The sequence below is a fragment of the Silurus aristotelis genome (assembly GCF_946808225.1).
Source record: "Silurus aristotelis genome assembly, chromosome: 1".
Taxonomy (NCBI): domain Eukaryota; kingdom Metazoa; phylum Chordata; class Actinopteri; order Siluriformes; family Siluridae; genus Silurus; species Silurus aristotelis.
The window spans coordinates 2,958,593-3,030,681 of NC_139574.1; the positions used below are offsets into that span (position 1 = coordinate 2,958,593).

General features: G+C 40.8%; 4 protein-coding genes across 8 annotated transcripts in view; 3 read left to right on the forward strand and 1 right to left on the reverse strand.

The window, feature by feature from the left end:
• Positions 1–29,290: 29,290 nt before the first annotated feature.
• thnsl1 (threonine synthase like 1) lies at positions 29,291–34,432 on the reverse strand. Of its 2 annotated transcripts, XR_014534281.1 has the most exons (3): positions 34,364–34,432; positions 29,927–33,148; positions 29,291–29,474 (listed from the first exon to the last, which is right to left on the reverse strand). XR_014534281.1 is itself a non-coding variant. In XM_083546120.1 (2 exons), exon 2 carries the CDS (start codon positions 33,123–33,125, stop codon positions 30,927–30,929), a length of 2,199 nt encoding a protein of 732 aa, XP_083402246.1. In that variant the 5' UTR covers positions 33,126–33,148; positions 34,364–34,424; the 3' UTR covers positions 29,291–30,926. The 2 variants fall into 2 exon arrangements, 1 of the variants encoding a protein (XP_083402246.1); XM_083546120.1 differs by having other exon boundaries at positions 29,291–33,148; positions 34,364–34,424.
• Positions 34,433–34,961: 529 nt separating this feature from the next.
• LOC310727549 (enkurin-like) lies at positions 34,962–37,917 on the forward strand. Its single transcript, XM_083544133.1, has 5 exons — positions 34,962–35,169; positions 36,320–36,465; positions 36,566–36,798; positions 36,940–37,086; positions 37,648–37,917. Exons 1-5 carry the CDS (start codon positions 35,090–35,092, stop codon positions 37,819–37,821), a joined length of 780 nt encoding a protein of 259 aa, XP_083400259.1. The 5' UTR covers positions 34,962–35,089; the 3' UTR covers positions 37,822–37,917.
• Positions 37,918–41,585: 3,668 nt separating this feature from the next.
• On the forward strand, positions 41,586–59,884 carry prtfdc1a (phosphoribosyl transferase domain containing 1a). Its single transcript, XM_083549244.1, has 9 exons — positions 41,586–41,804; positions 42,555–42,661; positions 43,554–43,737; positions 48,962–49,027; positions 54,689–54,706; positions 55,895–55,977; positions 56,377–56,423; positions 57,443–57,519; positions 58,618–59,884. Exons 1-9 carry the CDS (start codon positions 41,772–41,774, stop codon positions 58,663–58,665), a joined length of 663 nt encoding a protein of 220 aa, XP_083405370.1. The 5' UTR covers positions 41,586–41,771; the 3' UTR covers positions 58,666–59,884.
• A 9,247-nt stretch (positions 59,885–69,131) lies between these two features.
• Positions 69,132–72,089, forward strand: part of arhgap21a (Rho GTPase activating protein 21a) — a 100,332-nt gene continuing 97,374 nt past the window's right edge. For 3 of the 4 annotated variants that reach the window (XM_083543646.1, XM_083543647.1, XM_083543648.1), the window contains exon 1: positions 69,140–69,523. The gene's annotated coding sequence lies outside the window, so the exon portion shown is untranslated. Of the gene's footprint in view, positions 69,524–72,089 lie in introns of all 4 variants that reach the window. The other variant, XM_083543645.1, reaches the window with a different exon arrangement.

The window sequence follows — 72,089 nt, forward strand, 5'->3', positions numbered from 1 at the left end:
CTTCAGACATGGATATATAATTACACCCTCTCAAATTTTGTGTATGAAGCTCGGCTGGGAAACCGGCCAGTGGATTTATCAGCGTTATTGAATTACAGAAATAACACACAACTCAGATGATTAAATAAACATAAACCTTCAGGCTCATCATATCGAACTTGCAGATAAATATGCTTTCTATTTTCGCTCTTTGTCTAAGTAATGAGATAAAGAATGCAATGAAACTTCAAAAACTGGTAACTTATTCTTATTCCCTACGTTCTTCAGTTTCCTTCATGTGTGCATTCGTTTATTCCCACTTCACTCCTAATGTTCCCATGTCTCACTCCCAGAATCTTCATGCCTCACTCTTAGTATTCCCACACCTCACTTCTAGTATTCTCACCCCTCATTTCCAGTATTCTCACACCTCACTCCCAGTATTCCCACACCTCACTCCAAGTATTCTCACACCTCATTCCAGTATTTCCACACCTCACTCCCAGTATACCCTCGCCTCACTCCCAGTATTCCCACACCTCACTCCCAGTATTCCCACACCTCATTTCAAGTATTCTCACACCTCATTCCAGTATTCCCACACCTCACTCCCAGTATACCCTCGCCTGACTCCCAGTATTCCCACACCACACTCCCAGTATTCCCACACCTCACTCCCAGAATTCCCACACCTCACTCCCAGTATTTCCACACCTCACTCCCAGAATTCCCACATCTCACTCCCAGTGTTCTCACACCTCACTCCCAGTATTCCCTCCTTACTACCAGTATTCCCAGGTTAAAGTCTAAATCACCAAATTGAATGAATGAAGAAACTGATAAATTTACTTTCCATACATTTTATTTTCTTGATTTCATTATCATTCATATGCTTCATTTTTGTTCTGTAATTAATTCATACACCTTCTCATGTTTTGTTTTGTTTTGTTTTGTTTTAGTATAATTGTATGTGACACTGATTCAAATGTAATCCTGATTTATTTGATTTATTTACTTATGTTTCTTTACTAACCCAGCCATTAGGGGGGCACAAGCCAGTGCACTCTTAGTGCCGGTCCCAAGCCCGGGTAAATGGGGAGGGTTGCGTTAGGAAGGGCATCCAGCGTTAAACATGTTACTTATATTTAGCTGTATACTAAAATATGCATGTTTAAAACATTTACCTGCATCTCTATTTAAATATTTATCCATATTTTATCTATTTTATCCATATTTTATCTATTTTATCCAATAATTTATTTACACCCAAACCCGGGGTCTGGAAATGACTCACATGGAATCATCTGTAGATAATTTTCCATCCATCCATCCATCTTCTCCCGCTTATCCGATGCCGGGTCGCGGGGGCAGCAGTCTAAGCAAAGATGCCCAGACTTCCCTCTCCCTAGACACTTCTTCCAGCTCTTCCGGGGGGACACCAAGGCGTTCCCAGGCCAGCCGGGAGACATAGTCTCTCCAGCGTCTTCCCCGGGGTCTCCTCCCAGTGGGACGCGCCCGGAACAACTTCCCAGGAAGGCATCCAGGAGGCATCCGGAACAGATGCCCGAGCCACCTCAGCTGACCCCTCTCGATGTGGAGGAGCAGCGGATCTACTCTGAGCTCCTCCCGAGTGACTGAGCTTCTCACCCTATCTCTAAGGGATCGGCCAGCCACCCTGCAGAGAAAGCACATTTCGGCCGCCTGTATCCGGGATCTTGTCCTTTCGGTCATGACCCAGAGCTCATGACCATAGGTGAGAGTAGGAACGTAGATCCTCTCCTTGAACTGCCACCTTAAAGTGGTGGAGGGGTTTGAGTACCCGAATGACCCTAGGAGCTATGTTGTCCTGAGATTGTGCGTGAGGTTGAGAGGTTCCGACTAGAGATAGTCGGGATCACCTCTACGCACGGCCTGGGCTCTGGAACCACACTCCTCGAGAGAGGATGGACTCTTTACAACTCTGGAGCTGCACATGGTGAAAGGCGTCGGGCTGGTGTGGGTTTGCTTATAGCCCCCCAGCTCAGCCGCCATGTGTTGGAGTTTACCCCGGTGAACGAGAGGGTCGTTTCCCTGCGACTACGGGTCGGGGATAGGTCTCTCACTGTCGTGTGTGCCTACGGGCCGAACGGCAGTATAGAGTACCCGGCCTTCTTGGGGTCTCTGGGAGGGGTGCTGGACAGTGCTCCGACTGGGGACTCCGTCGTTCTACTGGGAGACTTCAATGCACACGTGGGCAGCGACAGTGACACCTGGACGGCCCCCCTGATCTGAACCCGAGCGATGTTCAGTTATTGGACTTCTGTGCTAGTTACAGTTTGTCCATAACGAACACCATGTTCAAGCATAAGGGTGTCCATCAGTACACGTGGCACCAGGACACCCTAGGCCGTAGCTCGATGATCGACTTTGTGGTCGTTTCATCTGACCTGCAGCCGTATGTCTTGGACACTCGGGTAAAGAGAGGGGCGGAGCTGTCAACTGATCACCACCTGGTGGTGAGTTGGATCCGATGGTGGGGGAGGAAGCTGGACAGACTCGGCAGACCCAAGCGTACTGTGAGGGTCTGCTGGGAACGTTTGGCCGAGCCTCCTGTCAGAGAGATCTTCAACTCCCACCTCCGGCGGAGCTTTGACCAGATCCTGAGGGAGGCCGGAGATATTGAGTCCAAGTGGACCATGTTCTCCACCTCCATTGTCGAAGCGGCCGCTCGGAGCTGTGGCAGTAAGGTCTCCGGTGCCTGTCGAGGCGGCAATCCCCGAACCCGGTGGTGGAAACCGGAAGTAAGGGATGCCGTCAAGCTGAAGAAGGAGTCCTACCGGGCCTGGTTGGCTTGTGGGACTCCTGAGGCAGCTGACAGGTACCGGCAGGCCAAGCGAACTGCAGCCCGGGTGGTTATCGAGGCAAAAACTCGGGCCTGGGAGGAGTTCGGTGAGGCCATGGAGAAGGACTATCGGCTGGCCTCGAAAAGATTCTGGCAAACCGTCCGGCGCCTCAGGAGGGGAAAGCAGTGCCCCACCAATGCTGTTTACAGTAGTGGTGGGGAGCTGTTGACCTCAACTGGGGATGTCGTTGGACGGTGGAAGGAATACTTAGAGGATCTCCTCAATCCCGCCGTCACGTCTTCCATTGAGGAAGCAGAGGCTGAGGGCTCAGAGGAGGACTCGTCCATCACCCAAGCTGAAGTCACCGAGGTAGTAAAGAAACTCCTCGGTGGCAAGGCACCGGGGGTGGATGAGATCCGCTCTGAGTACCTCAAGTCTCTGGATGTTGTGGGGCTGTCTTGGCTGACACGCCTCTGCAGCATCGCGTGGCGGTCGGGGATAGTGCCTCTGGAATGGCAGACCGGGGTGGTGGTCCCTCTTTTCAAGAAGGGGGACCGGAGGGTGTGTTCCAACTATAGGGGGATCACACTTCTCAGCCTACCTGGGAAAGTCTATGCCAGGGTAATGGAGAGGAGAATACGGCCGATAGTAGAACCTCGGATTCAGGAGGAACAATGTGGTTTTCGTCCAGGCCGTGGAACACTGGACCAGCTCTATACCCTCTACAGGGTGCTGGAGGGTTCATGGGAGTTTGCCCAACCAGTCCACATGTGCTTTGTGGATTTGGAAAAGGCATTCGACTGTGTCCCTCGTGGCGGCCTGTGGAGGGTGCTCCGGGAGTATGGGATCGGGGACCCTTTACTAAGGGCTGTCCGGTCCCAGTATGACCGAAGCAGGAGCTTGGTTCGCATTGCCGGCAGTAAGTCAGACTTGTTCCCGGTGCATGTTGGACTCCGGCAGGGCTGCCCTTTGTCACCGGTTCTGTTCATAATTTTTATGGACAGAATTTCTAGGCGCAGCCAGGGGTCGGAGGGTGTCCGGTTTGGTGACAACACGATTTCGTCTTTGCTTTTTGCAGATGATGTTGTCGTGTTGGCTTCATCAGACCAGGGCCTTCAGCATGCACTGGAACGGTTTGCAGCCGAGTGTGAAGCGGCTGGGATGAGAATCAGCACCTCCAAATCCGAGGCCATGGTCCTCAGTCGGAAAAGGGTGGCTTGCCCACTTCAGGTTGGTGGGGAGTTCCTGCCGCAAGTGGAGGAGTTTAAGTAAGTATATAATTTTCTATATTCTATATTTTTTATTATTATTATTATTATTTTTTCTGTTTATTGTGAAAAACGTAAACCAGGTGGGGAACGTTACTCATCCTAGAAGTGTGAGAAGGTGATTTTGATTCATTTCATTCCAGTAACTCTGGAAAGAGTATGAAGTAATTTTCAAAGCTGCGATAATAAAAACAAACAATAAAAGCCATCAGTCATTTTTATACATTTATGTACAGCAAATTATGCTGTAAACAACAACATATAAGTGCTACACTTTTCAGACGGCATTGTTCTCCTTATTCTCTTCTTATTGGAAAGACAGAAAACTGAACAATCCACAGGCATCAATCAACCGAGTCGGCAGATTGTCATTTAGGAATGGCATTTACCAGTTTTTCTTTCTCTTTTCTTGCTTATGCAGAGCAATGACTTTTTCCAATATTTTTTCACCTGCTGAGTTTGACAGAAAAAGCGTGACATTTGAAATCATCAAACTTTCAGTCGACGTGGCGTTTATTGTCTAAAATTGTCATCTATCACTTCACATTCATAAACTGGGATTCTGCTTTGTGGGCAGATATATATTATTCATGAATCAGTACCTACAATTGGTTTGGAACCAGTAGCAATCTTGTTCAGACGTTGCTCAGTGAGAGCTGTGTCTTTTTCTATGGTTACAACCAATCACACACTCATTTATACTCATGTGCTTTACAAACGGTGGGACTTCTCTTCAGATCTGCCCGATTCATCCCCTACCTCTGAAGACCAATCTGTGTGAGGATGGTTCCACATCAACAACCTAAAGTTCCATGAAGTTTGCTAAGCGACTAAAGAATCCAATTGAGGATGGATTTGGACTGGAATTCATATCAGCAGTCTGCTATAATGGTTCAGGAGCACAATTAGGATGGACAGGTCTCAATTTCAGCACCTATCACTGAACAGCTCAGCTCAAGGTTTCTTCCTAATAAGTCTCAGGAAGTTTTTCCTTGCCATAGTCGACCATTAGGGAAAAATGTACAGACACTAAACACACTACACATTCTTTTATATAATCTTTTTTTTTTTCTTTATGACTTTGTCAAAGTTTTGGGGCTCCTAGTTTTAAGTCTTCCTAAGACTTTTTGCAGAAGAAGCACATATGGCCGGGGAACATCAGGTGTCCCAGTGCTTTGTCCACACAGTGTGAACTTTGAGGTTTCTCATGGTGTGGTCGAAAAGCGCTGTGTTAAGTGTAATCCCACTTCATAGTTCCACTCAGTCGCTCTGTATTGCATTATAACTCCAACCTCATCATGATGCTGATGATCATGTGGGTGTTAAGTGGCTGCGAGTCACACTGATGAGAACCAGTGAATAAATGAGGAAAACAAAAAACAAAAAAAATGAAGCAGAGGAGCAACCTGCAGAGGAGGGCTGCATGCAAATGGTTTCAGAACAGATGGTGGTCAGCGTTTGTGATGCTCGACATCACCCGGGTGTCTGTCATTATTAGCTGAAAACCATGGAAATAATGTAGGGAGAGAAAGAGTGAGAGAGAGAGAGCCCATGAGATGAACCTCCATGTCCCAGATTCCTTCTTTTCAAGATATGAGTTTTCCCGAATGCAGCCCCAGTGAGTGTATCTCTCTCTCTCTCTCTCTCTCTCTCTTTTTCTCTCTCTCTCTCTCTCTCTCTCTCTCTCTCTCTCTGCTGTGTAGGCCCACTGTTCTTCTCTTTATATAGATCAGAATCTGACTGAACCCCTGCTGTTATCTTGCTGACAGGAATAAATGATACGAGTGTGAGAATATAGCCTGTTTATGAGCAGCAGGTCCTGCTCAGGCTCTGAAATATCAAAGCGATTACACATTCAGGGGAAAAACCTATACATCATTTACACCAGGCTTTCAAATAAAACCTCTCAGTAGAGAAGATGAAGAGTAGATCGGGTTGGAAAGGTGGCGAGCTGAACACCTGGCCGTTTAGAAAAAATGAACATATTACAGAAACTATGTGCTGACGCTCTTTCAGCAAAAAATCTCCCAAATAGAGTCATTTTTTCACTCCAGAAACATTTATATTGATGGAATTGGGAATTCACCCTTATCCAGCAGTGACTTACACTTTTCTCAGTTATACAGGACTTGAGAGTTAAGGGCCTTGCTAAACGGCCCCAGCAGTGGCAGCTTGATGATGCTGGGATTTGAACCCATGACCTTTCAATCAGAAATCCAACATTTTTCCACATCATACAGCCGTGGCCAAGAGGTTTGATTTTCACAAAGTCTGCTGTTTCAGTGTTTTGAGATGTTTCTATGGTATAATGAAGTATTTCATAATTTTCGAAGGCTTTTATTGACAGTTACATTAAGTTTATGAAAAAAGTCAATATTTGCAGTGTTCGCTAATATTGTTTTGTTTGTTTTTTAAGCTATTCTTTATGATTTTACATTTACATTCTTTGGCAGATGCCCTCGTCCTGAGCAACTTACAATTATATACAACTGAGCAGAGGAGGGTCTTGCTTAAAGGTCCAGCAGTGGCAAAGCTTGGTGGAGCTGATATTTGAACTCATTACCTTTTGGTGAGAAGTCCAACATCCTAACCACTGAGCTTTTTCTTCCCCATGTTTTTTTTTTTTTCTCTGTATTTATTTATTATAATTTATATAATTTTTTCCCTTAATATTTAAAACATGATCGTTATTTGAATAGACGTACTTACAATTTATTTATTTTTATAGATTTCTTATTTCTGTTGTAGTTAAGTACAAATAATGATTTGCTTTTATGCAGATGAAACACTGCCTGCATGAAACATGCATTGTTTTAAACTCCATTTAAAGTCTATGTTCAAACATATGTCTATGTTGGGTGGGTTCCTGTTCCATTTCTGTAATGGAATTGCACAATTCCTTGTTTACATTTCCACAATCATGGGTCAGGCTAAACTCGTCCAAATTAGACAGATTACTGCATCACGTTTGTTCTTATAGACTGAAAAATACATGTTTATTTAGAAAGAATTCAGTTGCATTGAAATGGAGAAGAAAAATAATGCAGTCCTGAAAAGACTTGAAAATTCATTTGAACTTCACTCCTCAGTGAACACACAGGGTTCTAGAGAACTGAATCAATACACAATACACATAAAATAAATCAATCTTACTGTAAACTCTATGATAAAAGTTTTGGAACACCAGACTTTCACAGCCATATGTGGTTTCTTTTCAACCTGCTAGAAGAAGACCATTCTACATAAAGGTGGATGTACTAGGAGAGCCAAACCTGTTCCAGCATGACAATGCAAACCCTGTGCACAAATCCAGCTTTATGAGGATCTGCTTTCCATGAGTTGGAGTTGAAGATATCCTGCTTTGTAGCTCCAACCCTATTGCACCCCAGGCCTCCTCACCTCCTCACCTACATCAGTACCTGACTTAACCAATCTTTGTGGCTGAATGAATCTCCACAAATCTCCACAAAATCCAGTGAAACATCTTTCCAGAACAGTGGAGGTTATTAGAAGAAGAAATGGAGAATAAATGTGGAATGGGGTGTTGAAAAAACAACTAGTTTTAAAGACTGGTGTCTACAAACAAAATTGTTTAATTATAGATATTATATAATTCCACTATAATTATATATAATGTAAGTTTAAAACTGTTTTTTTATATCATTCATAGGCTTTCTGAATTAAAATGTAGTAAAGGTGTACGATTGAAGATTCCACACCTGCAAACATACATTTTAGTGCCTTTTTTGTTCCAGAAATGGTTTTTGGTGTATCTCCAATTCATTAGTGTGCCTCATTAACTACAAGGAAGTACAAATCCGTTCCAGTTAGGCACGATTTCCTTCTGGGATCGTTTAAGTGAAATGTCTAATTGTGCTGCTAATGATTGATCATGTGATTTGAAAAGCTCTGTTAGGTAACCAGTTCTCTGACTTTTTTCCAGACCAGTTTTTCACTATTAGTTATATCAGTATTAATATTATACTATTTCCGATTTCTCCACAAACAATTCAACTCAGTTCAGTATTTTATACTGAATAGCACTTTCAAGAGTGGACATTGTTCATAAGTAGCTTCACAGTAGAAGATATATTACAAATATACATTTCAGCATCATGAAATCATCTCTATAAGTTTATGAGCAAGTGGTGAATGGCAAAGAAAAAAAAAACTTAGACTTTAACAGCAAATAAACGTTGAGAGGAACCAAACTCCAAAAGGGAAGCCATCCTTATCTAGGTGCCACCAAATGTCCGTTTGACCAACTGACGACGTGCGTCACCACGTCTGAGATTTCATCTCGGACAGCGAGTTACAACAAAGAACAAAACCTGGAATCCACATGATCACTTCTGCACCCACATTACTCGTCTTGTTTGGCTCCTGAAGACTTCACATCGGTACCAATGTAACAAAAATAAACCTTTTTCTTTTCATAAGCACAAATTGTGTTGAACCTCCCCAGAGCACCCAGCACTTTGTCCTGAACACGCCTCTCATTTAGAAGCCATGGAGAAATGTTCTACACAAAGAGCAGAATGTAAAAGCTTCCAGCTGCTTCAACTTTCCCTTTTAATTGCATTATGAATTCTCAGAATTTTCATATTCATAGTTTTGTCCATAGTGAGCTCATTAAACGTGCCTGTTCAACCACATTTCTCCAGCTTTCTCTCATTACATCTGGAGTATCCAGTCTTCCAGTTGTCCCATGAGGATGTCCAGATGGTTTAAAGTTCAAATCTTTTATCAACAAATGTGGAAGAGTTGAACTTTTCCAATTAGTAGCTAACTACCTTACCTTCAGGATTTCCTGGAACTCGATTGCTACATAAATCTGAAAAAATGATCCACCACCTGAAATATTACAGTGCTTTATTACACTTGCACCACTTTTAGCTAGCTATGATACAGTGCTACTGAAGCACAGAGGGTTAAGGGCCTTGCTAAAGGGCCCCATTAGTGGCCTTAACCATTAAGCCACCACCTCTGCAGACAAACAAAATGAACCCCTAGCCCAGTATTTGAAACAAGTCATAGAACAACTTTAACTTTCAGCTGCTCCTATTAGGGGGCGCCACGGAGGATCATCTGTCTCCATACCCCCCTGTCCTCTACATCTGCCTCTGTCAAACCAACTCCCTGCATGTCTTCCCTCACCACATCCATAAACCTCCTCCTTGGTCTTCCTCTTTTCCTCCTTCCTGGTGGCTCCATCCTCAGCATTCTCCTACTGATATACCCCATGTCCCTCTTCTGCACATGTCCAAACCATCTCAATCTCACCTCCTTTGCCTTTTCTCCAACACGTCCTACATGCGCTGTCCCTCTAATAAACTCATTTCTAATCCTGTCCATCTTCATCACTCCTAACGAAAAAATCAACATCGAAACAAGTCATAGAACAATCCGGAAATTTTACACCGTCATTCTATCATTGTGGGTTTTTTTTCTTCAATGTTACTTTCTCTCTGAATAGTCTCTATAATAAAGACATATTGTTCCTTTAATTCAGGGCAAAGTCAAGAAGTCTAAGGTGTGCCGAACGCCATCCCTCAGGAAATGTTTCCGTTTTTGTAATGAATGCATTTTCTATTAATTTTATATTTTTTGTGTGACACGTAATTGCTCTTATAAAGGCCATCAGTGTGAATCAGGGAAAGCGTGGGCAATCAGCGTGCTCCGGAGAGCTTCTACCGCCGCTGTCGCTCGAACCACTCATACCTCTCTCGATGCAATTAAATAACGAGCCGCTAGTCATCTGCCTACATTGTGATTTAAAGCTCCGAACAAGAAATTACTGGTGTTTTTCAGACGCGATTGTAATCAGACGATCCTGCGACTAACGCCACTCTGAGAAACTCTCAGAGTGAAGGAGGTGATGCAGAAAGGCAGCGCTGCATTTAATGCAAACAGGAGAGATAAATAGGACCATTTTTTCGTGTCCATGCAACAAGAGATGATATTTCCTGAGAAAGGTCAAAGGAAAACAGCCAGATTGATGTGCACTAGGAGAAATCTTGAATCACCCACTACAAAACATTTCAAAACATAAGATCATTCGTAGGATGTGTCCAATCTTTAGAATTCTCATTTTTATACAGTCTTTGCTATGTATATGGGCAAATAATTAGCAAAAGCTTTTGGACACCTTTATTTTGAGCATCTCATCAATTTGGTCTTATAATAACCTCCACTCTTCTGGGAAAATGTTCCACTAGATATTTTAGAGTTCTAGCACATCTAGAGACATCCTATACAACTGTGAACGTTAAACTTCTTGATTACCATATGAGGGAAAAACCTCATATGACTGGAAAGGTCTGGTCCACCAATACATTTAGCAACATAGAGTAGCTTTTACATGTTAAGATCCTGAAAAGTGTATTTTGATCATCTTAACTTCATGACTTAGGGTCATAATGTTCTACAGTGAGTGATGAGAGCTGTCCAAACCATTTCTTGAACAGCTTTATTAACTCTGGGAAACATCTACCAGGACAGTAGGAGAGCAATCAATATCATCAAGATGAATAATCTCCCTCATCGCAGTCATTTTACATTCCCACCATCAGGCGGATGCTACAAGAGTGTTAAAGCCAGAACTTCAAGACTAAACACCAGTTTTAATTCACAGCACATCAGGCTTGTGAATGCCACCCATCCACTGCTGCTCCCTCCATCAATGCAGGGACAAGATCGCCTCCTGAATCTAAGAATCTTTTTTTCCCCTATGGTAAGTGTGAAAACAGTGTATTTTCTTTTCTTTTCTTTTTTTTTTGAGAGACATGATTCTATGCAATAAACCCAGTCATGAAACGGTATTAAATTTCTTTAACCAAGCAAATATAAAATGTCCAGATGTTAAATGTCAAGATGCTCCTCTTTATTCTCAATTGAAAAATCCTCCCTTTAGCATGCAAAACAGCTTTACCCACTTTCAGCACCTGGACAGTTCTCTAAACTTCTTCTTCTTCTTTCGGCTGCTCCCATTAGGGGTCGCCACAGCGGATCATCCGTCTCCATACCACCCTGTCCTCTATATCTGCCTCTTTTACACCAACTACCTGCATGTCTTCCCTCACCACATCCATGAACCTCCTCCGTGGCCTTCCTCTTTTCCTCCTACCTGGTGGCTCCATCTTCAGCATTTTTCTACCAATATAATTCATGTCCCTTCTCTGCACATGTCCAAACCATCTCAATCTCGCCTCCCTCACCTTGTCACCAAAACATCCTACATGTGCTGTCCCTCTAATAAACTCATTTCTAATCTTGTCCATCCTCGTCACTCCCAACGAAAACCTCAACATCTTCAGCTCTGCTACCTCCAGCTCCACCTCCTGTCTTTTACTCAATGCCACTGTCTCTAATCCATACAACATCGCAGGTCTCACCACAGTCCTATAAACTTTCCCTTTCATTCTTGCAGATACTCTTCTATCACAAATCACTCCTGTCACTCTTCTCCACCCACTCCACCCTGCCTGCACTCTTTTCTTTACTTCCCTAACACACTCTCCATTACTTTGCACTGTTGACCCCAGGTACCTGAACTCCTCCACCTTCTCCACCTCTTCTCCCTGCAACCGCATCACTCCACTGCCCTCCCTCTCATTCACACACATGTACTCTGTCTTACTCCTACTGACTTTCATTCCCCTTCTCTCCAGCGCATATCTCCACCTCTCCAGGCTCTTCTCAACCTGCTCTTTACTCTCACCACAAATCACAATATCATCTGCAAACATCATAGTCCAGGGAGACTCCTGTCTGACCTCGTCCGTCAACCTGTCCATCACCACTGCAAACAGGAAAGGGCTCAGGGCTGATCCTTGATGCAGTCCAACCTTCACCCTGAACCAGTCTGTCGTACCTACTGCACACTTTACTGCCGTCACACTGTCCTCATACATGTCCTGCACCACCCTCACATACTTCTCTGACACACCTGACTTCCTCATACAATACCACAACTCCTCTCTCGGCACCCTGTCGTACGCTTTCTCTAAATCCACAAATACACAATGCAGCTCCTTCTGTCCTTCTCTATACTTCTCCATCAACATCCTTAAAGCAAATAAGGCATCTGTGGTGCTCTGCCTCGGCATGAAACCATACTGTTGCTCACAGATGGTCACCTCTTCTCTCAACCTGGCTTCCACTACTCTTTCCCATAACTTCATGGTGTGACTGATCAACTTAATTCCCCTGTAGTTACTGCAGGTCTGCACATCTCCCTTATGCTTAAAGATCGGTACCAGCACACTCCTTCTCCATTCCTCAGGCATCCTCTCCCCTTCCAGAATCCTGTTAAACAATCTGGTTAAAAACTCCACTGCCATCTCTCCTAAACATCTCCACGCTTCTACCGGTATGTCATCTGGTCCAACCGACTTTCCATTCTTCATCCTCTTAATCGCTGCTCTCACTTCCTCCTTACTAATCCTATCTACATCCTGCTTCACCAACTCCACATCCTCCAACCTTCTCTCTCTCTGATTTTCCTCATTCATCAGCTGCTCAAAATACTCCCTCCATCTTATCAACACACTCTCCTCACTAGTCAACACATTTCCCTCTCCATCCTTTATTGCTCTAACTTGCAGTACATCCTTCCCAGCTCGGTCCCTCTGCTTGGCCAATCGGTATAAATCCTTTTCTCCTTCCTTAGTGTCCAACCTCTCATACAGCTCCTCATATGCCTTTTCCTTGGCTTTCGCCACATCCCTTTTAACCTGCTGCCGCATCTCCTTGTACTCCTGCCTACTTTTCTCATCACTCTGTCGATCCCACTTCTGTTTTGCCAACCTCTTTCCCCTAATGCTCTCCTGCACTTCCTCATTCCACCACCACGTCTCCTTGTCTTGCTTTCTATTTCCAGATGTCACACCAAGTACTTTTCTAGCTGCCTCCCTCATCACTCCTGCAGTAGTTGCCCAATCATCCGGCACCTCTTCACCACCACCGAGCCCCTGTCTGACCTCTTCCCTGAACCTCACACTACACTCTTCCTCCTTCAGTTTCCACCATCTTATTCTTCTTTCAAACCTTACTTTCCTCCTCTTCTTCTTCGCCTCCAAAACCACCCTACAGACCACCATCCGATGCTGTCTAGCTACACTGTCCCCCGCCAACACCTTACAGTCTCCAATCTCCTTCAGGTTGCATCTCCTACACAGAAGATAATCCACCTGTGTGCACCTTCCTCCACTCTTATACGTCACCCTATGATCCTCCTTCTTCTTAAAATACGTGTTCACCACTGCCATTTCCATCCTTTTAGCAAAATCTACCACCATCTGCCCTTCCACATTCCTCTCCTTAAAACCATACCTACCCATCACCTCCTCATCACCTCTGTTCCCTTCACCTACATGCCCATTAAAGTCTGCCCCAATCACCAATCGTTCTTTCCTAGGTACACCATCTACCACTTCATCTAATTCACTCCAGAATCTTTCTTTCTCCTCCATCTCACAGCCAACTTGTGGAGCATAGGCACTGATGACATTTATCATCATCCCTTCAACTTCCACCTTCACGATCATCACCCTATCAGAAACTCTCTTCACCTCCACTACACTCTTACTGTACGCTTCCTTCAGAATCACCCCTACACCATTTCTCTTCCCATCCACACCATGATAAAACAGTTTAAACCCACCTCCAATGTTCCTGGCCTTACTCCCTTTCCACTTGGTCTCCTGAACACACAACACATCTACCTTTCTCCTCTCCATCATATCAGCTATCTCTCTCCCTTTACCCGTCATAGTACCAACATTTAAAGTACCAACCCGAACCTCTACTCTCCTACACTGCTCCTTTTCCTGCCGTCTCTGTAGACGCCTTCCTCCTCTCCTTCTCCTCCTTCGGCCAACAGTAGCCCAATTTCCACCGGTACCCTGTCGGCTAACGATACCTGTGGCGGTCGTTGTTAACCCGGGCCTCGACCGATCCGGTATGAAATTCTCATTTGTGATCCGCATATTTGATTTGGCACATGTTTTACGCTGGATGCCCTTCCTAACGCAACCCTCCCCATTTACCCGGGCTTGGGACCGGCACTAAGAGTACACTGGCTTGTGCCCCCCTAATGGCTGGGTTGGGACAGTTCTCTAAACATTCAGCTGAAATACTTTGCCGTAATAAAACTTACCAAAGATGTTCTTCACTAGAGATTTCTTTATGATCCAGTTCATCCCAGAGTAGTTCAATAGGATTTAGGTGCAGTGACTGGGCGGGTCGTTCCATGATAGATGACACTCCAGATTACTTTTTGCTCTGAGCTGCAGTCCAGACAGAACTGAAGTATGGTGATGAAGTATGGAATGGGAGCCATGTTGGTTCAGGATTCCTTTCACTTTCCAGAACCTTCCCTCCTCCAAAACAACCGCAAACCATTGTGTGGTGGGTGGGGGTGAGGGAGTCTGATCACATCTTCTCTCCTGTTTTCTTTCTTACACAAGTTCTTCTGTTAGAGACAAAAACGTCCCATTTGGACTCCACAGAACTTTCTTCCACTCCCTTAAATGTCCAGTTCTCGTGTGTTTTTGCGTTTCGCCGCGTTTGTTGGATAGGAACAAAAGGAAGATGCATGTGTCTCTCAAAATCCATAAAAAATAAAAGATTGTCAGGCTTTTCTAATGTGAAGTTTACTCGAATGGTAATTTAAACGAAGCAAAATAATGGCAATATACAGATTTTTCTGGCAGTGTAGGTGTTTTTTTTTATTATTATTTCTTCTTTTTTTATTACACCCACTTTTCTGTGTTTCACCTCATCCTTCACCTCACATAACTTCAAACCGGATGATATCACCCTCTTCGCGTATCCAATACAAGACACACTGGAAATGATGTCACATTTGCCTTCTGGCACGTGTGAGTGTATTAGACAGATGACATCCGGGCCTTTTAGAGGGATCAGGGTAATAACGGTGAGAGAAACTACAGACGTCTTCTAACCCACCGAAGCCAAGAGCACCGCTATCGCCTTCCTTTATTTTCTTTGAAGATGTGGAGGTGGAGGTCTTTGAAGTGTGACTGATGAAAAACATGATATGAACAACTGAAAGGATCGGGGGTTGAGAGGGGGAGGGGGTGGAGAAAAACTCGCTACAGGGATAAAAAATTATGAGAAAAAAAATCTTGCCTTGACGTGTATTTCTGCTGAGGGAACCAATTCACCTGAACAAGATAGAGTTAGAAAACAGGTTTTGTTCTTCTACCAAAATGTCTGGAACCTGATTGGGTCAAAAGGTGTTTTCAAGGTAGAAATTGTGATAATAGCAAAAGCTTATTCATAGCGACGTACTGCTTCACCTAAAGCTTTATACACTATATGGGCAAAATTTGTGGACACCTGTCCATGACATTTTAGTTTTAACATCCCATTCCACATTTAGTCACTATTTTATCTAAAGGTCCACTATTCTGGAATGATGTTTCAGTAGATATTGTTTCAAATTTGTGAGAGTTCACTAAGCCACAAGAGTTTTACTTAAGTCAGGTGCTAATTTTCAATAGCACTGGAGTTCTATAGCAGGAGATCTTCAACTCCAACCCCTGGAAAGCAGATCTATGATAGAGTTCCTACAATTGTGTGCCTCCAACCTTGTGGGAACAGTTTCTTGAAGTACCACATAGGGATGGATTTTCGGTGCTGAGGATGTTTCCCTTCTGAGTCTGGTTCCTCTCAAAGTTTCTTCCTCATGCCATCTCCAGAGAGTTTTTCCTTCGCCGGTCGCCACTGACTCGCTCATTAGGTATAAGTGTACAGTTCTAAGGAATAAACTTATAGGCACTAAATTTATACAAACTTTTATAAAACTTTATACCTATTTATTCTCTGTAAAGCTGCTTTGAGTAAATGTCCATTGTACAAAACATAAAAAAAATTATTTGAATTGATTATGGCAGGGAAGTTAGGTGTCCCAATATTTTTGTAACATCTATAGAAGGAGACTCCAGTGCCAGTGCTTTGTGAGAGATAAAACACTAAAAACATAAAAATAAAGATGGTACACTGTTCTAGAATAAAAATAAATTGGCGATAAATAGGTTGCCGATTTTCTTGGGTATTATGGGCTGTTATGGGAAACTACCCAACTTTAGGGTGGTAACTCGGCTTTACTACATCACCCCCACCCCACATCCCAAACCACCCCACCCACACACACACACACTTTATCATTTTTTTTTTTTATTTTTATTTTTTTTTTTTTTATAAATATTACTTTACGATTCCTTTGGCAACATAAATAAAAATACATAAATCTGACAGGAAATAATTACAGTCCAAAGAGATCATCACAAATTCGCTGTCTTCCATAAAAATCTCGTAAAAAGCCTTTTCCCGCTCAGCATTCACTGTGTTTGTTTCTCCACAAAAATGTTTTTTTTTTTTAATGTTCTATTTTCTGGGGTTTTCTGAATCCCGTTCTTATCACGTCTCATTAAACTGATGTTTCATTTCCTGCCGGCTCTGTTCTGTTGCCCGGTTGTGCTTATTGCCCCTGTGTTGTATTCAATCTCCCATACACGTCATAAATAACGCTACAGTATCCCCTACAAACACCCCCCCCCCCTCAACCCCACAGGCCTTTTCCTTAGCATTAGCGATGATGAACGATCTGCGTTCCGGCCGTTTGTGGATCAAACAGCCTCCTCTAGGACACGCCGGAACGACATTGTCATCTTTATTTACAAGCCTAACCTTTGTTTCCTGCTCGGCGTTCGCCTTTGCTTTGCCTGCCGAGTAAACATTCGCCGCGCAACGAGTCTCTGCTGGGACATAATGTAGGATAACGACAGGAAGTCATGTTCTGTTCGGAGAAATCTGCACTCCATCGCGATGCGCGCTCGTTTCGGCAACGCCGCAGAGCTGTTGGTGGAGCTCCAGCACGCTGAGCCCTGAGGCTCATTACTGGCGCTGAGGAACAGTGGAGCTTTTAATGGCTTTTCACACTTTTCACCGGAATAAAATGGTTAGATTGGTGTTGAGAGTCTTGTTTTTCAACCCAAATGCTTATTCCACTGCATTATATTCTGCATTATATCAAATTTCGAAATACACGTTGGGAAAAAACCTTTAAATTCATTCATTTGTGATGGTTTTGTTGCGTTTTGTGTTTAGCTCATTATCATTGTTGGAACAAACTCTTATTTGAGACACACAATTGCATAAGATGTCATTGTATGCGAAGGCATGAAATATTCCCTTCACTTAAACTACGAGACTCAAATCTGTTCCTGCATGACAATGACCCTGTGCACAAAACCGGCTCCATGAAGATCTGCTTTACACGGCTTGGATATGGTGGAAGATCTCCTGCTATTTCTGATTATAGATCTTCTTAACTCACAACAAAATTCTAATTATCTTTAGCAGACGTCCGTATCCACAATGACTTACATTTATCTAATTCATACAAGTGAGCAGATATGGGGTTGAGGGCCTTGCTCAGGGGCCCAGGAGTTGACTGGAATTTGAAGCCAAAGTCCGATGCGCTACCACTAAGCTACCACATCTCCATCGGTATTTACCCCCTCTTTAAAGGTTCTGTGTGGAGGTTTACTTACCAGAATAAAGAATGCCAGGATCTGACCTTGAACCTCCACTAGAGGCCCTTCTTATTTAGTTCTTTGTTGTCTTGTGTCTTTTTGGCATTCTGTGCAGCAATTTGGAGCTGGAGGACCACCATTTTCTTTCAGTGTATACTGCATTGACAGTATATGGTTGAAACTACAAAGACACTTACTTGAGGATTCCTTTCATAATGTGTTTGTATGCCAACTCTGGTATGTTAATTGCCATTTGTGCCACCTGTGGAAAATTTCTCCTGTGTGAACACAATGCTCTTCAAATTCCTCGCCTGGTGTGTAACATTGCCTGAAGTTTGCCTCGTTTTCCAGCTTATTAAACTTTGTGGATGACCTTTTGTTCCCTTGCTTTTTTTCTCTTTGAATTTTCAGACCATGGGCTTTGAGGATAACCTTCGGCTTTCTATTTTTTTTTTGGCATTTTTGCTTTTTTGGACTTCATCCCCATGAGAGTCTGTCTTTGCATTTGGATTTACCACTCTCCCAATGGCCTAACAATAGTGTCTAAATTTTACACTCTCAACCTTTAACAAGATAAGAAGCTTTAAAAATCCACTAAGGAACCATTTTTTAACATGTTGTTTGTCAGTGGGACATTTTGTTGGAACACCAGTCCAACCTTCTGTTGGGTCTCCAAATTTCTGCATTAGAAAAAAGTTCCTTTTTTCTGGAGGCCTTTTTTGAAAGCTACAAACACTTAAAGAACCAATTTTTAGAAAGTAGGCATGAACAAGGTAAGGTACACTTTGATTTAAAGTATTTACTGTTCACTGGACAAATAAATAAAGAATAAAAACGTTCTCTGTCAGTTCCTTGTAGATTCATGTGATCGTTTGCTTTGTAAATTAAATAACAGACTACATATATTACAGTTATTTAGTAATAAAGTAGGACCAGTGTTATTCCAAGTATTTGAAATACAATAAAAATTAAATCACTAGACTTTGGCCAAATTATTATTATCACTTCTCCTCCAAAGCCTTCACACAAGATTGTTCTTATTGTTCACTTTATTTTTCCTGAGCAAACATCCATATTTCTCGAGACCTCGAGACTCATTAATGTGTTTTTCTCAGCACAGTGATTGCTCAGATGAAACCCAGAGCCCCAGCTGTGCATGTGGAGGATGGGTTGGATGTACAGAAGGGACCCAATTTAAAGCAGAGGGTCAGTGACTCCGAGACTGAGGGAGGCAGTGTGGTTATCACAGTGAGGGTGAAAAGAGTACGCCTCCTCGCTCTTTCAGTGTGCTTTTATTGCTCTTCATAGATTTCAAGAAGTAATCAGCCTTTCAAGCAACTAAGACCTGACCCTCACAGAGAAAGAGAACACCTTCATTTTAGATTTTTTTACTTAAATAAAACCTGTTTGTACCCCCCTACCAACCCCCAGATGGAGTATCTCCATGACTACTAAAGGCCTGCATGTTGAAGCTGGGAGACCATTTAATCAGAGTCTGAAACAGTAGAAGACCCCCCAACTGTGGAAACATCCTGCATTATCCTAGTTCCAAATAAACCATACCTTGGAAAGCTGAATTACTTCAGGCCAATTGCTCTGATGTTTTCACGTAATGAAGACCATGGCGAGGGTGCTGCTACACCATGAGGCCACAGGCCCACCAGTCACTTGACCCTCTACAGTTTGCATACCAGGAGAAGGCAGAAGTGGAGAATGCCATTATTATATGCCTGAAAGGCAGACCTCAGTATGTGCAACTGGGGGACTTCAGGTCTGACACTTTGGTCAGTAGTACGGAAAAGCCACAGGGGACTGTGCTTTTTCAGGTTCTGTTTATCCTGAACACACCAGAGAGTCCTGCCACGGTGTGGACAGGAGGAGGAGTACAGGAAACTGATCCAGGACTTTGTTGCATGGTGTGACTTCTACCACCTGCACCTTAACACCACCAAGACAAGGGAGATAGTGGTGGACTTCAGGAAGCCCAGGCCTCAACCGGAGCTTGTGACTATCAAGGGTGACTGTGTGGAGTTTGTAAAGGTTTATAAATACCTGTACAGCTGCTACAGATATTCTATCCGACTGTTTTGGTAAGTGCCCTCTTCTATGCAGCAGTGTGCTGGGGAGGCATCATCAAGAAGAGGACGCCTAATGTCTGGACAAGATGGTGAGGAAGGTGGGCTCTGTTGTGGACTCACAGCTGGAAAGCCTGACAGCAGTGGCAGAACCTCAGGTGGTTCCTCTCCATGCTTCAATGTGTCTCATTAATTTCACTTCGGGGGAAAAAGTCAGTGCTGAGATTTCTATCTGTTCTGGACTGTACTACACACTGTACACTATGCACCTTAACACTTCGGTTTGCACAGGACTTATTAAAAAACACTCTATCTATCTATCTATCTATCTATCTATCTATCTATCTATCTATCTATCTATCTATCTATCTATCTAGGATCTAGATAATTTCAGGGAAGCAGGTTCTGAAAGGAGCATTGGGATACTGGAATGACTGTGAATCAAATACCTACAAAGACATAAAGAATGAAAAGGAGTAATTTCACTTTTTAAAGGTTATATAGTAACCTACATCCAATATGTCAGTTTGTTTTGATTTCCCTCATGCTATCATGTCCTGAAGCAAATCTACTGATCAATTTTGTCTTCCTTATTTTCGTGCAGGTTTGAAGTTTGAAGGACAGGTTCATATTTCTGACCTGAGTTGTTGATGGAAACCTTGTCAGTTTTGTTGGTGGAAACGAGATCCAGGATATCAATGAGTTTACACCTTTGTTCTCAATGGAAAGGTTTTAAAAGATACACACTTATTGAAATCGGTTTCTGGTGCAATCAGAATGACCTGTGCCTCATCTGCTCTGAATGAAATAACTGAGATCATGTGTTTTATTTGTGTCTGTGAAGATTCTCAGTCATCCAGGTGCAGTTATCTGAAAGTAATATTTGGAATTTGAGTCATGTCAACTGGACTTGTGGACTACTATCTGTCATGTTAACTATCTGGTTGGATTGAAATGTTTTGCTACTCATCCAAGCATCTCTTTTAGTCTAATGGAAGTTGGCAGGATTCCGTAGATTTGTATGCTCCATGGTCGGGGATCCTCAACTCCCTGGGGGTGAGAGTGAGGAGGGAGGTGTTAGGATGGAACTACCCCAGAATCAGAGTAAGGAAAAAGTGTGATTTGGCTTTTCTGGTGGATGTGTCAAGAAGTCTTGATCTTCTTGGGCATGTATGAAAGTGCAGCATAAAAAAAAGGATACAAGTTGTGTCAACAGAATTCCACCTCTGTTGAGAGAAGGATTTTCCATCTGGACATAGATGGCCTCCTACACTCCTTTCTCAAACTATTTCTCTTCACTGTCCAAGACATTTTCGTCCTCAAAAGTGTGCTATTTACATTTAAGACATTTGGCAAACACACTTACCCAGAGTGTTTTGATCCAGAGTCCAACCACTAAGCTACCACCTCATCTGTCCTTCAAATGCAGGTTGCTGACATTGCTGATTCTGTTCCTGAGGTGTTCATCTGCATGACATAACTTCCAGATGTCATATTTGTGTATATAATTGCCAAATTCTCCATTCTGATTGGTCCAAAGGTGTTGATTCATTTTGTACAAGCACAACTACAATTTATAGATGCTATAAGGTAAATTTACATTTATGCTTATTGGCTAATGGTTATCATTTAGAGCAGCATACAATTATCTTTTTATACAATTGAGTAGTTGAGGGTTGAAAGCATTGCTCAAGGGCACAGCTGTGGCAGCTTGATGGCAGAACATCATTTGAACGACATTTAACTTTTCATGCCAATGTCCCACATCTTAATCATTGACCTACAGTACCATTTCCCATAACTGACAACAGAATCTTCTACAGAAGTTCTACAACATTGTATGCAATGGTAATGCAATAAAAAGCATTGAAGCCATTTGGCAGATACCCCCTTATTTAGAGCAACTTATAAAGTGGAAGCTTGGTGGTGCTGGAATTTGAACTAAAACCCCTCTGATCGGAATTTCAGCATTTTTACCACTGAGCTACCACTTAGCTTTGGTTTTCTGACTTTTTTACATATGAGTACAAATTTGTTCAATTCTATTAATAAAACTCTATAATTAGCATCAGCAGAAGGTGCAGAGGTATAACAGAAATTTGATAAAGGATCTGTATATGTGCCGTATTAGGTAAATAATTGTCTTCGTCTGGTGGTAGTTTGGACTCCACTTCATCACACATGTACTGTATGGTTTCAAGTCTCCTGAGCTCTCAGTCGATCTGGGTAAAACTCAACTTGAACCCGGTCAAGTCAGAGGCAATTGCTGGGGATGGATTAGCTCAATCCCAAAGTTTTGTAGTGCACTTAAAGAGATTACAGCAGCTAGCACAGGAGCTAATCCTATTAAAGCAGAACACATGTTGAACCCCTTGTTCCTTCTGCTCCCTCTTTGACTGGCTGAATGTTTAATGACTCTGGAATTCATTAAGGTCAGATATTCTGACCGTGACACTGCAAGATACTGCTCCTTTCAGCTAATAGCATGCTAATGAGGACAACGGCACTTTTCCACAGGGTGAGAAGTCACCGAAGCCTTGCTGAGGCATGATAAAGTGTGACCCTGTGTGGTTTGACAGCCTTCTGAAAGTACATTATTCATTTGTACCTTTTACACCTAATTGGATAAACTTTTCCCATGCAAGGTTTTTGCCTATGAAAACTGCTTTGATTACTTTTCGCTCACTTGCGTCCACCCGCTGTGCCGACATGGACTTGGACTCGCTGCAGGTTGCGCTGGAAATGTTTACTCACCAGGTGGTGAAGAGGACGAGATGAAGGTCTAGAATATGTCCATCACTTGGTTGACAAGAAGCTCAATTTAACTTGACTGAATTGAGATGCTCACTGAGAGACGCTTATAGTTATATGATGAAAGACAATTGTTGTTGTGCTTCTGTTTACTGGAAAATTAAAAAAAGAAAGAGTTACTTTTAGTTTCAGTTAGTTAGGACAAAAAAAGTCACTTCAGACTGCCTTAGAACTGCACAAGTCTCCAACAATGTACAATTAAGAAAGTGAATTTCATACAACAGTCTTTAAGTTGAACCTCTGATGAATTCAGAAATAATTCAGAGATGCTCATACTGAAAACTCCTTGTTACAGATTATGGAACTGTCCACTTTTTTTCAAAATGATTCCTTTAAGGGCCTGGCCACAGTTATTGCCACAGTTCTTTGCTCACTGCCTTCTGCACCTGTGTAGCTACTTGATTCCAGTGGCCTAGTGGAGGTGTAAGTGTACAGAACCTGCAGATGACTGGCATTTTGACCTCCGCCAGAGGACCACCAACAAGACATTTGATGCCTCAAGGCTGTGTTGTGTGCATTGGAGTACGCGTCGAGAACTGAGTTCCGACATACGCCACTGTTCTAGGTAAAGCTGCTTTTGTGGGTGGTCAACCACTCCTTTGCATACCTGGACCACCTCAGAAACATTGGGACAATGAAATTGGGGTAACCCATCAATGTGTCCGTGCCCACTGGAAACTTTGGAAACACCATGTCTGTGATCTACAACACAATTAGGAACATCATTCGTGCTTTTAATCATAACTGTTTGGTCTCTGACTTTGCCAGAGGATGTACTTTCTCCACCAACAACAAAAGCACAAGCTCCCCAAGATGCTCCCCCAAGTTGTTCAAATTCTACAGGGCCACCACTGTGTGCATCAATCACTGTCTGGTTTGGCTTTGCCACCCAAATAAACAAGCTTTGACTTCAGAAACTACAGAAGTTATGTCGGCAGAGACCAACTTGACCTCACTCTAGGACCTGTACATGCCCAGTGTCAGGAAACAGGCTGGGAGAACACTGAAGGACCCCTGACACCTTTCTGTTCCATCTCCTTCCCTCTGGCAGGCAATACAGACTGATCAAACCAGGGACAGCCAGACTCCAAAATAACTTTTTCACAGGCCAAAACAACTTTTCCCTCAAGAAGTCAATAAGTTTCTTTCCCTGCTGTATCAGGTTGTGTGCTCCTATTGGTTCTTGGTTTCTGACGGTCGACTTAGGAGAATTCACTTTAGGAAAGAGTCTGAAATCTTCTGCCACTGACAGAATTTCATCAAAGGAAAAAAATGATTGCAACACCCATTAATTTCCTGTCTGTGAACATCAGAGACCACAGATTTTAGCCTCGGATTATACACTGATCAGACAAAACCTTATGTAATTATAACATTATGAAATGGTGAGGTGAGTTACACTGATTATCTTTTAATCATGGCACCTGTTAGTGTGTGGATATATTTATTAGGCAGCAAGTGAACATTTTGTCCTCAAAGTTGATGTTAGAAGCAGGGCGTAAAGATTTGAGCGAGTTTGATAAATTGTGATGTCTAGACGTCTGGGTCAGAGCATCTCTAAAACTGTAAAAAAAAATATATATATATAATTGACTATGAGGCTAGACTTGAGTCCTGTAGGGAGGTGGTACTATAGCTTAGTGTTTAGTGCTATGGATCTGGATTGGAAGGACACAAGTTAAAATCCCAGGATCACCAAACTCGCTTTATGCAAGTTCCTGAACCATCAGCTGCTCGGCTGTAGGTCAGTCTGTATGAGGGCATCTGTCAAACACCTGTATAACCTCCTATAACCACCACTGACCATCTAAAGTCACATGCAGCATTGAGTTTTTTCTCAAAAATTAAATTAATATATGAATAACAATAATGTGAAGTGAATTCAAAAGGAAAATTCTTTACTGGCATCTCTGTTCTTTACCGCCATCTTGTGTCAAAAACACAAACAACGCTTATAATGGTGACCTGTTCCCTTATTGGTTAATTCAGGTCATGTGACTCTTAGGTTAAAGGTTCGAGAAACTGTATTGCAGTGTTCTAGTAGATTATTTAAATTGATACTACTTCTTATTTTCTTTTTGATTCAATACTGAGGACTTTCAAGACTGAATCGTCGATATTTACATTAAATTTTTTTTTTGGCATTTAGCAGACACTCTTATGCAGTGTGACCTACATTTATCTAATTTATACATCTAAGCAGCTATGGGGTTAAGGGCCTTGCTCTGAGGCCTTGGTGTGACTGGAATTTGAACTTGCGGCTTTCGGTGCCAGAATCCAGTTCCTTACACACTTAGCGGAAAGACAGAATTATTCCTATTAAATAATATGCCACTCCCTTTGTTGTTACCTTTATGCAAAAGAAAATGATGAATGCTATTAATAAAGAAAACTTTTTACAAAACATTATCAGTCACACAAGCCATAATCAATCAAATAATAAATATCCACATTTTTCTCCTGAGGGGTCTGTTAAATAATGAACTCTCATGTTTCGAAAATACATTTTCTCAAATAATATATATCAGATTCAGCCTTATTGGCCAAGTATAAGGACGTCTGATTAAATGGTCATGAGTTCAAATTCAAGTACCATCAACCTGCCATTGCTGGGCCCTTGAGCAAGGCCCTTATCCATCAAGTCACTCTAGATTAAACAAAAAGTCAGCCAAAAGTCATAAATGCAATGGCCACCAGATATAAATAAATGGCCACCAGAAAGAAAAAGCTATTTTGGAGTCTGGCTGGAGTCTGGCTGTCTGTATTTGGGTCAGTCTGTATGGCCTGCCTGAGGGAAAGACTCTGGACAAACTGTATGCAGGGTGTGAGGGGACTCTTATGAGTCTCCCAGACATAGGACGTGTACATAGGGAGGGAGGGCAGGTTCATCCCAATTATGTGGCCTTTGACAATAGACTTTGATGCCAGTGCTTGTCCAATGGGGTGACAGAGTCAAAACAAGACTGATTGATGCCACAAAATAGTTTTATTGGCCATGTGGAATTGTGGCCAGCTTTTACAACTGAGTGATAAAATGCTGTTTTATTTTTTGGAATGAACAGAAATCACAGAAATTGTTCCTATATCATAAGTAGTAAACTCACTAGTATCCATATAGTCTTGTGAGAATGTATTCCTCTTCATACAACATCGCTATGGACACTATTAATACCTTAGAATCATTTCTCCTAGCCTCGATTAGATTAGAAGTTTTGCCTTGGGGAGTCTTTTCTTGTAATTGTGAATATGTACATCACTTGGAAAGTTATAGCTAACTAGCTAGTTGTAGCTAGCTACCATTTATTAATTAAATAAAATGTTAGATCGCAAATGTTCTTTTGACTACCATCTCAATGGGAGCAAACACCTGCGACAACCGGACCTGTTAAATAGCAATTAGCGTTCTGAGCTAGCTGCTAAGAAAACGGTTGAAGGAAAGGAACCTAATAAAGTAAGCAGCTAAAGTGCGTGTAGTTTTATAGTGTTGTTAGTGTTTTTTTCTATATAATGCTAGATAATACACAATCCAGATAGTTACTTTACTCAATATCCCAGTGTCCAGAGCTAATTAGCTTGCTATAATACATGCCTGTTCACATTCCTATGCTTATGTTGTCTATATGAGTTGTCTTGCTCTTACCTCAGAAATTTTGTAGACACAACATTAAACATTTCTGCATGATGTTTGTGTGAGTGAGATATAGAATTATTGTACATCTGAAAGAATTACAATCACATTTAGGGCATTTAGCAGACTGCCATCTCCAGAGTGAAGAGTTTTATCAATGAATAAATCAACACTGGATCATTAGATTACAAACTTAAGATGCAATCAGCCTAAACTCTGTTGAAAGGAATTATAGCAAGCTTTTTTTTTTTATTCAAACAAAAACAAAACAAACGGGGAAAAGTGCTGGTTTAAGTGTTTGAGGAAGAGCTGGGTCTTAATGTGGTAAAATAGATCAAAATAAAAAGTCGACAAAACTCAAATCAAGAATTAATTTATTATTCCAACCATATACGATAATATCTCGATACTCGTCCGCCGTGAAACCCGCTGTCACAAATTCGTTATGACAGCTGAAAAATGTGTCGGATCTCGATATCGACTGAAACTCCCGGTAAACAGGAGGCATGAATATTCTTTTTTAAATTCTCTCTTGTACTTTCTGTGCATTCGGATTAGATTAGATTAGATTAGATTAGATTAGATTAGATTAGATTCAACAGTATTGTGGTTGTGTAAGGTTCATGTACAGAGCCTATAAAATGCAGTTAGCATCTAACCAGAAATGCATATGTGGCCTGTTAACAATAAATAACAGTGTAATAAATAACGGTTTCAGGGTCCATATGTACAGTGATGAGGGTGATAAATGTACAGAAGGTGCAGTAGGTAATAATATATGGATTTACAGGTAGCCCCAGACTTACGAAATAGACAGCGTAGATCTCTTGTGATTTCAAGACTCAACTACTGCAGCTCTCTGCTGGCAGGTCTTCCCCTGAACGCTATCCGTCCACTGCAAATGATCCAAAACGCAGCTGCACAGCTTGTGTTCAATATCTGATATCTGCACGTATCAGATTTAAAACACTGATGCTTGCCTACAAGGCCAAAAATGGACCAGCACCATCTTACCTCAATGACCTCATCACATCTCGCACTGCACCACGCTGTCTGAGATCCTCCAGCACTGCTCCACTGGTACCACCTTCTCTCAGAATGAGAGGTAAGTACATTTCAATGCTCTTCTCTGTTCTGGCACCGACGTGGTGGAATGAACTTCCCCTAGATGTCGTACAGTGGAGACCCTGGTTCTCTTCAAGCGACGACTGAAGACCTGCCTCTTCCTGAAACACTTAAATTAGCACTTTCCAAGTTTGTAGAATTCTAGGGTTATATTTATATTAAGTTTGTAATCTTGCGTACCGTGTAGATTTATTAATTACTAGAGATTTAAAGCACTTTTGTACGTCGCTCTGGATAAGGGCGTCTGCTAAATGCCCCAAATGTAAATGTAAATAGCGACCGGAAAAGTGTTCGTAAGTCGATCATTCGTAAGTCGAGAAGATTGAGACAAAGTTTTTAAGATAAATGTAGTAATTGCTAAATCTATATTGCAAAGATTATATACAGGCGCTCCCCACTTTACGAACGAGTTACGCTTGTAGCATGAATTTGTTCATAAGTTGTTGCTGTGTTCAATATTGACTACGCAAATCTCCTAAAGAGGTCAAGGCTATAAATACTATCAAATAAACAATAAAATATACCAAACAAATCGAAATAAGCAAAATACTGTATACAATATTTTGTATTAAGTAGTAAAAAAGAATATCTAAATTTAATTTACTTACAAAAAATGAATTGGCCCGAGTCCAGTGCGCATCATGTAGACTCGTTACGGTCTACGACTAGCCTCTCCTCCGTTTTCAATTTTTTCATCTCACAACAAATTTTACTTTAAAGACAGGTTTGTTCGTATCTGCGAAAGTCCTAGAGTGAATGTTGGTAAAGTGGGGAGCGTCTGTATAATTAGTGTACTTACCTTAATGTCCACCAGCTGGAGCACTACTTTTGCGTTTTTCTGCAATAGCAAAAAATAAACAAACACTAAAATCACAACGCAAAAATCACAACACACTGTACGAATACTGTATAAAATACGTCTTTTCACAACGAGGACAGAAGAAAGAGGTATTTTAAGTGGGTAAAAATGCGACATATCGTATATCAGTAGAAGAATGCTGAGGATGGAGCCACCAGGAAGGAGGAAAAGAGGAAGACCAAGGAGGAGGTTTATGGATGTGGTGAGGGAAGACATGCAGGTAGTTGGTGTGAAAGATGCAGATGTAGAGGACAGGGGGGTATGGAGACGGATGATCTGCTGTGGCGCCCCCTAATGGGAGCAGCTGAAAGAAGAAGAAGAAAAATGCGACCACCTTTGTACCGAGGCATCACTTTACAGTGAAAATAACATGCAAGACAGTGAGACGTTTTATATATAATTATAATTTATTATAAAATACTATCTTATTATAAAATACTGTAGTTACATGAATATTCAAGCATTAAAACTAATATATGCGTATCTCTGATGCGGGGTATTAATGAGCTCATCTAATGTTAATTAAATCACCAGCTCCATATTCAGCATTCTCCATGAACCGCTTGAATAATTGTTTTTATGAATATTTTATGACACAAAAGTGATGAAGATAATCGTCTTCCTTGTTTTCCCGGGCCGTGAGGATGAATTCATTGGCCTTTACGTTTCATGATGGTCTATTAAAGTTGATGCCATGGTTTGGACCGACTCTCACCGGCATTAATTCAGAGATACATCAGAGCTGCGATTATGTTTGTAAAATCAATAATAATAATACAATAATATATGATGTTACTTTAGAAGTTTACTTCAAAAGTAAATACACAATGCTTCACGGGTATCTCCACTTTAAAGCATTGAGCAGTCAGGATTATTCAAGCCATCATCGATTTCTCCGATGAAGGAGCAGATCTGGAGGGTTTATGGATAGTGTTTTTGTGAACTGGAATGTTTTCATCAGGTTTGCTGATGGTGGTGTGGTGGACAAACTTATATCCCAGACCTCCCTGAAATCTGTGGTACCTTCTCTCTCTCTACATGCCCTCTGGATGTAAACTTTATGTACATTACATTTCAAATCTCAATAGTGCAGATTTCTAAATTGTCCTCATACACTATATGGATAAAAGTTTATGGACACCTGAGCATAAGATTTGATTTCTTCTTGAATATCCTATTCCAGAACTAGTTCCCATTTGCTGTAAATTCAATTTGTCCTCACTCTTCTGATAAGAAGTTTAGCTAGATTTTGGAGGGTTCTTTTGGAGAGTATTGAGGCACAAAGTCAAATTAGTCAGGTACTGATGTAGGTGAGGAGGGTTGGAGCTCTATAGCAGGAGATCTTCCTCCAAACCATGTAAAGCATATCTTAATAGTGCTGGCTTTGTGCACAGGGGTTTGGGTCTCCTGGTTCAAGTGATGGAAAAATCTATTCAAATCTTATTCACTTGTGTGCTTCCAACTTTGTGCTAACAGTTTGAAACCAACCACATATAGACAGGTGTCCCAATACTTTCAGCCAAATTCTGTATATGTACAATTATGTAAATATTATATGATCATATATTGTAGTTTTGCTCAGGAACGATGTTTGAAACAAACGCAACAAAGTGATTTTAATGGTTTTAATTAAACAATTATAATCAGTTCTTTAGACCTGGAGTCTCCAATCTTGGACCAGTTTATGCAAATTAAGATAGCGGTCCTTTAAGGGCAAAATGCACAATAAAGAACCGCTATCTTAATTTGCATACAGTGCAAACTGATACACCCCCAACAACAAACCCACACCACCAGGGCCAGACCCTGCAAACTGGTTAAAGGTTCTGGTGGTTCTTCTATGGAACTGCTGAAAAAATGCATGTGCCAGAATTTAAAGAAAAGCAACACTGCCATCTAGGAAACATGTTCAGGAGATACAGGCAAATCTTTTCACGTATAGGAGGATCTTCAGCAGCTCTAATAGATAGTTGGATAGTGAGGAATTTGCCAGTTGATATATTTGTGGACACCTGACCATAAGATTGGTTTGTGCTTCTTTTTGTGACCACATTTATTCATTCTGGGATTTTGTGGAGATTTAAGGTCATTCAGAAACAATGGTGTTAGTAAAGTCAGGTAGTGATGAAGGTAAGGTAAGAAAGCCTGAAGGTTCAGTCAACATTCACATTCATATCAAAGGTGTTCAATAGGGTTGGAGTTCTGTAGCAGGAGATCTTCCACTCCAACCTATGTAAAGCAGATCTTCATGGATCTGGACTAGGGCACAATTGTAAATTGTACATCTGAATTTGCTCCAGCAATTGATGGTATACAACAAGGAAGAACCAAATATGGCTGGGAAATTTGGGTGTCCCAATACATGTGTCCTTAATGGTATATTATATTGTATATTGTTAAACTAAGCTTATTTTAATAATTGATGAGGAAATAAATCCATCAAATCCATGTGAGTTCAGCTGGTCAGTGATTGTTGTTGTTGGCGACACAGGTTATTATAAAGTTATTATAAAGCAATTACAAGTCTCATAGCGAACAAAGTTTTTTTTACTATGAAATGTTTCATTTCTTTATTGGTTTCTTTACCCAGTCTCCTCTTTGACTCCACCCCATTTAAACACTATGTTTAAAGGCATTTCTGGCCATGTTTATATGTGTGCAGATGCGTCAAGTTGATTGGGGTTCAATAGGGTTTTTTGTGCAAGATACTGACTTTAGAAATCTGCCGATCCAAAGGCTGCCATTAGCTGCCACTGCAGCTCCTTACTTCCTACAGCCCGGATTAAGCCCTAACCTACCTGAGCTTCAGAAATGAGTCATGTATCATAGATTCCACCTCATCTGTTAAAACACTGAAATCAGGTGGACACACCGTATGTGGAGCATTTGCCTCGTGTCTCACACTCTCATACAGAGTTTTATGCATTAGCTCTTGGCCTGCAATAGCACACAGGGCATCCAACTGCTCCAGTGGGTCACGAGGGACATCGGGACAGCGTAGGGCTTTAAGAACGGCAGGAGCAAATTTCCCGAAATGTGCAGTGGAACACAGAACAACTGGGCACATCTTATCATGCAGCCGGTCAGCCACCGATTTAGCTACGGCGGTATGAGTGTCCATGATGTATCCTGTTTTGGAGTGCACCTCCTGAATAGTATTCAGGCAGTCATCCTCGGAGCACCACCCTGCCTCCACATCCTGCCGAATGCTCCGTAATAACTCCTCCGACACGGTAAAGTGTTGATCTTTCTCAAGGCGTTCAAACAAGTCCTGGACAAGTTTACCATCCCGACCAGATGCATGATACAGAAACCGTTCGAGATTTGAAGACTTCAGAATGTCAATAGAAGGGGAATTTGATAGTTTAAGTTTCCTGCCTCGGAGATCGTACTGACCAGTCGAGATAAAATCTGAAACTATGCAGTTGTGATTAGAGGCACAAATTATGTTTCTTATTGGGACACCCATTTGTTTAGCGTAAATGGCAGACATGGTGTTTCCAAAGTTTCCAGTTGGGATGGACACATCGATGGGCTGCCCGAATTTCACCACGCCATCTCTGAGGAGGTCCAGGTACGCAGAGGAGTGGTAGACCACCTGCGGAAGTAGCCTCGCCCAGTTGATGGAGTTAGCCGTGCTAAGAACAGTAGCGTATTCTACTGCAAAGTAGCCAGTGAGTCTCAAATCACAGAATATGCCCTTGATGGCCCTCTGGCAAAAGTCAAAGTCTGAGAAGACACTAACAGACCTGGTGTTGCTTCCCTTAAAACCAGTCATCTGCAGTTTCTGTATGGCACTAACACCTCGCTCAGGGAAAAACACCAACACACCAATGCGCTGCCTGTCACTTTCTCTGAGGTTGCTGAACCCACTAAGAACTGCACTTCCTGTGTCCCCAGACGTGGCCACAAGGATCAAGTAGTTGCACATCTGTGGAAGGCAGTGGGCAAAGAGCTGTGGCATTAATTGAAGTGACAGGTCCTTAAAGGAAGCAGTGGGACCATGGAAGAGCTCCAGAATGTACTGATTCTCAGCAAGATGCTTAACAGGTGCCACTGATTTGGCGGCAAAGTTCTGCCCGTAGCCTCGCTTAATTATCGAGCAAAGTTCTGATTGAGCGATATCCAGTGGATGTATGCACTTCTCGAGTATGACCGAAGCACGCTCGGGATAAGACATGTCTGCTAATCGTATCCATTCAGAAGGTTCCAGTTTTGGGAATCCTTTATTAGGTACGTAAAGCCCTCCACAGGGAGCTAATCCCTCCACGGCAACATCGCTGAAGAACTTTACGTCACTGTTCGATGCATGTCTATGGTTCCTGGTGGAGATGTAGGTCTCTGATTCAGTGTCCTGATATCTATCTAGAACCCTGACAACTTTCTCAGCGATATCCTCTAAAGTATCCCCCCTTCCACAAAACACCCTTGCGTCCAACCACTTCTCGTAAAACTGCTTTCTGTACTCTAGGATCTCCCTCATTGAGACGCCAGAACACTGACCTACAATTCTGTTCACCTTCATTTTATTCAGCCTTTCCACAATGTCTTCAGTGTCTACGTCCAGATACAGAGCGATACCTGAGCGTTTCAGGTGTCGCATGGCGTCCGAGTGAAGCGGGTTCGATCCCGTAAGCGAGATCACACATCCAGATGCGGAGAAGTTACACACAGCTTGGCCCTCTTCATCGATAAACCGTTCGCCCCCGACTTGCTTCAGCTTCTCCGCTACAGTCATCCCCCAGGCCTTTTCCAGAACATCATTGTCTATATCGATTACAGGTTTCCCGAGTCTGTGGGACAAAATACGGCCCACTGACGTCTTTCCAGCCCCGGGAGGACCCATAAGGAGAACATTCCTTTCCTGGAGGGTCTTTGTACATAGACATGATGTTATCATAGATAAGGACGAGCGAGAAGATGAGCTGGAGATTCGATGGAATATCAGTTTATCTATTTTGGACAACAAATGAAATGAGTGTCTCGTCATCATTTTGGCTTTAAGGAAAAAAGGATCTGGGGAGACAAAAGTAACAACGATTTAGTGGCGTTGGGGATTAGTTTGGGATTTGTAAATAGATTAAGCTCCAGTTGAGGCTTCAAATGTAACCATATATATATAAATATAAATATATATGGTTACATTTTATATATGGTCTCAACTGGAGCTTAGTTTGATTATTCTCTCAGTTTGAGTTTGTAAGTTTGTTTATTCTCTCAGTTTGAGTATCTTTTTAATGATTTTCAAAACTTCGAAACATACACAACAATCACAGGTTTATAAAAAAAGAAACAATAGTTAGCACAGTGTCACTGCTTCGCACTGGAAATACAATTTGTTTTGCGCATGAATGAAAACGCTAAAGAATCTACAGTGCTATCGGTTAACACTAGCGATAAGGATTTCTTTTAAAGGAGAAAACACTGACAATTCTACATAGCGAGGGAGCGAATGAATGAAGGATGGAAGGAAGGAATGAAGACATTTGTTAAATTATGCTGAAATAAGTAGAACAGTTAAGAAGATCATATATTTAGAAAATTAAATATTAAATGTAAAACACACACACACACACCTACATACACATATGATCTACCTAAATAGGCCTAACAAATATTATTTATTTATTTATTTTCATTTAATTTTATTAAATCAATTTAATGTGTACCAATTTAATTGATTACTGCATGTAAGTGTACTGCATTCATTTGATTATCTTCTATCAAATATTATTTTATATATTATATAACCAAGCAGACCTTTTATTTAAAATTGTTTTAAAAATGCAAACTGTTCAAATGATCACAAATATTAATAATAATAATAAATTAATAATTTAAAATTGCACTAATAAAAAAATCACAAGCAATTTAATGTTATGCATTTCTTTTCTTTTTATTTATTTTTATTAAAATACAAAAAAAGGTTGACATTCATATTATAATGAAATATCATAAATAAAGTTAAACAAACTAAATAAAAGGAGATTATACACACATGATTCCAGCTAAAGGAGAAATGTAGATTTGAGTATATTCACAGTTCTGATTGCTTTCTGGAAATGAACTCTGTCACGTGGTGCTCAACGTCAAGGAAACCGGAAGTGAGAGCAAACAGAGCGGATGTGTAGACACGTGTATTTAAACAGATATAAATATATGCTTTTTTTTCTCACATATATTTAATAACAACAACAAAAAAAAAAACACGTAAATACATTATTTACTCACAGAGCTCGCACGCGCGCACACTCCGTGCGCATCAGGGCGTCGGGAAAGAAGTCACGTGATACCGGAAGTGAAGACAAACAAGAGCGGATGTGTGTTTTATTTACTTTTTCAACAACTACAACAACAACAACAATAATAATAATAATAATATTAATAATAATAATAATAATAATAATAATAATAATAATAATAATAATAGCAATTATAACAGTAGTATTATTTTTATTATTATTATTATTATTATTATTATTATTATTATTATTTACTTTTAAAACATGCATTCAAAGTCAAACATTCACATCTATAGAAGTCATAAAAGGCCATACGTTATAATAATACGGGTGGCGGGGGGTGGAGGTATGGGGGAGTTCAGCCCTCTTGAAACCGGAATTGGCGACAAACAGAGCGGAAGTGTACATAACGATTTTTTTTTTTTTTTTTACATTATCTAACAATATAAATGCAAAAATATATAATTTGTTAATTTCCGGATCTGATTGATTTGTGTTTCGAAGGTTAATTGTTTATACATAAAACAATAAAATAAAAAGGAGTAAAAAAGATCAAGTGGAGTAGGCGGAGCTGTTGCTAGGCAACGGTTCTCATGGTAACGTCAGAAGAAAACACAAATTGTGCTCCTGTAGTTGTGTCTATCAGCAGAGCTTTAATTCATACATTGGTTTTTAGTATTTTGTAAGTTTGTATTTAGTTTCCTGTAAAGTCACAATGTCGAGTGTAATTCATCCTCCTGAGACCTTTTATTACCTGATACCCAGAGAGGAGACCAACAGAGAAAAAGCTCCCAGGTACGAGTTCATTTACACTGCAGAAAGACTGCAATTAATACTAATAGTCACTATAGTCAACATCTTACATACTATAAATAAACAATATTCTCATTATTTATGTACATGAATATTTATTAAATTATTCTCTTCATTTCATAGCGTTTCTCTCGAGTTCAACTCTTCTAGTTTATAAAAGAGTTTCTATCCAATCAGATTTCAGCTTCACTCATTCACCATTATTATTAATATTACTATTATTATTGTTTTTATTGTTTTCGTTGTTGTCAATAATAATAACAACAACAATAATAATAATAATAATAATTATTAGTAGTAGTAGTAGTAGAAGTAGTAGTAGTATCATTATAGTTGAAATTGTTATTCTTTTTATCATTATTATCCTTATTATTATGACTATTTAGAGTATTATTGTTATTAGAATAATAATATAATAGTAATAACAATAATACTCCAAATAGTCATAATAATAAATCCTGCCGGAGTCCACCTCCACCTCCACCTCCACCTGCCGGAGTTCACACCGAGCTCTATATAACTTTCAAAACATACATTCCAAGGGGTATAAGAAAGAAACAAGTGTTACATATTACACAACTGCATAAATATCAAACAAATAACACTGTGACATAGTCTTTATTTATTAAATGATTTATTTATTACCTTCAAAACATACACAACAATGCCAAGAGTATAAAAAAGGACCTAAATAAAATGATTTTAAAATACTATAAATATTATACACATGATATATATTATAAATATCTCCGAGAGGACACAGTGAGATGGTCTTAAAGGCTTTAATATTGTTGGAAACAATGATAAATAAATAAATAAAACACAGAGAAATAGAGCTTAGCACTACACAATGCTGTATGTAGAAAACACCCACAAAGAATGAACAAACATGAAAAACAAGTGTCTTTAAGATTCATCTTTACAAACAACACACTGTCCTGAAGATACATTTCGCCATAATCTGCTCACTTGAAGGTTACAGGAGAAACATTTCTGATGAAAATGAAGTTCTTTCATTTTATTTGGGTTGAAAGAGTTTGTGAGGGAAAGTCCATAAATTACTCCGAACAAAGTTTGAAGATGACAAAGAGGATGACGACGATGATGATGTAGACGATGTGTGTATTAACAGATACACGTCACAGTTCAGAGAGCAGGTAAAACAGGAGCAGCAGCAGAACAAAGGCTCCAACAGGACCATGGGTCCAGCTAAAGTGGAAGTGCCTTCTCCAGAAAAGTTCCTGCAGAAACACTCCAAGGAGCCCAAACTTCCTGAGAGTAAGAGCCTGAGATCAGTAGCGATGCACCATATACACACACTAATAATAATGAGGATGTAATGAAAGTGAAGGTCACACCAGCAGCCTGTTCTCCTCAGAAAAGCCATTCTTGTACAGAGACGAGGTTCAGCCCAGGAAGCCTCCCGTCCCGCCCAGAACCGAGGCCCCACCTGCTGGAGTCCACACCAAACGAGACTTTGTGAGAAGCAATGCTGTGGAGAACAGGATGGCAGTTCCACGTAAACCTCAACCTGCATACGTCCGCACCAAACATGGAGACAAGGAGCTGCTGGAGAACTCAGGCCTCGTCCCAAAGTATATCAAGAAAACGGTGAGAGAGGAGAAGGTGTGGAGCAATGGAACAAGGGTCTATAGTATCACTACATTGTAAATGTGTGTGTGTGTGTGTGTGTGTGTGTGTGTGTGTGTGTGTGTGTGTGTGTGTGTGTGTGTGTGTGTGTGTGTGTGTCAGGATTACGGTCAGATCCCAGAGTACCTGAGTCAGAGGCAGGAGGAGGTAAGGAGTGCGCAGGAGGAGTACGATCGCTACATGAAGGAGAGGATTAAAGAGGGAGCAATGAAACAGCTGTGTGAGGAAGAACAACAGGATATACTGCATGTGAGACTCAGACACACACACACACACACACACACACACACATACATACAAATAAACACACACACACACAAACACAAACACACACAGATACAAACACACACACACAGATACACACACACACACAAATACACGCATGCACACACACATACACACATATATACACACAAACACACACATATATACACACAAACACACACAAACATACATACACACAAACACACATACACATACACACATATATACACACAAACACACACATATATACACACAAACACACACAAACATACATACACACAAACACACATACACAAACACACACACACTCTCCTATTTCGAAAGACTCACACACACATGCACTTACACTTAAATTAAACACACACAATTACGCACTCACTCTCACACTTCCTTACACACAAACTTATACACACACACACCTAAAGAAGTGACACAGATATGACTCTGTTTTAAACACTTCATCCTGTGTGTGTGTGTGTGTGTGTGTGTGTGTGTGTGTGTGTGTGTGTGTGTGTGTGTGTGTGTGTGTGTGTGTGTACATATCAGGGTCTAAAGCAGAACTGGGATGAGCTTCATCATCAGTATCAGGGTCTGTCACTGATCACCGACACCAAGTCTAAGAAATGCAGGAAGGAGAGACTGGAGTCAGAGATGAAGCAGCTGGAGAAAGACATGGAGCTGATCGAGAGATACAAAACCATCTACATCACCAACAACTAATCACACACACACACACACACACACACACACACACACACACACACACATATACTCTCACAAACACACACACATACACACACATATACTCTTACAAACACACACACACATACACACACACATACAAACACACATATACTCTTACAAACACACACACACATACACACACACACATACAAACACACATACCTACATCACCAACAACTAATCACACACACACACACATACACACACACATACAAACACACATATACTCTTACAAACACACACACACATACACACACACATACAAACACACATACCTACATCACCAACAACTAATCACACACACACACACACATACACACACACATACAAACACACATATACTCTTACAAACACACACACACATACACACACACATACAAACACACATACCTACATCACCAACAACTAATCACACACACACACACACACACACACACACACACACACACACACACACACACACACACACATATACTCTCACAAACACACACATATACTCTTACAAACACACACACACATACACACACACATACAAACACACACACACACACACACACACACACACACACACACACACACACACACACACACACACATATACTCTTACAAACACACACACACATACACACACACATACAAACACACATACCTACATCACCAACAACTAATCACACACACAAACACACACACACACACACACACACATATATACTCTCACAAACACACACACATACATACACACATATACTTTTACAAACACACACACACATACACACACACATACAAACACACACACACACACACACACACACACACACACACATACACACACATATACTCTTACAAACACACACACACATACACACACATACAAACACACACACACACACACACACACACACACACACACACATACACACACATATACTCTTACAAACACACACACACCTACAAACACACACACACACACACATACAAACACGCACATACACACACACTCCACCCACTCTCACACACACACACACAAACACACATACACACACACATACACACACAAACACACGCACACCCACACACAAACACTCAAACATACAGACACACACATTTTTGGACTTAATTTTTTTAAACTTCTACCATTTGATTTTGCTGAATCTCCATTTTATCATGTTTTCACCTTTTCTTGTTTTTGGTCTTTCAAATAAAATGTGTTACTTTTAACCAGCATTCATTTCTCTTTATGCTTGGATTTATATGGTCTTTGGGTTTATGAGGTACACTGTTACAGACCCGGTCAATCCTAAAGCTAAGCCTTTACCCATTAGTCCCTTAGATGTTATGAGGAACCAGACTCAAAAGGGGAACCCATCATCATTTGGGTGACATCAAGAGTGTGATAATAAATCCAAAATCTACAATACAGAACACTGGAGAGTGAGAACTAACATGAGCACTGGAGTGTGTGATTATGAGTAATGATCTTTCTACAGTCTTATACAGTCAGTTGATGTCGTGGAACCTGGAGCTACTGAGCAACTCATAAAATAGCTCAACATTTGAGATCATCAAAGATCAAACACCAGCTTCTCCATGCCAGAGCCTTTAAACACTCAAGGATGTCCAGTGTCCAAACTCCACGTGAAGTGGGATCTAATCTACTTCCTTAAAGGTCCATAATCTTCACGAGGTGGGAGGTGACTGGAGCTGGCCAAACCTCAGGATGCCTCGGGATGGGGAGAGAAAGAGAAGCAGTGGAGAGGAATTAGCGTAGCTGCTGTTCATGATATTAACAGCACAAGTTGATAATGTGCATGTAATCATATATTCTGGAGCACAAGGTTGTGATGTGATGTGTGTGATGTGTGTTATGTGTAGGCTTTGCTAAAAAGATATGTTTTTAATCTGCACTTAAACTGGGAGAGTGTATCTGAACCCCGAACACTGTCAGGAAGACTATTCCAGAGTTTAGGAGCTAAATGTGAAAATGCTCTACCGCCTTTAGTGGACTTTGCTATTCTAGGAACTACTAGAAGCCCAGAGTTTTGAGATCTCAGGGAGCGTGACGGATTGTAGCGTGTTAAGAGACTGGATAGATACATGGGAGCCAAACCATTTAGTGCTTTATAAGTGAGTAGCAGTAGTTTGTAGTCTATTCGAAACTTAATAGGAAGCCAATGTAGGGACGATAAGATTGGGGTTATATGATCGTATTTTCTTGACCTAGTAAGAACTCTTGCTGCGGCATTCTGAACTAACTGAAGCTTGTTTATTAATGATGCAGGACATCCACCTAGTAATGCATTACAGTAGTCTATTCTGGAGGTCATAAACGCATGGACGAGCTTCTCTGCATCAGATATAGTCAACATGTTTCTTAACTTAGAAATATTTCTAAGGTGAAAGAAGGCTGTTTTTTTTATTTGCTTGATGTGATTTTTAAAAGATAAGTTGCTCTAAAATAATTCTCAGGTCTTTTACTGTTGAACTAGAAGTTACAAAACATCCGTCTAAATGCAGGTTAAAATCCTGGAGCTTCTGTGTACTGATTTGTGGGCCAAAAAAGTAGTTATGAGTCATCCAGTCTTTTTATTCTTTAACACACTCAGTTATCCGAGCCAATTGAGCTGTATCGTCTGGTTTTGAAGAGATGTATAGCTGGGTATCATCAGCATAACAGTGGAAGCTGATCCCATGCCTTCTAATAATATTTCCCAAGGAAAGCATGTATATTGTGGAAAGCAGGGGTCCTAGAAAAGGGTGGAAAAACCTAAGATGCTCAGAAACGAAAAGCCTACTGAACCTCTCAATTCCTCACTGGTATGTGGGAAGAGGTCCTGACACTATAATACTTGTCATGGATCTCAACCAGAATCCTGAAGTCCCTCTTTAGGATCTCAGTTTGCCTCAGCCTGGTGTCCTTCATTTCAGTTCTCGTTCAAAATCGGGGGTCCCTGCGCAGTGACCTCGAGAACCTGAGCACAAGGAAAACAGCATACACAAGAGTGTGTATGATACCTTTGGCTGCAGTAGCGTGGACATGCAGGACGTTGGAATCTCCATGAATCATGGTATCGCTTTACTTTTCGTGGAAAGGGGCGACGCGGTAGAGATCTCAAATGCTGGTGGCGGTGGAGGGGGAGATGTCCTTGTCTCTCTGTGTGTCTGTCGGTCTGTTTGTCTTTGTGTCTCTCTGTCAGTCTCTCTGTCTGTCTGTATCTCTGTCTCTCTGTCTGTTAATCTTTGTCTCTCTGTCTGTCTGTTTGTCTCTCTGTCTGTATCTCTCTGTCTGTCTGTCTGTCTGTCTCTCTGTTTGCCTGTCTGTCTTTCTCTCTTTCTCTCTGTTTGTCTGTCTGTTTATCTTTCTGTCTCTCTTTCTGTCTCTTTGTCTGTCTCTCCCTCTCTCTGTCTGTCTGCCTCTTTGTCAGTCTGTCTGTCTTCTTTCTGTCTCTTTGTCTGTCTGTCTGCCTCTCTGCCTGTCTGTCTGTCTGTCTGTCTGTCTGTCTGTCTGTCTGTCTGTCTTTGTTTCTCTATCTATATCTAAATCTCTATCTACATCTTTAATTCTATATCTTTCTATTTATTACAATCTCTCTCTCTCTCTATATATATATATATATAGTAAACTGTTAAGTTCACAGTGAAAAACTACATTTCTTTGTCTATTCTCTGTTGTACATAATGACTTGGGCATGACACATGGTTCCTCTGACTAATCCATTCAAACACACACACACACACACACACACACACACACACACACACACACACACACACACACACACACACAAAACCACATGCTCCTTGCCTATCACACACCACCAATCATTTAATTACTGCAGCGTGGATGTAGTGATGAGACGTCTGCTTGATCCTGTGTGTCTCTGTTGTCTCTCATTCTGGACCAGAATCTTCCTTGAAACAGACACATCATGGAGGACAGACGGAAAGACCAGGCTGTGGAGGTGACTAAGGAGCTTCTCATTCCTATTCTACTCTTTTATTGGTCAGAAGGTGTTGATTGCATTTACATTTGCAACAATTAGCAGACATCTGTGTCCAGAGAGACGTACAAAAGTGCTTTAAGTCTATTAATGAATAAATCTAAAATAGTTCACTAGATTACAAACTGAAGATAAATCAGACCACAACTCAAAGCAAACCTGGAAAGTGTTAGTTTAAGTGTTAGTTTTGAGGTGCTGATTACTTCTCTATAAGAGCAGCAGGCAGAGGTAAAGTTTCAGGACAGGGGATTTTACAGTTTGAGCTACCAGACCCTTTTGGGAAGATGTTTCTCTAGATTTCATGGAGATTTGTGCTCACACGGGCGTTAGTAAAGTCAGGTTTTTGAGGTGAGGAGACCTGGGGTGCAGTCAGCATTCACATACATCCTAAGTAATGTTGGAGCTCTATAGCAGAACCACACACATCCAACACGGAAAGCAGATCCTCATGTAGACTGCTGTGTGTACAGGGTTTCACTGGAACTACTTTGGGTCTTCTAGTTCACCTGAATGGAAAATTCCGGGAAAAAAATTCTGGAAAATTTTAAATGTCCATTATTATAGTTCCTTTTATGTTGAGATGTTTTAGGTTTTAAGTTGTCCATTGTTCCTAAGTGGATCCATCAACAGTAATTGTAAGCAGGTGGTTTTAGGAGAGTAGAAGCAGACATGTCATTATGTTTTTTAGCTGTGACTGTGTTTACTTTACAGATAGCAGATGATTGGCCGGGTTATAAATTAGAGCTGTTCACGTATCCGGAGCATTACAGTGAAGACGTGGAGAGCGTGTACATCCCACACGGCGTCATCATGAACAGGTGAACGAGCATTCGTTCTGTTTAGTTCAATTCTCCGATTAACACAAGTTTTTTTGACACACTGTGTTTCATGTACATTGCGTAAGGCTGAATTTCGTTCTTCATCACTCGAACGCAGATGAATGCTGGATTCTGATTGGTCTGAAGGTGTTGATTAGTTTTCTGTGACAGCAGTTCAGCTGCAGATCACTTGTTTATTTACAGTTTATGCGTATGTTACTGTTTCTATAATAACCATTAAATCTGTATGGAGATTTTTCAAAAGTCTTAAAAACATCCCTTTTAAAAAATATGAACCTCTGAAAACATCAGCAGAACATCTTCAGAAGCTCTTAGAACATCTTTAGAACCATTCATGTTTTCAACCCCTCAGAATGTCTTCACCACATTAAACACCCCCTGAGAACTTTTAGAACAACTTGGGAAAACTGGGAATCTTTAGAACAACTTGGGAAAATCTTAGGAACATCTTTGTAACCTTTGGGAACATCTTTTAAGCTCTGAGAACATATTTAGAATGTCTAAGAACATCTTTGGAACCTTTTGAAAACATTTAAACCCTCTGGGAACATCTTAGGAACCTAAAAGGACGAATTTAAAAGCTTCAAAAATGTGTTTAGCACCTATAAGAACATCTTTAGAATCTCCAAAAACATTGTAAACTTTTGAGATGATCATTCGAAACTCAAAGAACTCTGAACTATCTAAAGAACCTCTCAGGAACCAAATTTATATCAGAAATTTTGCAAGGTTTTCTGTTATTTTATTTAACATTGATGGAAAGAATCTTCAGTGTCAGTGCTTTCCAACATGTCCTCCTTCTGGAGTTTTATGGTGTGAGATTAGACCACATAACCCTGCATGTGTATGTGTGTGTGTGTGTGGGTTTCAGGATCGAGTGTTTAGCCAGAGACATCCTAGAGGACATGGGTCATGAGAACCTGATGGTTCTGTGTGTTCTGAAAGGAGGTTATAAGTTCTGCGCTGACCTGGTGGACTACATCAAGGCACAAAGCCGGAGCTCGGTTCGTCCAATCACCACGCGCATGGAGTTCATCCGCCTCAGGAGCTACCTGGTAGGACCCAAATCCCTCACAAACAACACCTGGACTGGGACTAGGGTCATGTGATCTATGAGCGATCATATCTCACGTCTAACTGAACTCGGCGTCCTTTAGTTACTTCAGTGCATCAGTACTGTTTATTTAAACACCAACATATCAGTAATGTCTCTCAAATATAATAAAGGCATCTGGGCATGAAGAGCTGTGGCATAACAGGAAGCGAAACAAGAAACTTGTTGAAAATCCATCAGTTAATCAATAAAACAAATCACAATTCTAGAATATAACCAGTTTAATCAAACATTAATAAAACAAAAAAACAGAGAAGAAACAGTTCTTATCAAATGAGAAGTAATGAATAAATGAAACACAAAAAAAGAGGAAACATTTACATCGCATAATCCAAGATACAAACCAATACAAAAAAAGGACAAATTTAAGAAATAAATGACCAAAACAAAAAAACAAACAAAGAAACAAACAAACCACTGATAAACATATACATCAAAAACTAAAATGAATAAAGTAAATACTTATAAAAAAAATGTAAGATATTTTGATTTATATAAAATAATTCAACAGGAAACAAGCAAATAAATAGGTAAATCAAACTTCTTCTTCTTCTTCTTTTGGCTTCTGCCATTAGGGGGCACCACAGCGGATCATCTGTCTCCATTCATCCGTGTCCTCTACATCTGCCTCTTTCAACCCAACTACCTGCATGTCTTCCCTCACCACATCCATAAACCTCCTCCTTGGTCTTCCTCTTTTCCTCCTTCCTGGTGGCTCCATCCTCTTCATTCTCCTACTGATATACCCCATGTCCCCCCTCTGCACATTTTCAAACCATCTCAATCTCACCTCCCTCACCTTGTCTCCAAAAAGTCCTACATGCGCTGTCCCTCTAATAAACTCATTTCTTATCTTGTCCATCGTCGTCACTCCCAACGAAAACCTCAACATCTTCAGCTCTGCTACCTCCAGCTCCACCTCCTGTCTTTTACTCAATGCCACTGTCTCTAATCCATACAACATCTCAGGTCTCACCACAGTCCTATAAACTTTCCCTTTCATTCTCACAGATACTCTTCTATCAAAAATCACTCCTGCTATCACTCTTCTCCACCCACTCCACCCTGCCTGCACTCTTTTCTTCACTTCTCTAACACACTCTCCATTACTTTGCACTGTTGACCCCAGGTACCTGAACTCCTCCACCTTCTCCACCTCTTCTCCCTGCAACCGCATCACTCCACTGCCCTCCCTCTCATTCACACACATGTACTCTGTCTTACTCCTACTGACTTTCATTCCCCTTCTCTCCAGCACATATCTCCACCTCTCCAGGCTCTTCTCAACCTGCTCCCTAGTCTCACCACAAATAACAATATCATCTGCTAACATCCATGGAGACTCCTGTCTGACCTCATCCTTCAACCTGGCCATCACCACTGCAAACAGGAAACGGCTCAGAATCGATCCTTGATGCAGTCCAACCTCCACTTGAACCAGTCTGTTGTTCCTACTGCACACTTCACTGCTGTCACACTGTCCTTATACATGTCCTGCACCACCCTCACATACTTCTCTCACACACCAGTCTTTAGCCAATCTCTTGCGGGCTGACTTCTCAATTAACATCCTCAAAGCAAATAATGCATCTGTGGTGCTCTTCCTCAGCATGAAACCATACTGTTGCTCACAGATGGTCACCTCTTCTCTCAGCCTGGCTTCCACTACTCTTTCCCATAACTTCATGGTGTGACTGATCAACTTAATTCCCCTGTAGTTACTGCAGGTCTGCACATCTCCCTTATGCTTAAAGATTGGTACCAGTACACTCCTTCTCCATTCCTCAGGCATCTTCTCACCTTCCTGAATCTTGTTAAACAATCAGGTTAAAAACTCCACTTTCATCTTTCCTAAACATCTCCATACCTCTACCAGTATGTCATCTGGTCCAACTGACTTTCCACTCTTTATCCTCTTAATCTCTGCTCTCACTTCACATCATCCAACCTTCTCTCGCTCATTTTCCTCGTTTATTAGCTGCTTAAAATACTCCCTCCATCTTCTCAACACACTCTCCTCACTAGTCAACACATTTCCATCTCCATCCTTAATTATCCTTAACTTGCAGCACATCCTTCCCAGCTCGATCTCTCTGACTGGCCAATTGGTACAAATCCTTTTCTCCATCCTTAGTGTCCAACCTCTCCTACAGCTCCTCATATGCCTTTTCCTTGGCTTTCACCACATCCCTCTTTACCTGCTGCTGCAGCTCCTTGTACTCCTGCCTACTTTTCTCATCACTCTGTCGATCCCAATTCTGTTTCTCCAACCTCTTTCTCTTTATGCTCTCCTGCACTTCCTCATTCCACCACCATAACTCTTAGGCTTCCTTTTATATTTCCAGATGTCCCACCAAGTACTTTTCTAGCTGTCTCCCTCATCACTCCTGCAGTAGTTTCCCAATCATCCGGCACCTCTTCACCACCACCAAGCCCCTGTCTGACCTCTTCCCTGAACCTCACACTACAGTCTTCCTCCTTCAGTTTCCACCATCTTATTCTTCATTCAGTCCTCACTCTCCTCCTCTTCTTCTTTACCTCCAAAACCATCCTACAGACCACCATCTGAGGCTGTCTAGCTACACTGTCCCCCGCCAACACCTTACAGTCTCCAATCTCCTTCAGGTTGCATCTCCTGCATAGAACATAGTCCATCTGTGTGCACCTTCCCCCACTCTTATACGTCACCCTATGATCCTCCTTCTTCTTAAAATACGTGTTCACCACTGCCATTTCCATCCTTTTAGCAAAATCTACAACCATCTGCCCTTCCACATTCCTCTCCTTAAGGCCACACCTACCATCACCTCCTCATCACCTCTGTTCCCTTCACCTACATGCCTATTACAGTCTTCAGCTTCCAGCTTCACCTTCATCACCCTATCAGAAACTCTCTTTACCTCCACTACACTCTTACTGTACTCTTCCTTCAGAATCACCCCTACACATTTCTCTTTCCATCCACACCATGATAGAACAGTTTAAACACCTCCAATGTTCCTGGCCTTACTCCCTTTCCACTTGGTCTCCTAAACACACAACATATATACCTTTCTTCTCTCCATCATATCAGCTTCCTCTCTCCCTTTACCAGTCATAGTACCAACATTTAAAGTACCAACCCGAACCTCCACTCTCCTACACTTCTCCTTTTCCTGCTCTGACGTCTCGGTAGATGTCTTCCTTCTCTCCTTCTGCTCCTTCGGCCAACAGTAGCACAATTTCCACCGGTACCCTGTTTGCCAACGATACCTGTGGTGGTCGTTGGTATCCCCGGCCTCGACTGATCCGCTATGAAATACTGATCCATGATTCGTAAATTTGATTTGGCAAAACCCTCCCCATTTGTCCAGACTTAGGACCGACACAAAGAGTGCACTGTTTTGTACAATAAAAAAAACAAAAACAAACAAACAAACACACAAACAAACAAAGTAATAAATAAGAATTGTGATTCTTATTTATGAATTTTCTATTTTTATTATTGTATTATACAATGTCACTTTTTTTCTCCTGTGTTATTGATTTGTTTGTTTGTTTGTTAATCAGATTGATATTTTGTTTTGTTTGTTTTATATGTGTATATACAGATTTATTTATTTTTAAATAATTTTTAAAAGAAACAAAACATAAGATTAATCTGATAAACAAACAAACAAACAAATAAATAATACAAGAGAAAATATTGGCATTGTATAATACAATTAAAAAAACACACACAAACAAACAAATTAATAAATAAGAATCGCAATTGTATAATAGAACCTGTAGATTTACACTTAAATAAAACAAAACAAATAGAGAAAAAAGTGAATTAAAAGCCACTAACTAAAACACAAACTATGGAAAATAGTTCAGGAAAAGTCTGTAAGTGTAGAGTTTATGGAGACTTGTGTTTGTGCTTCACTTGTTTTCCTCCAAGTGATGGTGCTGTTGTATTATTCCTGCCCAGAGAATTGAGAACTGGGGATAAAAACTGGGGATTAAACACGAGTCCAATGGGAAACACACACACACACACACACACACACACACACACACACACACACACACACACACACACACGTATGCTCACACACCATTAGAGAAGTAAAAGCATGCTATGTACAATCGCATTAAAAAAGGTAGTCAGTGTAACTTCTTTAAAGGATTCAGAAACTTCCAAAATGTTTTTAGAACTTCTGAGAACATCATCAGATCCTTTAGCAATGTCTTTTAAATGTCTATGAACAAGATATATCCATTGAACCTTTAAGGAAATCTTGAGAGCTGCTCTGAGAATGTCTTCAGAACTTCTAAAACACATTTTGGACCTCTAAGAACATCTTAAGAACATTTTTGGAACCGCAAATAATGCCCTTTTGAACCTTTAAAAAGATGTTTAGAACAACAAAGAACATTTTAAGAATCTCAATGTACACCTTTTAAAACTCACCCTCTAGAGAAATCTTTAATTTTTAGAGCTTCAAAGAACGCCTTTTGAACCTCTAAAACGTTCTTAGAACCTCTAAGAGTGACTACGGAAAAGCATAAAAACCTCCAAAGGCCTCTTTAAAACATCTAAGAACATCTTTTGAATGTCTTAGAACACTTAACTGTCCAAATGACCTCTGAGGAAACAGACATTCAGTCAGACTTAAGAATTTCTTAAGACCTTCTATAAACATCTTTAGAACCTTGTCTTTTTAAAATGTCTAAAAACATCTTTAGAACCTTTAAGAACATCTTAAGGGCCACCGTGGATGTCTTAAGAACCTCGGAAACACCTTCAGAACCACAAAGAACATTTTTTGAATCATAAGGAACACCTTTTGAACCATCTTTAATTCCTCTAAAAACATCTTTAGAACCTCGAAAATGCCTTTTGAACTTCTAAGGACACCATTTAGAACCCCAAATAACATTTTATGATCTCAAATGATGGCTTTTAAAGGTCTAAGAATTTTTTTAATAGCTTGAAGAACATATTTTGGACTTTGAAGTATGCACTTTGAACCTTTAAAAGCTTTAGAACATCAAAGAATGCATTCAGAAACTCATTTAGAACATCAAATAAAATCCCCATGACCTCTTTAGAACACCTAAAAAATCTTAAGAAGGTCTAAGAACACTTAACTGGTATAAGAGGAATAAAACTTTCGTCTGTGTGTTTGTGATGACGACAGAACGATCGCTCCACTGAAGACCTGCAAATCATCGGCCCTGAAGATCTCTCCATGCTGAAAGGAAAAGTAAGAGCAGGACACTCTCTCTGGTTTAAGATGGTTCTCTCTCAGAAGCCTAACAACTGTAGCTCAAAGATAAATTTCAAAAACGACAATATTGGAACACCTGACATGTTCCACAAATATCAGGTTCTTCTCCAAACTGTTCCTACAAAATAAGTAAGACCTCTGTGGATGCTAGAATCTGAACTAGGAGACCCAAACCTGTTCCAGCATCACAATACAAACCATGTGCACAAAGCCAGCTTCATAAAGATCTGCTTTCCATGGGTTAGATGTGTGTGAAAGATCTTCTGTTATATACAGTATCTCACAAAAATTTGTGTGCCTTGAGTCCAATTCTCATATACAGACCACTGGATGTTCAACATGGACGTCATGATAAAGAGTCTCTGAGGATTCGAGAATTAGAATTGTTTCTCTTCACAAATATGGACGAGGAGGGGGTGACCGGAAGAGAAGGATATGGATTATTAAGTCTCCTTATTGTTGTATGAAAGTTAATGTCAATGTGCTTTTTAAACTCCGGCAAGACTCGCTATGGCAGCAGAGCTAAAAGGAAAAACCAGAAGGTAACACCAACATGAGGGATCTCTGGGATAAGAGACGACCCACCATAACCACCATCAACAAACCTGAGTGAACGTGTGAGAGTGAGGGGATGACAGCATACAAATATTCCAGTTCACCAAACACTCCATATCCATGATCCCTCCAGATCTGCCCCCCGCTGTAGTCTTCATTATTTGAGGAACCAACAGATAGCCTGCACCTTCTGATCTAAGTAGGCGTGGAGGATCATACTGGTACAGAAGTTCACTCAGATACTGCCGTGCGAGACCGTTAAGTGCTTTATACGTCAGTAGTGGTATTTTATAATCAATGCGAGATTTGATTGGGAGCAGTGTAGATGATTAATACAGGGGTGATGTGATCATATTTTTTAGATCTAGTGAGGACTCTTGCTGCTGATGCTGAAGCTTATTTATGCCCTTATTTGCACACCCAGACAGTACAGCGTTACAGTGGTCTAATCCAGATGTAACAAAAGCATGAACTAGTTTTTCTGCCGCACACTGCAACAAGACAGTTTGCAGGCCGTCGTCCCAAAAGGAACCTTCAGTTTTCTGAAGACAACCTGTCCAAGAGCATGAATTACTGGAACCATGTCCTGTAGTCTGATGAGACTAAGATAAACGTGTTTGGCTCAGATGGTGTCCAGCATGTGTGGCGACGCCCTGGTGAGGAGAACCAAGAACTGTGTCATTCTGTACTGGTGTACTATGACATTCTAAAGTGAAACAAGATGTACTCCCTTCAGGAACTGGGCCGAACGGCAGCTTTCCAACATAATAACGACTCCAAACACGCCACCAAGATTACAACTGCCTTGCTGAAGAAGCTGAAGCTGATGGAGTGGCCAAGTATGTAACCAGACCTGAACCCTATTGAGCACCTGTGGGACCTCCTCATGTGTCTAACATCCAGCAGCTCTGTGATGTCATTATGGAGGGGTGGAAGAGGATCCCTGCAACAACCTGTGCAGCTCTGGTGAATTCTATGCCAAGGAGGATTAAGGCAGTGCTGGATAACTACTCTAAAATATCTCCAAGATTTCATTTCTATAGTATTGTTCTACTGGTCCATGTTCCAGTTCTGATGCTCACAGGGTGGTGAACTTTTTGCTTGTTCTACCTTGAAGCACTTTTGGTAGGTACTAATTCGAGCATATCGGGATACCCCGACCCAGGAGTCTTAACGCTTGCCCATTTTTCCTGCTTCCAACACAAGTAGAGAAAAATCGTGGAGAATTTCGAACATCTCTATTCGATTGAGCTTGAGTTCCACCAGAGAAACAATAAAGTAGCATTATGAGAACACATTCAGGTCACTTTGAGGACATGTATGGTTGATATTAAACCCATACGGTTCGTTTCCTTTTTTTAAAATGACAAATAGCTTCCCTTCTGACCCTGGTTCCTTTCCTGGTTTCTTTTTTTTCATAAATTCTCAGGACGTTTTCCCACCACGTGTTCATTAATGAGCTGAATCCACATCTGGATTCCGTAACACCAGATTGTGCCACAAATTCCTGTTGTTAAAAGTGAGAAACACAAAGTTGCATTGAATGCTGTGACATTTATGGTTCTTCTTTAGTTTGAATAGATTTCTGGCTTTACTTGAGACCCAAACCTGTTCCAGTGTGACAATGCTCCTGTGCACAAAGCCAGCTCCATGAAGATACCATGGGTTGGAGTGAAAGATCTCCTTCTATAGAGCTCCAACCCTTTTGGGATGACTGTGAAAGCTGACATTACTAAAACCCTGAATAAGCACACATTTCCACAAGATCCAGAGGAACATCTTCTGAGTGGAGGTTCTTATAGCAGCAATGTGGAATGGGATGTTCAGAAAGAAGCATATACCAATCTTTTTTTCATGTGTCTACAAGCCTTTCTTCCATCTACTTAGTTTCGATTGAATCAGTTTTAAATGCACTAGCTGGGGGGGGTAAAAAGCATTCCTATCAAGGAGGGCATCAGTGCTCCAAAACACATACCTTTTCAAATTTCTTTCAGCTGGCCCTGATCTTGGTGACTACCTTCACAAAACCCAACACGGTTATCTTTTTACACCGCGTCAGCACAAAGTGAGCTCTGAGAAACCATGACCGTCAGTCCTGCCCTCGTTTGTGGAACATGCCCACATCAAAAGCGTGCCGTTACGGAGAGGTCCGGAGAATAGAACGAGTCCGTCGTCATCCTCTGATCTTGTATGTAAACCAAGACGCTGCAGACGGCTGGAGGGAAAACAGCTAGACGAGAAAAACCACAAACGGACAAATTCATACAAACCTCAAAGTGGCAGAACCTCAAAACGTCAGACATATTCCGAGCCCCCCCACCCTGCCCCCGAAACCCCAGATCCGATCTGTTGTTGTTTAAGTTCGATACTGGGTTTAATTTGTCCTCCCAACATCTGCGTAGAAATTCAGCGAAGCCAAAAGATCGGACGCCGCTTTCACAACAACCGCCTTTGTGAAACTGCGATCTTGAACTGTTTATGAACTTCCTTCGCTTTTTTGATATTCGATCGCAATCTGACATTTCGATGTTGAAGTCATGTGTAGCACAAGCACAGCAATTAATGTTTACTACCACACACACACACACACACACACACACACACACACACACACACACACACACAATAGATCTTTACTACTATGTAGTTTACTGCAGTGGTGGTCTGTAAGGAAGTAAATGTAATTCGTTACTGTACTTAAGTAGTTTCTTTATGTATCTGTTGTTTACTGAAGTATTTCCATTTCAGGCGACTGTAACTGTAACTTCACTACATTTCAAAGTCAAATATTTGAAATCAGTCGTTCCTTTTTATTCATGACACACAGCGAGTCACTAATCAGGATCGAGCGTTTGCTCTGTTTTAAACCCGTTCCGATTGGCGCTTGGTGAATCTACTGATCACCAACATGCAGTTCAGCATCAGTTCAACATCAAGCAGAACATTTAGAGAGGAACAAATGATGAAGAAACTCCACACTCGAACTCACCACAACACACGTGAACTCGTTTACACAAAGTATTTGAAAAGGTTTTGGGTTCATGATCATTGTAATAGAAATCAATCAGTGTTTGAGTCATTAATATCATTCTATTAATAGATCAGTGTGCTGAGAGTCACATTCGAGTCTTTTCACATAAACGGAGGTGATTAAGTAAAGAATCTTGTGATAAAAGTGAATTATAAGGAAAATAACAGTGGTTAAAATACTTCACCAGGAAGTGGAGCACCTTCAGAGAAGAGCTCCAATAGGTTCCTTACAGCTTTATACAAAAACACTTTGTCATATATGCATTAAAGTACAGTAAAAAACTTTTCTTTACATATTTGGCATTTGGCAACTTAAGTTTGATTTTTTGGAAAAATGTCTACCTTTTTTTGGACGTTTGGATTTTCCAACATATATTGGTTTCTCTTTGCTTTTGGGTTCACACACCTCCCTGTAGCAGACTGTGAAAACTTCCTGCCTCTCAACCCTAATTTAAACCCTGACCTTGACAGACAGGGGCTCAAACCCATGACCTTCTAATTTAAAACCCACCCGAATGTCCCACACAGGAATCGAACTGGACTAATTTAATAACGTCTCCAATTAGCCCCTCTCTCAAGGTCAAAAGAAGTCCTTCAAATGTGTCAGAAGATACAACTCTGACAATAGCGCAGGTTTATATCATCCTTCTGATACATTTTCTATAGCAACAGTTAGTTCACAGAGACGTGTACAGCAGACGCACCACATAATAGAGACGTCTGTTGAATATTTATGGAAGGAGTCTCACGTGTCAGAGCTGAAGTCAGAGGTGAAGCTGGTTTGATGTGTTTAAGAGCTCAGTTTAGAGCTAAAGAAATCCCTGATCTGGTTCTTAGCATATGATAAACACAGCTGGAATGTAACTGTGGCAACCTCATTGCCCCCCTGTTTTCATCTTTTATTTTCTTGTCAAGGTTCGTTTCGAAAGCGTTCAGTGCATGTGATTCAGTTTTAGTAAACACGTGCACGTGTTGTTTGCTGTTCACTCGAGCCTGGACTGTATTTAGTCTCGGCTTGGTCTCGGACGCTGAAACAGATGGAGGGGATTTCTTTCTGTTCAGTAAGGAAGAAGGGACAGTATGATGGGGAGCGTCGAGAGTCGAGAGATGTGATGCAAAATCTACAAAGAAAGAAAGAAAGAAAGAAAGAAAGAAAGAAAGAAAGAAAGAAAGAAAGAAAGAAAGAAAGAAAGAAAGAAAGAAAGAAAGAAAGAAAGAAAGAAAAAAGAAGGAAAGAAAGAGGGAAATTGTCTAGAAAGAAAGAAAGAAAGAAAGAAAGAAAGAAAGAAAGAAAGAAAGAAAGAAAGAAAGAAAGAAAGAAAGAAAGAAAGAAAGAAATTGTCAAGAAAGAAAGAAAAAAAGTAAGAAAGAAAAAAAGAAAGAAAGAAAGAAAGAAAGAAAGAAAGAAAGAAAGAAAGAAAGAAAGAAAGAAAGAAAGAAAGGATAAACTCATCTACTGTATTTTCTCTCTCTTCCACTTTTTCCTCGCACTCCATCTATTCCCTTTTTAATCAGGGAATCTGGCTTGATATATCTGATATAATGAATGCACACACACACACACACACACACACACACACACACACACACACACACACACACACACACACACACACACACACAGATTAGTGTGTGTTTTTCCAACATCTCTTTCCACACTTTATTTGCTCCTGTAATAAGCTCCACTCTTCTGGGAAGATGTTCCACTAGATGTTGTGGACATGTTTGGAGATATATTCAGCTATAAGGGTATTAGTGCAGTCAGGTACTGATGGAGGTGAGGAGGTCTGGGGTGCAGTCAGTGTTCACGTTCATCCTCAATAGAGTTGGAGCTCTATAGCAGAAGATCTTCCACTCCAACCCATGGAAACAGATCTTCGTGGAGCTGTTTTTTTGCACAGGGGTACAATTGTGTGCTTCCAAGTTTGAGGTAAAAGTTTGAGGAAGAACCACATGCTGGAAAACTGCAGTCCGATGTGAACAATCCCACATTTCTTTATGCAGATCTTCTAATCCTCCTCATTCTTCTTATTCTTTCAACATGTAAACCAGAATGTCCTGATTGTGGAGGTAAGAGACCACATGATCAACTACGTCCTGTGTGTGTGTGTGTGTGTGTGTGTGTGTGTGTGTGTGTGTGTGTGTGTGTGTGTGTGTGTGTGTGTGTGTGTAGTCACAGTATTAATTAAGACATATCATCAGACGAAAGCAGTGGAGCAGCTGTCACACCCCACTTTTGATCAACTGTCTGTAACGTCAGTAACCGTGGTTGCCAGGTTTCAGCAACATTTTTTTGAGCAAAAATCTGAATCTCAAAATCCACACAATATTCATGAAATTTCTAAAACTAGCTCAAAAAATTAACAGAAAAAAAAACATTATAAGAATGATATCAATAAAAAACATTTTTTTAAACTAATTTTAGCCTTTATTTGGCAACCAAGGTGACTGTGGTGTGCACAATTTCCATTGTACAGCCTTTATAAATCCCTCTTTCACTCTCCATATCTCTACACATATCTTACAATACAAAGTGTTCTGTACATCGTACGCTCCGTTCACACTCGACGCTGTGCTACAAAGGCGTTCCTACTACTGGTTGCCATAGTAACTAATCAATGCGATTGGTGAGAAAATTGTTTGTTGGCTTGAGCTAATGGATGTGTAGCCGAACCAGCAGTGCCCTAGGGTGTAGTGAGCTGGGGTCCTTGCAGCTCGTATACGCCAAATACTGATTCACCCAATCGGTAGCTGTCGAAGACTTATAGATTAGGATTTGGGGCCTTGCTCAAGGGCCCAACTGTGGCTTCTTGGCCGTACTGAGGCTCGAACCCCAACAAATCAAACCCCAGCTTGGTAGAAACCTGGAATCAGAGCACAGGGTTAGCCATGATACAGAACCCCTGGGGCAGAGGGGGTGAAGGGCCCTTGATCAAGGGCCCAACAGTGGCAGCAGTGGCAGCATCAGAAGCCCAGTGTTTTAACCACCATCTCCTCTAAGTTCTCAAGTATCCCAGCTTGGCAGAAAGCTGGGGTCAGAGCAGAGGGTCAGCCTTGATAGAGCACCTCTAGAGCAAAGAGGGTTAAGGGCCTTGCTCAAGAGCCCAACAATGGCAGCTTAGTAGTGCTGGAGTTCGGGATTGAACCGCCCAACCTTGTGATCTTTAACCCAGAACCTTATCTGTAACTAACCTACACACCGCACACTTGTCCTCTTGTACAAGTAGTATATAAACTAATAGTGCCCTCACTCTGAAGGCGATCGTGGACACGGGGAAGACAATGAAGATGCTCCTGCAGCATGTGCAGAACTTCCAGCCCAAGAGGGTCAAAGTGGCCGGGTGAGAAATCAACCACACAATATGTTTCTCTGATCATTCTGTCAGTTTAATGGACACCGTAATGCTGAGGGAAACTGGGTAATCTCTGGGGTAATCGCTTGTAGAACCGAATCCAAAATCATTGGCACCCTTTCAGAAAATGTGTTTTATTATAATTTAGTTCTTGCACTGAGCAACAATAAGCTACTAAGGTCTGGGTAACATTGAGTAATATAATTTTTTGGACTTTTTTTTTCTACATTCTGCCCTCTTTAGTTTTTCTCACATGGTTTAATATTTTTGGCTGGCAAAGTCTAGCAAGGAAGAATAATGTGTTGTTCTGTGTGTGTGTGTGTGTGTGTGTGTGTGTGTGTGTGTGTGTGTGTGTGTGTGTGTGTGTGTGTGTGTGTGTTTCTTCAGCTTGTTGGTAAAGCGGATTCCCAGCAGTGCCACAATACTTCCAGATTGTGAGTTTTCTCCGAGTCTAACCACATCCACATGAGTGTAAAATAAAAACGAACAGAAACATAATAATTGACGCAATGCAGGAGAAAATGATATAGACTATACTCTTTCTGCTATAAATCTGATCGTTAATGATGTTTTTATGGCAACAGCAATCAGATGGAAATAAAGCAAAATTCCCAATAATGTATATTTGGATACGCCCACAAAAGTCCATAAAAGGTAAAACCCACAGATAGTTAAAAATGGACACCACAGAAACTTCCAGAAGGGACAAAATTATCAAAATATGTATAAGATTGACCATAAAATTGGTCTTCTTTTTAAACATCCCATTCCAAATGTATTCTCCATTTCCTCTTCTGAGAAGATGTTCCACCAGATTTTGTGGAGATTGGTGCTCATTGAGCAACCAGGACGTTAGTAAAGCCTACTGATGTAGTTGAGGTGAGAAGGCCTGGGGTGCCATAAGTGTTCATGCATCCCAAAGGTTGGAGGCTTGGAGGTGAACAGCGGGAGATCTTCCATCCTGTAGAAATGGTGTGCCTCCAACATTGTGCTAACAGTTCAAGGAAGAACCGCATAGGGTGTCCCAATACTTTTGGAAACATGTAAACTAACAGGAAGTATCAGGAGATGGATTTCCCACAATGCGCTAAAGAAATGCTACAGGCTAATCCTCGGCTAGCGCTTAACATTTCCCTTTCCACCCATGCCGAGTATTTCTTCGCTCATTCATTCACGTCTCCTCCGAGACCACTGCTGATACGAGGTAAAGCGTAAAGGAGTGGTCAGAACAAACATGAATACAATTTGCCTAGTGGGAAAATAGGCCAAACGACTGATTTGCAAGACAGGCATGGGGGCAAGGAAAGGAATTTGTTTGTGGAAGCAGTTCATTTTACGTCATATGGAGGTCATCTAGGTGACTTTGCAAATTCCCAAATCATGGAAATGTGATTTAAAAGTTCTTTCTGAACAGTTGAACCTCCTCTTCTTTACTTCTTATGCATCTTTGCAGATGTCGGATTCGTCATTCCTAATCGATTCGTGGTTGGTTACGCTCTGGACTACAACGAATACTTCCGAGACCTGAACGTGAGTCCTCTGCATGAACTCTAGAGAAAGGCAGGAAAGCTCCACTCCACTCCATACCCACCCTGCTTTCCATAGGCAAATTCCCACATATCTGGTTACTCCAAACATATTAGCATGATGAGCTCAGAGCACACATCACTGCAATTATGTAATGACCTGGTTGAAGGTTTCAGATGAAAAGATGTCCAGGTGTAAAACTCCACCCCTGGAACCTAAGAGCAAATTAGCTTCCTGGTTTACTGGTTTTTCGTTTCTATTTTCTTTAGTTTTTCAGGCAGTTCTTACTTTCCTTCTTCCCTACCTTTCAGTCGCTTAGTTTTATTTCTCCCTAGCTCCAAGTATTTTTTTATTGTTCTCTTTCTTTTTCTTCCCAGACTCTGCAGCATCCTATAATATCTTTTTCTCTTATCTCACAGTCATTTTTCAGTCTTTTCATCTAGGCATTTCCTAGTCTTCTTCTTCCTTAAATCTCCAAGTATTTCCTTTTTTCCTTCTTTCTTAATTTGACCTAATCCTTTGTGCTTCAGGGGCATTGTATCATGGCTGACCCTGTTTTCTGACCCCAGCTGTCACTGTTCTGTAACGTACATGTGACAAAGCACCACCTTTCCTTCTTCTCTAACTCCCTAACATTCCCTGCTTTCCTTCTTGCTCAACTCCCCAACATTCCCTACATTTCTTCTTCTTTAACTTCCCAACATTCCCTGCTTTCCTTTTTTCTCAACTCCCCAACATTCCCTACTTTCCTTCTTCCCCAAATCCCCAACATTCCCAATTTTCCTTCTTCTTTAACTGCCCAACATTCCCTACTTTCATTCTTCCCCAAATCCCCAACATTCCCAATTTTCCTTCTTCTTTAACTGCCCAACATTCCCTACTTTTCTTCTTCCCCAAACCCCCCAACATTCCCTACTTTCCTTCTTCCCCAAATCTTTTCTTTTCTTCTCTTTGCTTTTCTAGCACTGCTACTATAGAAACATTTGTATATTTAAGGCGAATGCATTAAATAAACTGTGATGATCACCTTCTCTGCTTTCAGAGCTGCTGTTATATTCTAGAAAATATGGTGAAATGTTTCTTCTCTTTTTCTTTCTGCAGCACATCTGTTTGATCAGTGAGACGGGGAAGCTCAAATATAAATTGTGAGAAAGAGATGTGCTTCATACTGGCAGAACTCAAACATGACTCATACAGGATTCAATCAGACCTCAACCAGACTCATACAGGACTCAATCAGACCTTAACCAGACTCATACAGGACTCAATCAGACCTTAACCAGACTCATACAGGACTCAAACAGACCTTAACCAGACTCATACAGGACTCAAACAGACCTTAACCAGACTCATACAGGACTCAATCAGACCTTAACCAGACTCATACAGGACTCAATCAGACCTTAACCAGACTCATACAGGACTCAATCAGACCTTAACCAGACTCATACAGGACTCAAACAGACCTTAACCAGACTCATACAGGACTCAAACAGACCTTAACCAGACTCATACAGGACTCAATCTGACATTAACCAGACTCATATAGGACTTAATCAGACCTTAACCAGACTCGTAAAGGACTCAACCAGAACTCAAACAAGATTCATACAGGACTCAAATAAGACTTTAACAAATCTCAAATGGGGTTTTAAATATGACTCAACCAGACCTTAACCAGACTCATACAGGACTCAATCAGACCTTACCCAGACTCTTATATGACTCAACCAGAAATCAAACAAGACTCAACTAACACTTAAACAAAATTCAAACAGGACTTCAAACAGAACTCAACCGGCGCTTAAGATGAATGCAAAAAGAACTGAGCAATGACAAAGAGAACTCAAACATGTCTCAGTTTTATATAGTTCTAATATGAATTAAGAGCTTTTAGCATTTTATTTGTTTGGTATCATCTTGGGAAAGAAGTACTGTAGCACTCATCGAGAGTTTGATGTAACTACAATATGTTACATAGAAAATGTATTGTAAATCATTGTCTCTTTTAAATCCCCCAGAGCATCACCAGACCCACTGTTTATCCTGAGGACTGAAACATATTTGTATAAAATGATGAACTATACTGAGTATTGTTCATAAAATATGACGCAAACTGCACATTATTTGATATGCCAGTGCATCAAATTAAAACAAGGAACTTAACACAATCCATATGATTATTAATTTAACATTTGAACCTGATGCATACGAACAGAATCCAGGATTTTTTATGTTGATGTTTTTACATGGGTATCCTGTTTTATAATTTGTTTTGTCTCAGGTTTTGCTTTGATGTTATATTAATAGAATATTGCATTCATTTTATATATATTTAATGTTTTAACTGGAAAATGAATGATTGTACGGCAATAAAACATCACCAAACATCCACATGCTTTCCTATAATTCTGCCTTTATTTGTGATTCTTATCTCACTGGACCCTGTGCAATTCTGATTTATTGTTGTTATTACTGAAAGTTCTGCGTACATTTCTAGCCATAACACAAGCCTACGGAGATAAGGAGATAAACACTGTCAGAGCTGACGTGGCCTTCAAATACCTCCTTTCAGTATCTGGTTGTCTGCTTAACCTCAGCTGTAATAGAAACAGTCTGATTAGGTTTTATGTGTGTTCCTTGAGGGTCATGATATGAAAATGTATTACAGTATTTTGCCTTCCAGACCAGGCTAACAATGATCTTCTTCATACAAGCAAGATGGGCCTTGCTGGAGGACCCAACAGTGGAAAGTTGGTGGCGCTGGGATTTGATCTCATGACCTTCTGATCATGGTAATGAATGATTGGTCATCAGAAATAATGGTGAACTAAATGTATGGAATACTGAGGGGTATGGAATGCTGATGTGTAGGGAATAGTAGGGGTCAGGGAATAATGAAGTGTATGGAATACTGAGGGGTTGAGAATAATAAATTGTATGGAATACTGAGGGGTTGAGAATAATGAAGTGTATGGAATACTGAGGTGTTTTGAATAATGAAGTGTATTTAATACTGAGGTGTTGGGAATAATGGAGTGTATGGAATACTGAGAGGTAGGGAATAATGAAGTGTATGGAATACTGGGGAGTTGAGAATAATGAAGTGTATAGAATACTGAGGGGTTGAGAATAATAAAGTGTATAGAATACTGAGGGGTTGAGAATAATAAAGTGTATGGAATACTGAGGGGTTGAGAATAATAAAGTGTATAGAATACTGAGGGGTTGAGAATAATAAAGTGTATGGAATACTGAGGCATTGGGAATAATGAAGTGTATAGAATACTGAGGGGTTAAGAATAATGAAGTGTATGGAATACTGAAGTGTTGGGAATAATTAAGTGTATAGAATACTGAGGGGTTGGGAATAATAAAGTGTATGGAATACTGAGGGGTTGAGAATAATAAAGTGTATGGAATACTGAGGCGTTGGGAATAATGAAGTATATGGAATACTGAGGGGTTGGGAATAATGAAGTGTATGGAATACTGAGGGGTTGGAAATAATGAAGTGTATGGAATACTGAGGGGTTGAAAATAATGAAGTGTATGGAATACTGAGGGGTTAAGAATAATGAAGTGTATGGAATGCTGAGGGGTTGAGAATAATAAAGTGTATGGAATACTGAGGCGTTGGGAATAATGAAGTGTATGGAATACTGAGGGGTTGGGAATAATGAAGTGTATGGAATACTGAGGGGTTGGAAATAATGAAGTGTATGGAATACTGAGGGGTTGAAAATAATGAAGTGTATGGAATACTGAGGGGTTGGGAATAATGAAGTGTATGGAATGCTGAGGGGTGGGAATAATGAAGTGTATGGAATACTGAGAAGTTGTGAATAATGAAGTGTAGGGAATACTGAGGGGTTGGGAATAATGAAGTGTAGGGAAATTGTGAAGTGCATATCTTTGCTGCTCTGAAAGTGCCTTGAATCTTTGTTTAGAGGAGAACAGCAATAGTAACCACACACAGCCCTAAACACACTTTATCCCACCATGACACACACTACCACACGTAGAGACACACTAACCATGTAACAGTACACACCTAACCTCACTCTGACATTCCCGTTTTCGCTTCCCACTCCTACACATCACACATTTGAAGGTAAGACCAGAGGAAACAGAGGTCTCTCACATCCACTCAGCAGATCCGATGTATAGACGGGGGGATTAGTGCCAGAGGAAAGGCTGCTCTCGTCCTGAGGATAAAGGTGTACTTTGGTAAGAGCAACAAAAACGTCCTTTGTGGACACGGCTCAGCCTCCCCGTCCCTTATCGGACATCGGCACTTAGGAGCGGTTGACTTTCCTCTGCGATAAGCCCCCTGCACTGCCTTTGTGTTCTAAATCCGCCCGGGACCCGCTCAGAAAAACGTTCTCATGCGCAGACCTTATGGTGCACTATTGAGTGAGGAAAGGAAAAAAGTAGAGTCTGTTCCACGTTCTATAAACACACAAAGCGAACAAAACGTGCATTGTAGCTGAGAGCGTCTGTGCTTGTTCACTCGCCAGAACATGTCTTAAACAGCATCGAAGCGTCTCGTTTACTTCTGTACTACACATCACAGGTAATACAGCAGTGTCTGAGAGGGAGAACCTATAGCTCAAAGTTCTACATACAGCCATTTCCTGACAAAGTTCTACATCCAGACATGTCCTGACAAAGTTCTACATTCAGCCATGTCCTGAAAAAGTTCTACATCCAGACATGTCCTGACAAAGTTCTACATTCAGCCATGTCCTGACAAAGTTCTACATCCAGACATGTCCTGACAAAGTTCTACATTCAGCCATGTCCTGACAAAGTTCTACATCCAGACATGTCCTGACAAAGTTCTACATTCAGCCATGTCCTGACAAAGTTCTACATCCAGACATGTCCTGACAAAGTTCTACATTCAGCCATGTCCTGACAAAGTTCTACATCCAGACATGTCCTGACAAAGTTCTACATTCAGCCATGTCCTGACAAAGTTCTACATCCAGACAATGTCCTGACAAAGTTCTACATTCAGCCATGTCCTGACAAAGTTCTACATTCAGCCATGTCCTGACAAAGTTCTACATTCAGCCATGTCCTGACAAAGTTCTACATCCAGACATGTCCTGACAAAGTTCTACATCCAGACATTTCCTGACAGGGTTTTTTATGCGACAGCCATCTTGGACAAAAAACATAACTTTTTAATACGGTATAATTATTGGCCACGCCTCCTACATAGAAAACATTCCATCAGAAATCTTTTGTAATGCATTGTTTCTCTTTTTATATAGTTTTTCTTTCATTTGTTCTGCTCGGAAAATGTATGTCAGCTTATTGTGCTTTTGAAATCACGTTATAAATATTTTCCTTTGCATTTCTCGCGCATGTATTAAACAGTGCTTTATAGCAAATATGACTTACTGTAATAATAATAATAATAATAATAATGATAATAATAATAATAATATACAAATATACTGTATAAGTAAGAAAAATGCAATACAAATAAACTTTAATTATCTAAATAACATTTTGGATGATTATTATTTATTAAATTGTATTTATTTATTTGTTTGTTTGTTTAATCAACTGTAGAATTTTATGCAACACTTTCATTTTTAATATTAAGTCGTGTGTGTGTGTGTGTGTGTGTGTGTGTGTGTGTGTGTGTGTGTGTGTGTGTGTGTATATATTAAAGCATTAATTAATTAATTAATTTGTTTGTTTATTTAATCAAATGTATGTTCTTTTTTTTCATGGCGTCCTACTTAAGTTGTGTACAAATACAACCTTATATACATTTAATGAAATAATAAAGAAATAAAGAAATAAATTTGAGTTAATTGTAATTTATAAGAGTTCATTAAAAGAGAGTTTTTTTGGGAGAAATATAAAACAATATTTATTTATTCATGTATTTTTTTTATTGAAATAATAATAGTTTTTTTGTTAGCTTGATTGTTTGTATTTTTTATTTATTTATTTTTTAAATAATATTTTACATACATTGATTTTTTTTTCCCTAATTTTTCCAGGATGAAATAATCTCAGACGGGATGGTTACAGAGCTCCAACTCTGGGTTTAGAAGAATTCTTTCCGGAGAGAGAGAGAGAGCAGCTGCTGTTTTACACACACACACACACACACACACACACACACACACACACACACACACACACACACAGAGTCCGTCTCCTCTTTTCACCTTTTGTTCACTGAGTCAGTCATCATTAGCTGAGCTCCCTCAGTGTCCCCACCCCCCTCCCTTAATGCCCCTCTCTTCAAACCCCCCTATTATACCCCCCCTCACATCATCTTTGCCCCACCACCACCCTGCAGGGGTCCCTCTCTCCCACCCTCATCGTCATGTGATTCCCATAATCCTCTCTGATATCTCAACCACCACCTCAGAGCATCAGAGAGTGGATAGAAAAACCCCTTTATTCCTCTCATCTAATCTGAGCTGCAGCTCCACACCGTCTACTATCCACATTTACATTCACTCTCTTTACTTCTATTTATTATTATTCTACACAATTCATTATTGTATTTATTTATTTACAGAATAATTGACTTTTTGTTTTTATATATTTCCTTTTGGAATAGATTTTTAAATGTCCTACTTAAAATGCATTATTATAATTTCTTTTTTTGCATATATTATTATTATTATTATTATTATTATTATTATTATTATTATTATTATTATTATTATTGTATGGTAAAGGAGAAACAATAAAGCATGGAGGACTGAAGAGAATAAAAAAAGATTGACTAATTAACAAAGAATTAAAAATTTACCAAAAAAAAAAAATATTTTTTTAATAAACATAAAATATATATATATTTCTTTATTTATTTGTTTAGTGTAAAAAAAAATTAAATCAATCAATAAACCAATAAATAAATATATTTTAATATGCACTACAGACTGTACAATACTGATGGTCAGTCAGCGTAAGGGGCGGAGCTTAATGATTGAATCTTTTCAGTTGAATAATAATTAGTCATTTAGTGTGGATTTTGCTCTTATAATCACCTCCACTCTTCTGAGAAGATGTTCCACTAGATTGTGTTGAAATGTTGAGGAGATTCCTTCAGCTATCAGGGTGTTAGTAAAGTCAGGTAGGTGAGGAGGTGAGAAGGTCTGGGGTGCAGTCAGTGTTCACACTCATCCTTAATAGGGTTGGAGCAGTATAGCAGGAGATCTTCCACTCCAACCCATATCAATGTCCCTATACTTTAGGTCCTAGAAGGATGAGTTGGACGTAGTGATAAGTTCTTAGTACGAGTGTGAGGACGTGATCGTGCGGTGTGTTGAACGTGTGCTTTGCTCAGATCAGCGCTTCAATCTTCTATTGTTCCTGTGGAGGCTCTCGGACAATAGGCGAGTGAAAGCCCCCTCTCTGAGGCTCACCGCTTTCTCTTTTTTTCTCACACGGGGTCAGAGGAGACGCTCGCATTGTCCTGCCTCATTGTGGCAGTGTGAGACAGCCGAGCTCCACACACTGAGCTTCTTTATTCTCATCCACACGAGTTGCTGCAAAACCCTCTCCTACTTCTCTGGTCCTGTGTGGAGCATCGAGACATCTGGAGATTAAAGAGCTGTTTAACTCCACAGTGCTCCTGAATGTTCATCTCTTATATGGTTACGTATATACGCTCACACACACACACACACACACACACACACACACACACACACACACACACACACACACACACGTGTATGCACAAACGCAAACAGACACACACATTCAAACACACATATACACACACACACACACACACATAAGCAGAAGCAAACACAAACACGGACAAATGTACACAAAACACACACAAACTCACCTATGCACACACACACACACACAAACACACACACTCAACTATTAACTCACTTACACACGCACGTGTATGCGTATGTACATGCACATACGCATATGTGTGTGTGTGTGCGTGTGTGTGCGTGTGTGCGTGTTATCTTACAGTTATAACGACTCTCCACCTTCAGCATTAGTGATAGTAATTGAACACTGTGTCCTAGATCTCACACATCCTCCCGTCCTGTGTGTGTGTGTGTGTGTGTGTGTGTGTGTGTGTGTTTAGATCAGAGTCAAGCTTCAGCTTCACTTGCATCATTCAATGCTTTATTTGTTTATTTTATTGTAGAACATGAACATTTTGTCACACACCAAATAAAGATGCCACCAGACGTCACGTTGGTCCCAAACATCATCTAACAAACATAATATATCAGATCCAAACCTTCAGACACTGGAGCACGTTCACTTCAGGATCTAACGAGTCAGTGTGTGTGCTGGTGTGGGACATCTATGGGTCTCACTTCCTGGTTAGAAATGCAAGAGTTTGTTTTTTTCCATGGCCCAGTGGCCTAAAGGATAAGGCATCAGCCTCCGGAGCTGGAGATTGTGGGTTCGAGTCCCACCTGGGTCGCTCTTTTAAATATGGCTTAGTTCGTCCTTCTAAAGAATATAATAGTTCAAGATAGAAAGTTGTGTTATGGTGCATTGCTGGCGTCACATCTTTGTGATGTCCCATGAGATCCTTCCAAGTGGAACCCATGTTCTTCTGATCGGCCAGAACTCCATGAAGACATATTTGTGTTATGCGTTAAAAGCTTCAGACAGCTTGTGGAGCATCTGGATACCATGGCAGTTTCAGAAGAAGGAATCGCTGATACTGGAGATTGTGGGTTTGAGTCCAATTTGGGTTGAACCTTTAATACCTTTTGGATGTCTTTTGAAATCCATCCAAGGCAACGCATGTTCTCCTGACCTACCAGAATGCTGTGGTAATGTATTTGCAGAGTTTGCTATGATGTTTTTAAACATCTTGTGGAACATCACTAGTGAGCACCATCACCCCAGACCCAGTGGCCTAATGGATAAGGCATCAGCCTCCGGAGCTGGAGATTGTGGGTTCGAGTCCCACCTGGGTCGTGTAGTTGTTGCATGACAACGGCTGTGTTGAACCTCAACTTCAAATCATCAAGTAAGTGGACTTGTTGGTGGCCAATAAAAATCTTTGACACTGGTGTTTTGGAATCTTGAAGTGGATCCTGGATCAGATCTTGGTGTTTCAAGCATTTTTTGGCATTTTAGGAAACACACAGTAATAGTTCCTCAAAATACGTTCTCTTACTAAAAAAACAACCCATGAAACATTTTAAAGACATGGAACACAAAGGTCATTCGTGCAACATCTCCCATGGCTTTATGTTAAAATCCTGCCGAAACTGCAATCTAATTAGGCTTAGCGTTTGGATGTGAAGAAGAAAAAAGCCAGGCTAGATCATCACCATCACTGATCTGTCTCTGGAGATCCATTCAAGGGAACTCCTGTTCTCCTGATGTGCAGAAGAAACTCAAAAACAGAAAAGGCTCCAGAACTGTCAGAATGTGAACCACTAATGAGATCCTTCACTTAGAATCCTGTTACTGTACTATGGATCCGGAAAAGAAAAAAAATATATATGTACAGTATCTCACAAAAGTAAGTGCACCCCTCACATTTCAGCAACCATTTGATTATTTCTTCTCAAGCAACAATACTATAGAAAGGAACCTTGGAGATATTTTAGAGTATCAATGTGCAGTAAAAATAACTCAACATACAGACATTATTGTCTAAATAACTGCCAACTAAAGTAATTGCACCCTTACGTGATAACAGCTGTATGGCGTATAACCAAACAAAGCCACATGTCCTATTGATCATGCAGATGTTTTTCCCTGCTTTAGAGGTATCTTGTATTAGAGCAGTTAAAATGTAGTGATTTGAGTATTAATTCTCTCATACTGACCACTGGATGTTCATCATGTTACCTCATGGTAAAGACTCTCTGAGGATTTGAGAACACACACACACACACACACACACACACACACACACACACACACACACACACACACACACACACACACAAAGCATTTAACTGTCTCTCTCTGAGTGAACCTCTATATCATTATGCTCCCCCACGCCTACTTAGATCAAAAGGTACAGGCTATTTGTTGGTACCTCAAATAATAAAGACTCCAGCAGGGGGCAGATCTTTCTCTTATAAAGCTCCTCAGTTATGGAAGAATCTTCCAATCAGTGTTCGGGTAGGTGTTTGTGAGGTAAAGGAGCAGATCTGGAGGGATCATGGATATAGAGTGTTTGGTGAACTGGGATATTTGTATGCTGTCATCTCCTCACTCTCATACGTTCACTCAGGTTTGTTGACGGTGGTGTGGTGGGTCGTCTCTTATCCCAGCGAGCCCTCATGTCGGTGTTACCTTCTGGTTCTCCCTTTCAGTTCTGCTGCTATAGCGAGTCTTGCCGGAGTCCAAACTGCACATTGTCCTTAACTTTTTAGCCTGCCTCTGGATGATGTTCTCTTTAATTAGCGGCGACTCTGTGAAGCTGGGGATGGTTCCTCATCTGGAGATCCATGAAATTACAGAGTAGGAACGGGCGCTTTGAGGATGGACTAGTTAGTTAGTTAATATCAACAGTCTGCTACACTGACTCAGGACTACAGTTTGCTCTGATCACCATCACTGCACCTCAACATCGTTTATCTGCAATAAATGGACATTTGGTGCAACCCAGATGAGGATGAGGTTCCCTCTTGAGTCTGGTTCCTTTCAAGGTTTCTTCCTTATGTCATCTTGGGGAGTTTATCCTTCACCACAGTCACCACCAGCTCGCTCATCAGGGACAAACTTACACTTATAAAGAACATCTTATTCATTTTTATCACCACATTATCTGTGTAAAGCTGCTCTGAGACAACGTTCATTGTTAAAAGCGCAATACAGATAAACATGAATTGAATTGAACACGTCAGTACTGAGGTGATAATGAGGTAAAGATGTTTATTTAATAAGGTTTATTTATTTCATTTGATATAAAGTCCATGATGTGCTGTATATCACATGAAATACATAAAGAATAAACGACACAGATTTAATTAAATATTCACACTTTTTTTTTTATTTATTTCTATTGTGAACATATTTTATAATGATATTAATAATAAAAAGAAGAAGAAGAAAAAGAAAAAGCATGAATTAATCACTGGTTTGATCTTTTCACGATTCATTATCAAAACTAAACTCTGCAATAAATAAATATAACAGAAATAAACGAATTATAAAATGCATGTAAAATGTATTCATTTAATAATTAATGAGTTTGTTTGTTTGTTTGTTTGTTTATTTTCCAGCATGAAAAGACAAAAGGAAACAGCACTGAACAGCTTCTTTTGTGTTATTGTTAGCATTAATTATTATTATTATTATTATTATTATTATTATTATTATTATTATTCATTATCATGAGGAGGACACATGTTGCTCGAAATTGACAGGTTGATTTGCTTGGCCACGCCTCTACCAGGACGCACCCGATTGGCTAAAACAGAGTCAATGACAGGAAATAAAGTTGTGATGTGATCTCCGTTAGAGGGCGCTGTCCGTCTCTGGACCGGGGAGAGGCGTGTTCGTGTGCGTGTGTGCGCGCGAGAGGGCGCGGCTACGAGCCTCATCTCCGTCCCCGGTCTCAAAGCCCCTCCCCTTCTCCCTCCTCCCCGCCCCGCCCCTGCTCTCCGCCCCTCTCTGATTCTCCAGTCCACACATTGGAACAAGTGTCCGCGCGCGGCATTTCTTTTGGTTGCGGGATTTCACGGGACTTACAGTGCGGGGAGGATGCACGCACCCACGCGCACCCCCACGCACGCCCCCACGTGTGTTATTCTCGGAATAACGCGATCACCGTAAGACCTTCTCCTCCAGGAACCCGCTGGATCCCCGAGCGCGAGGAGATGACGGATACGTCTCGTGCGCTCTTTATGTTCCCGGACTAGAAGCTTTTCTGAAACGCGCGTGTCTTTCTGTGTGTGTGCGTGTGTATGTATGTATGTATGTGTGTGTGCGTGTGCGTGTGTGTGTGGGGAAAGTGGATCATGCGCTGCACTCCGGCGCGCGTGTCTTTCTGCGCGTTTTCTAACAGGTAGGACAGGAGAACATCCAGAACATCCATCACCTTCTTCTTCATGTCATTTCTGTCATCTCTTGGATGTATAGGTGTGCGTGTGCGTGTGCGTGTGTGTGTGTGTGTGTGTGTGTGTGTGTGGATATCAGGAATGTAATGAGGATATGTATGTAAACATCTCTCTCTCCATCTTACTCACACACGCGCGCGCGCGGGTTAGAGGTTTTAGTGACATCATCATCATCATCCTCATCAACAATGTAATAATAATAATAATAATAATAATAATAATAATAATAATAATAACAACAACAACAAGGCACTGTAAACATTTTGTGTGTTGTCTTCTGGGAAATGTCAGAAGACACGTCCACCTTCTAATGATAATTCTAATTGGTGTGCAGCTCACGTGCGGCAGCGTGTGTAGGTCAGGGACGGGCATATACACCGATCTCATAGTTACCCAGACACGATTGGCGATCATTTGGAAAATTCCCCCTAGTGATCTGCAGAAGTCTGGGCGCACTGACGGTGTAATGATGCTGAGTTCAAGCCCAAATTTGTCTCTTGTGTATAATACATCGCTCAGATACGGAGTCCATGAAGTCTCAGATATGACTCTGATCCTGCTCACATAACTTGTCCAAAATGGCTCAGATATGGCTCACCTTACGTCTTACATATGATTCAGATACATCTTACATGTCTCAGATATGACTCAGATACATGTCTCGGATATGATTCAGATACAGCTCACATGTCTCAGATATGATTCAGATACAGCTCACATGTTTCAGATATGACTCAGACACAGCTCACATGTCTCAGATATGATTCAGATACAGCTCACATGTCTCAGATATGATTCAGATACAGCTCACATGTCTCAGATATGACTCAGATACATGTCTCGGATATGATTCAGATACAGCTCACATGTCTCAGATATGATTCAGATACAGCTCACATGTCTCAGATATGACTCAGATACATGTCTCGGATATGATTCAGATACAGCTCACATGTCTCAGATATGATTCAGATACAGCTCACATGTCTTAGATATAATTCAGATACAGCTCACATGTCTCAGATATAATTCAGATACAGCTCACATGTCTCAGATAGGACTCAGACACAGCTCACATGTCTAAGATATGATTTAGATACAAGTCACATGTCTTTAATATGATTCCGATACAACTCATGTCTCGGATATGATTCAGATACAGCTCAGATACGGCTCATGTAACATCTCAAAAAGGACTCAGATACAGCTTTAATATGTCTCAGATATGGTTCACAATAAGCTAATATGTAGTGCAGATCTGGTTTACATGCGACTTCAGTAGAGCTCAGATAGAGCTCATGTAACAGATATGACTAGGGTACAGGTTCGATACAGCTCCGACCCGGCTAATGTAGTGTCTCGGATATGACTCAGATATGGCTTTGGTACAGCTCAGATCAAGTTCACGTATCATCCTTACAGATTTTTATGACTTCTGCTTTATATGGCTCAAATATGGCTCAGAAAAAATGTCTCAGATATGACTCAGATACAGCTCACATAACATCTCAGATATGGCTCAGATACGGCTCACATAACATCTCAGATATGGCTCAGATACGGCTCACATAACATCTCAGATATGACTCAGATAAGGCTCACATAACATGTCAGATATGGCTCAGATACAGCTCATATAACATCTCAGATACGGCTCACATAACATCTCAGACATGACTCAGATATGGCTCATATAACATCTCAGATATGGCTCACATAACATCTCAGATATGACTCAGATAAGGCTCACATAACATGTCAGATATGGCTCAGATACAGCTCATATAACATCTCAGATACGGCTCACATAACATCTCAGACATGACTCAGATATGGCTCATATAACATCTCAGATATGGCTCACATAACATCTCAGACATGACTCAGATATGGCTCATATAACATCTCAGATATGGCTCACATAACATCTCAGATATGACTACTCAGATATGGCTTTTATACATCTCAGATATGCCTCCGATACGGCTCACATAACATCTCAGATATGACTTTGATGTATTTATACAGTTCAGCAGCCACACAGACAGACACAGACAGGCAGACGGATGGATGGACAGATTTTATTCTCCTATAGTATTTGCTTCTAAAAGTGTTCTGTAAAACCCTATAGCAGTGTTCTCCTGTCAGACAGAACCCCTTTTACACCTGAAGAACCCTTACAGAACCCATTACAGTGTCGGCTTGTAAATTGTACGATATTTTAAGCCCCTTTACTCTTTTTGGAAAAAAAAACGGTTCCATCTAGAACCTCGTAAAGGGTTTTCCCAGCAGTTTCACTCTGAATGTTCTGAGGAGAACCCTACACAAACCCACATCCGAGTAGAACCCAAGATCCTGGAAGATCACAGTGTAGTTTTTTTGGAGAATGTGTTGAGTCCTGATGATTGGGTTTTTTCAGGTTCTCCAAGGTTCTCCGAGGTTCTTGTGTGTCCGAAACCAGAAACACGTCCTGAATAAAGCGAGGAAGGAGCGAGTGGTGTATAATGTGTTTTC

Excerpts from the sequence above, each read along its gene's own strand:
- prtfdc1a (XM_083549244.1), top strand. The coding sequence starts at position 41,772 with ATGGAGGACAGACGGAAAGACCAGGCTGTGGAG. Across the intron at positions 55,978-56,376 it reads AAGAGGGTCAAAGTGGCCGG|CTTGTTGGTAAAGCGGATTC; the intron begins GTGAGAAATCAA and ends GTGTTTCTTCAG. Across the intron at positions 57,520-58,617 it reads AATACTTCCGAGACCTGAAC|CACATCTGTTTGATCAGTGA; the intron begins GTGAGTCCTCTG and ends TTCTTTCTGCAG.
- LOC310727549 (XM_083544133.1), top strand. The coding sequence starts at position 35,090 with ATGTCGAGTGTAATTCATCCTCCTGAGACCTTTTATTACCTGATACCC. Across the intron at positions 36,466-36,565 it reads GGAGCCCAAACTTCCTGAGA|AAAAGCCATTCTTGTACAGA; the intron begins GTAAGAGCCTGA and ends TGTTCTCCTCAG. Across the intron at positions 36,799-36,939 it reads CAAAGTATATCAAGAAAACG|GATTACGGTCAGATCCCAGA; the intron begins GTGAGAGAGGAG and ends TGTGTGTGTCAG.
- thnsl1 (XM_083546120.1), bottom strand. The coding sequence starts at position 33,125 with ATGATGACGAGACACTCATTTCATTTGTTGTCCAAAATAGATAAACTG.